Source organism: Corvus hawaiiensis, chromosome 26, assembly GCF_020740725.1.
Source record: "Corvus hawaiiensis isolate bCorHaw1 chromosome 26, bCorHaw1.pri.cur, whole genome shotgun sequence".
In the NCBI taxonomy this organism is placed as follows: domain Eukaryota; kingdom Metazoa; phylum Chordata; class Aves; order Passeriformes; family Corvidae; genus Corvus; species Corvus hawaiiensis.
In genome coordinates this window covers 16230056-16301714 of record NC_063238.1, presented here as the reverse complement: position 1 = coordinate 16301714, position 71659 = coordinate 16230056, and the positions used below count along the sequence as shown (strand labels likewise).

Genomic DNA, 71659 nt, shown 5'->3' with positions numbered 1-71659 from the left:
GCTCAAAACTCAGCAAGAGAAAGTTGCCATTGAAAATATAAGCATCACCTGAGAGAACTCATTCTGAAGGAAATAAGCTTGTGTTCTACCAATGGTATGCAAGGTCAGGTTAAAAGAGTTAAACATGAACCAAGTATAAGGCAGAAATGTAAAAGTGGCTTTGGGCAAAAAACTATCTCCTAAAAAGATTGGCTTCACATCACCTGACTTCTTGGCACCTTAAGGTGAGAGAAGGCATTAACAAAAGCAGTATTTTTCCCTCTACCCTGAAATCTTAAGACTGTGACTTGGTCAGCCAGCTGAGCGATCAACTGACCTTCCCTCCACCATCAAGTATTTGACAGGGTGTTATTTTATTAGTGCTAAAAAGCCTGATATCTCAGTCCATTACAGAGAGTTTCTGAGGGTAGAAGTCTTTTCAGCCTGCAGACATGTACAGAAGCGTCTAGAGAAATCTTTAAAGACTTTTTAAAAGGAAATCAGTCAATTTCATGTACTTGACTGGTGCCAAGATTTTACTGTCACTGCCCTTGAAAGCATCCTCTGTTTGCATGGATAAAAAGGGTATTTAATTGTCTCAAATGCAAACTCATATGTATCAGTGTATTTACTCTGCAATAAACTACATTTGTGTTTTTTCCCCAATGGAAATAATATAATGGACTCAAACATATTGAAGCAAATTAAGTAGAAACAGAAGACACTTTTCTCAGAACCAATATGAACCCACTTATTTTAAAATGTCTTTTTCCTCTTGGGGATGTTAACCTAACTAAAGATCAGGTAAATTTTGCTTTGCTTTAGTTTTAAGGGTTAGAAAAGAAACAGAGAAGAAAGCAAGCAAAAAGAGAAATGGCAAATATTTCAGATTATAATTAATTGAAAACATAGCCAAAGATGACAGCAAATGCAATCAAGAACAGAAGAGTTTAAACTAAGCAAGCAGATAGTATACGCAATGAAATGGGGATAAATTTAGAATGAGACTAGCAGCAAAAAAACCACCCCAAAATCTCCAAATCTCGAAACTTTTTCTGTTGAACAGGAAAATGCTCAGATAGGAGAATATGTAGAAAGACAGTAAGGAGAGCAATATACATTGCTGACAGTTAATATGACCATGTATTTTTTGTAGAAAAAAGGAAAAGTTTGTTCTGTAAGTGGGACTAGTTAGTCAAGATTCAAAATTTTGCCTATAAACACTTACAGTTCATAATGGAAGAAGCAGTTTCTCGTCTTTAGAAAAAAGTAATTTTAAAAAATAGTGGAGATACTGCAGGTGATATAGAATCTAGAAAGTGTTAAAGTAGAATAACTATGAACAAGATCTAAAAGTTTTGGAAAATTGTCAATTTTTTCCCAGTGTGATTAAATTCAATTAGTGCTAATCTTTCATTAGAAACCCTTTTAGAAAATAAACGATGGGCAATTTATTATACACTGTCCCTTTCTTAATGATGACTTTATAGAATAGATAGTAAATTTATTGCCTTTTATTTAAAAAATCCTATGGAAAATATATGAGCTAGCTTGTTGCACCTTTCAGCACTAACCCAACTACAGGAAGATAGCAATTTTTTCACCCAGGAGAAGTGCTTGAATTATTGATCTGCTCCACATGTGGTTGATCCTACATCTAAGTAAATATCCCAGCATTCATCAGCAAATCATACAGCATGCTCTTCAGCACAAACTACTACATTATCTTTTTGGGACACCCACTGAGATTCCATTAGTCCTATTTCGAGCTTTTAAAACTTGCATTCAGAGATTCCTCGAATCTTCCTTTCCTTTATGGGGATTCTCAAATTCAGATATGATACTTAAAGGAAAGCTCAAGTACATTTGTGGAAAACCTGAGGGGAGATAACAGATTTTTTCAGGCCACCCAAAAAGCTGGGATGCCTCATCCTCTTCTTTAACCACACTGACTAAAATGGCACATAACAATAGGGAGTTAACACAGAAAAAGCTAGTCTTCAAATTTCACACAGCTTTGTGAGAGCGCTATTCTTTCACTGTTGGAAAGCAGAAGGAAGTGGTACCCATACCCATCCCTCCTGAAGAGGTTGCTGAGATATGTGTAGAGATTCACACAATTGAGACTGATGCTGCAAACTACAAAACAGTACCTCGCTGAAAAATATAATGAGGTATTCCTCAAAGTGTAAGCCAAAGTGGGAACAGACAGTGTTGCAGTGCATTTATCTAAGCAATCACAATTCACAGTTTCAGTTTCTTATTTTACTGCAATAGAAGCAGTAAAATAAGTATAATCAAAGAAACTCACTTGTCACTTGTCCAGATACATTTAAATAAGGGTGGATGTGGTCCTAAAGAAAGAGAGCTGATCTGTTGGTCTTCACCAGCATATTTTCTTCCCTAAGTCCTGGTAGTGGACAGGCTATATATTCTTTTCAATACAGAAAATGTGAATTCTCTGCAATACAGAAAGTACATACACCAGCTAGGGGTAGAGGCAAAGATGGACCTTCACCCAAAAATCAATCATGTCACGGTTAGTTACCTCTTTCCTCATTAGCAGCACTGGCTCTAGAACAAACAGCTGGTCCAGACACATGGGTCTTTAATAAAACATGGCAAGAATTTGTTTTTCAATTTTCTATAATATCCAAATATATAACCAAGAGCACAGCTTAAAGTAACCTTTCTCCTCTGTATTTTCCCTCTGAAAATGAAAAAAAAAGTAAAATTAAGGCCAAAAAGGAAGCAAAAGGGAGGGCTCAAAAGCAGCAGCTGAAAAATTTCTAACTTACAATTGTTGGCTGATAGAAATGTGATAGTTAGGTATCTAAGTCTGTAACACCCACTTCAAGAGATCTTGGTGCTAGTCTGGGCCTTTGAACACATACAGCACATACCTACCACTGCTGACCTATAATTCAACACTGAATTATTAAGAAACATTTTTTGAGGAAGATAGAAAGCACTGTTATTCCCATTTTATTGACTCCAGAACTGAAATAGACACCTCAAGAACTAATTTGAGGCCCCTGAAAGAAAAGTTATTATAGACAAGCTTTCACTGCAGGAAGTCATGGAAAGTCCATGCTCTTAAGTAACAGAAAACTGTCTTCAGAGTGAGCTTCATCACTAACATTTTCAGTATGAATAATTAACATTCACTAAAATGTCACATTCTCCTCTTATGCTTTTCTTTTTTTAACAGGAAGAGTATCCCCCAGAATACATAATACATCTTCTGCTCATCTCTGCTCTTAATCTTATAGCTTTCACGGAAAAGTTTAATCCATATGTCATTTTACTTAAGATGCATTTCCTCTCTGGCCATATGAACAAAACTGAGACCCAGCCATGGATGGAGTCCAACATTTAGGTACATGGACAAACTATGCAAAATGATCCAAAAAAAAAAAACCTCAAAAAAAGGTTATCTCTAGAAAAACCGAAGTCCTCTGAAAATGCTTTTGTTTAGTACGGGCTATTAGGGAAATCCACTTTGAACATAAATTTAGATGGCTAAACAAAAGTAGGAGGAAGACTTGTTCCTGAGTGGGTAGGAAAGACATGCCACTGATGTGACACTGGACCATATGGCACAAGAATCTAGTCAGCAAAAAGGACAAGTTTCCTGACCACTATACATTACTCACTTAACTTTTTCCTAAAAGGACTGTCTGTCATGCTAACTACAGTTTTCCCTCTGCAGTGAATCCTCAACCACTGCTCATTCCTTGGTATCAGTTGGGTGCTATAACTCCAGGCAATCTTTTTTTTTGATGTAAATATCTAACAGGAATGAGAACAAAACAATCAATTCATACCACAGAGACCACTGAATAATCTCCTGGCAATGACACTTCAAGCCACTATTGACCTGGCTGGGAAAGGACTAATGATTTAGATAAGAAACATGCTTTATGATATTGGCCATCCTTTTGCCCTCTACTTGCCCCCACTATAATCTTTCTAAAACTTTCTTCGGGGAAGGAGGTTAAGGAAAGATGGCTTGTAATGCAGTATCAGATACAGTGCTTCAAAAACTTCAGCTTCTAATCACATTTCATTTTTAATAGTCATCTCCCAGATTATTTATTTTTCAGACAGCAGCTTAAGTTATTTGAACAACTTTGAGAGCAATTTCCTTTACCCCATTTCTTTAGACATTTGCAGTAATTTCATAGGTACTAGCTCTTTACATTATTTTCTAGTTCATCACTTTTACTATCATTTTGACTCAGAGCTCATTTCTTTGATGTACAATAATTTGTTGTGAGAGCCCAGGATATCAAAGGACAGCAATATCTTCATCATCTAATGTGCAGCATGATCTACATGTCAGGAAGAAATAGGCTATTATTTATGCTTCCTCTCAACCATCTCTCTTGCACAATAGTCAGATTGCTACATTCAAATTACAGCACACATATCATTGCACACCAAAGAAGCTCCGTATAACACCAGGCAAGGAGCCTTGTGGTGTAAAATCCTGTATTCTACATTGTACAGAGCAAGAAAAGTCCAGCTCCCTTTGTCCCAAAATTCTTCACTGCAACACCATCCAGAACATAGGATTTGGGTCCTATATGTAACATTTCTTCTTTTTGCTTTCTTGCTCTGGTTTACTTTTGTTCTTTCCTATTTCACTTTTTCTTTTTGGTGGAAATCTGTTTTAGCCAACCAACACAGAACCTCTTTTTATTTCATTGTCAACCCATGCTCTGAAAGGTGGTTGATGCAGGTTAGCCTGGGTTTTGGGCTGGATGCAGAGATGGTGTAGTGTACCTGTCAATCTAATTCATGAAGCTGCAAGATAACAATCAGTATCAACAATAAAAAGTGCAACATCAGCTTTTGTTGTTCTCTTCCCTTTTATGTCTATTTGTCTTGTTTGGTTCCCAGCAAAATGACATCAGAGCTTAGGGAAAACAAAACCTTGAATCCATTCCAAGTACGTTTTTCTTTTTCCAAAAAAGACATTTGATAAAATCTGTAATACTACATATGATACAGTTTCACTAGAAGAACTCCTTTCTACAACCTTTTTATATACAAAGGAAACCAATTAGGGGATGCCAATTAAATGAAAACTTCTTACTTTTTATTGTATTGCATATTTTTACAGATTTTATTTTAAAATGTATATTTAAAAACTCCACTTATACCTCAAATTTTCTTACTTTTCTTCTTTTTTCCCATATCTTTATTAAAACATTAAAACAATTTGCAGTGTCAATTGTGGACCTAATAAGCCAAGGTCTTCATGTCGAAATTTCACTATCATACAGTGAGCCAGACTAACATGAGACCATGTAGGAACACTTAGGAAAGTAACACCATCAAAAATAAGGAGTTTTTTTCTATTATGCCAGTAGTATGCATTTGTGGAGATGTGGGTACTAATGCCTGTAGTGGTGAAAGGCAATATTGATTTCTGATTAAAACTTGACCATTCTAATATTGGCTTTTTTCCATCACATATGATGTCTCATTTGAAATGCCTGTGACAGTTCTGAGAGCAAATCTCCATTGAACACTGCTTACCTTTCTTACACCCACCCTTGTTTTTTGCCATCTCACCCTATACCTGCCATGCCCATTACATCCAGCCACAGCAATGTTTTCATTCGAAAGGCATCCTAATGATGGCCTCATGAGCGCATATGGGATATTATTCACTCATCCAATCCAATCGTCTGATTTTCCCCTTCATTTAGAATTACTGAGTTTTAGGGAATGCTGCAATATGCCAGTAATTAGCTGTGTCTATGTTTCTAGGTGAAACTACCGCTACTGCCTCTAGATTCCGGTACCCATGACTCTTCCCCGGTCTTGGTGTGTGAGGAACGAGACAACTCTTAGAAAAATTAAAATAGTTTATTAAAACAGAAAAATTGAAAAATTATAAAAATCAGGAAAATATCAAGATTTGGGATCCTAGTGGCTCTAGAGATATTCCCGGGAACGCAGGGATTGGAGATCTTTTGGCTTTTACAGCACTGGACCTCCGGTGGAAAACTTGCAGTGCTGGGCTGACTTTTGGCTAACCCAGAAGTCGGAGAAAAATTATTGAAGGCTCCTAAATAGGAGTAAGGCTTAAGTGCCCAGCACTGGCACCCACCACAGCTAAATCTGCGCACCTGCTCTGAGGCCGACTCACTATTTTATAGTTCCTTTGCTCCGCCCCAGTCCGCCCACAGACCGCCCATGGCACACCCCTTTGGTCCTAAGTGATTGGTGCTTTCCTTTTGACAGATTATCTCTGTCTACCAATAGCTCGTCGTTGTCAGGGGGGTAGAGGCAGCTGGAGTAAGAGTGGTAACATGTCCTTATTAAGATTCAGGTTGCCACGGAGCTTACTTACAGACCAACGGCTAAAGGTCTAAAACTGGCTGTTGGCTGTTAGAAACTGGGGTTTGGAGCTGGTTCTGAGCAAGGTAGAAACCCCTAAAATAAATATTAAAATACATCCAACACATCTTAAAACATTTGCAAAAGTATACAGAGAACATGAGAAAAACAACCTTTCTTTTTAAAGTTGGAAAGGGAATTTTAACTGGGACACTTTTAACTAGGGGATTTTAACTGGAACTGGTGCAGATAAACTGCTTTGAACAAGTGAAAGTACTAATAGCAGAACTTGGTATTTGTACCTGGACTGATGGGTGAACATTAACACTCAATTAAAGTTGTGTAACCCAAAATTAACTAATTAAAACACTTAACATGCAAAGACCAAGCTAATTAGGGAGTTCATGTATGACAGGTGTGAGACATGGCTGTATCCCACCAGCATGCTGGGACCACCTCAGCTTCTGCTTCCCTCCCATACTCTTACATTCATTGGGAAATTAGGCACGTGGACAGTTCTGAAGGAAGGTATCGACATTGCAGACCCTGGAACCATTTCCAGATGACAGCAAGACAAGTAGTGCAGAAAACACTATGCAGTGGCCTTGCCTTGAAGTTTCTGTGATTGGGGGTTTCCTACTATGCTTACTTGGTGAAACTTGGCACAGCTGAGATCTGCTAAGGCATTCCCTCTGGACGTCATCTCTCCTACAAAAAGTCTGCTCCATGTAATCATCCATCATGATAAATACTGTCTGATAATAAATTCTAAGTCAAGGCCTCAGGTGAGTAAGTGATTGATCTTCCTGTGATAACTCTTGCTCCTTCTTATCAACTTGTCTGAAATGTTTTTTATCATCACTTGTTTCTTTGTGTTCAACATAAAGTTACAAATCCATCCAGACAATAACAATGTTTTTCTATGTCTCTGCAAATGTTTAGCACACCTGTGGGCTCTGCAAGATAGCAAGAACAATAAACACTAAATAGTAGATCCGGCCCTAGAATAGCCTGGAAATGATAATGCTTAATTAACGTCAGAGTGCAACGTACCCTTTAATTGCACTTCACAGAGTAGAAACAGAAAGAGACCAAAAGGCCAAATGAACAGAAAACAACAGAAAGCAAAGTCCTTCTGAAGAGGAGATTTTGTTCTTCTTCAAAGCCAGAAGTCCAAATTATCTGCAGGGTTTTTTACCATAAATGAAGTGCACTATTATATAATATTCATCTAAAACTAACTCCATATTGCTACTTCACAAGAAAAAGATAAGAGCATGATTCTATCCAACTTTACGTGTGTGGATGTCAGGTACAGCAGTATTATTTCGAAGTCTACTTCTAACACAGAAGGAAAAGCTGCTAGAATTTTGGCTGGCTGCACAGAATTTGAGCACAATGCAGAAGCTTACTTAAGTGTGGCAGTACTGAACATTGCCACCCTGGCACTTACTGAAGCACAGGGTGTGCTCATTTCCATATCAATGCGACACATGTTTCTCCGAGACAAAGCTGTTTCACACCACTGCAGCTATTTGAACTTTGGAAATAAATGGAAAGGTTTCTGTGCTATTGTTAAAAAACAATGAAACTTATATCCTTTGTGTACAGGATACAGTTAATGAACGCTGTCCTTTGTAGGGCTGTATTAGTGATTTGGGGCAAAAGGAAAGCATTACAACAGAGCTGTGTTGTGCAGGAAAGACAAGCATCACTTTAAATTCAGAACACAGAGTTGCACGAGTAATAGTGATGCCTTTCAGATTTAGAAGATTATATTCACTGCAACTTTGTTAGCTTGCTGAATGAGCCTATAGCAAAATCTGGGAATCGACAATAAAGTGAAATTTAAGTGATTTGTCCAAGGTCACAGAGAAACACTGGAAACAACAGTCTGTCTCACTTGTGTGTCTGCTCATGTTTTAAGAAGACCAAGTTTCTTCTCCTTACCCCACAGAGAAAGAAATACTTTTCAGACTCTCACAAATCAGTGCTAAAATACATTGTGCCATACAAAACAGTAAGCTGTAGTGCGTTAGGAAGGAAAAACAAAACCTTCAAGAAAAGCTGTATCAAAGGACCAGAAGTTTTGTCATGTCACATTAAAACCCAGGGTACCATTGCATCCAAAAGGTTATTACTGGGAAAGAGCCACCTCCTCCCTGCAATGAAAGCAAGCAAATGATGGAATGATGTAAAACCAAGACCATTTAAAATCACTACTTTTAGCAAAGAGCAAACCAACTATTTTTAAACTTGTAGCTTCCCAGGCAGGAAAAGAACTCATTATTATACGTGAATATGACTCCTCAATCTAAATGCCTGTAATCCCTGCCATAATACTTTTATTTAGATTGAAAACATGTAGTCTACTCAGTTAACAATAATTCCTTATTCTCTGCTCCCTGGGTTTTCCTTACAATGTTCTTTTCACAATGATTACAGGGAAGAAAAAAGAAGGCAAGAAAAAAATACCTTATTCAGAAAAAAAAAAAGTATCAGAAAGTACATTCAAAGATTACCTGTCAACTTGCCACAAGTTGAATTTTATTTCATCACACAACAGCAAATGAGAACAATTTTTGCTCCCATACTCTTTGAAGAGCAGATGCTTTTAAGAAAACAGAAATAGAAACGGCGCGTGTACCTTTTTGTTCTGCAGCAACAGCAGGATGGAGGGTCTGTAAGCTCACAAAATCACAGAAGGGTTACTGATGCAAGGAACCTCTCAAAATCATCTAGCCCAGCCTCTGCTTAAAGGCAGGGTCAGCTAGAGCAAGTAGTTCAGGGCTGTGTCCAGTCAGGTTTTAAATATCATCAAGCAACTACCTCTCTGGACAATCTATTCCAGTGTTTGATCACCCTCACAGTAAAAATGTGCTTTCTTATGTTCAGATGGAATTTTCTGTATTTCCATTTGTGCCCTCTGACTTTTCTCCTGTCACTGGGTGCCACTGAGAAAAGCCTGGCTCCAAGGTTTTTGCACACTCCCATCAGGTATTTCTGCACATGGGCAAGGCACCCTTGAACCTTCTCCAGGCTCAACAATTCCAGCTTTCCCAGCTCCTCATTTGCAGATGAGTGTCTGCCTGTACTTGGCACTGGTGAGGCCACACCTCAAGTGCTGTGTTCAGTTCTGTGCCCCTCACTTCAAAAGAGACATTGAGGTGCTGGAGTGTGTCCAGCCAAGGGCAGCAAGGCTCATGAAGGGTCTAGGAAATGAGTCTTATGAGAAGTAGCTGAGGGAGCTGGGTTTGTTCAGTCTCAAGAAGGCTCAAGGGGCACCTCATCGCTCTCTACAACTCCCTGAAAGAAAGTTGTGGTGAAGTGGGGACTGCTCTCAACTACCATGCCTGCAGTGAGAGGAACAGAGTGAACGGCCTTAAAGTAGATTAAGGGGGATTCAGATTAGATACTAGAAAAATTTCTTTCCCTGTTAAAGTAGTCAGACACCGGAGTAGGCTGCCCAGGGAGATGGGGGAGTCACTCTCCCTGGAGGTGTTCAAAAAGTGTCTGGATCTGGTGCTGGGTGATACACTTTGGTGTAGGTGGATGGTAGGACTGGATGATCTTGAAGATCTCTTCCAGCATTGATGATTCTATAATTCTATTTATTAATGACACATCATTATTAGCAATTGGTGACCATAACTACTTGTGTATTTTAAAGCTGAAGCAAGATATACCCAGCCAGGACAGGGGCAGAAAATGTTAATGGTGAGAATAAAAAGGAAGGAAGAAGGAAGGACACAGTTTTCTAGGCATTTCAATAGCTGCTACTGGACGGAAGCAAATGTTATAACTCGAATTATTTTAAAGTTCACATTTATAGTTCATTCATCTGAAAATTCTGGCCATAGCATCCATGAGTTTCTCTACCCAGATGCAATCCCTGAGAGAAATATTCCTTATAATTCAAAGCAGACCCAGCCTCTGGCAGGCAGAAATTTTTTAACTCCTTAGAGGCTTCTGCTTTCTTACTTAAGGACTCCCATATGAGAGGGAAGCACAACAGGCATGCCTGAATAGAAAACCTTTATTTGTAGCGCAGTGAATTACCAGAATAGTTCACAACAGCTGAACTCCACATGTGAACCTGGTATTCCACAAAAAGCCTATCAATTTTTTATATTTTTAATATATAATTTTAATTTATAATTTATTCCATAAATGGACCATTATCATTATACCACATTGGAACCAACTTAGGTGTAACAGGATATTACAGAAAAGGTTAATGACAAGCATCAGAAGATACCACACAGATGTTACCAAGCTGGGAGTAATCAGTTAGGTGCCAAAGGTGTGATCAGTATCCCACACCTGAAGTTGTGGTCAAGAGTCAAGTCTGAAATTCAAAACCTGAGCTAGAAACCATAAAGATCTAGAGCTAATAAAAAATGGAATTTGGGAAAGCCTAGTCCTCTGTGTGCCACTTTAAGCTCTGAACGAGGACTGCAGGCTTCCAGGAGCCTACACTGCACAAGCGAGGTGCCCCACAATGATTTCAAAGGAAACTTGAACGCAGTCAGCCACAAAGCAGTGAATCACAGAGAGTCAGACCAAATCTGCAAAGAGCCAGCCCACAACAGAATCTAAATCCTATCTCCTACATCTCCCCGTGTCCTTTCTGGATATTCGAAATGGGGTATTACTACCTCCCAAGGACAGGAGCTCTCAAAGGATATGTGAAAGAGGTCATGGTTTATTAGCTTTTCAAAAGTCAAGGTCCTTCTGAACATGTGCTGACATCACAGGCACAGGAAGTATTAAAATACAACATCCACACACAGTGATACACTCCCTCTGAAGTGCAGACATTAGAATGACAGGGCAACTACCGAAAGCATTACAAGGATCACAACTTAGGATCTGGATGCCCACATGAAATTCCTGCCAATACGAAATTCCCAGTTTCAGTGCTTATGTCTACTTTCAAAATATCCAGCTGCACATTTCTAAAGTTGTGAAGTTTTTAGGATTTGGAAGGAATTAAAGAATTGCCTTTAGAAGAAGCTCCATCACTTCTAACACCAAAGGCTCTACATCTGAGAAAGAAAATTGGCTGTTTTGTCACAAAACAAATATCCTCCAAGTCACAGATTTCATAGTATCCTAAGAGAGGAAGGTCTAAATCCCACTGGAATATAACGGGATTGAATGCATGCATTCTAAACTACAATGGAATTTAAGTGCCTACATCCAATTGAAATGCAATTAGATTTGAGTACCTAAATCCCATCACCTGATTGAAAGTGTACCCTCAGTGTTTCACAGGATCGTGGGGGCAGGTGGGACTTTGAAAACATATCACATTATGCCTCAACTAGCACAAAAGAAGCTGCATTTAATTCAGTAAGATTATCCCAGCGTTCTCACCTATAGGATTATTTTCTTGGGTTTTATTCTTTTACAACAGAAGGTGGCATTGCTGAACCACTAGTGTTACACAATTAGCAGTTCCTGCATTCTTCTTCCCAGCAGAGAATAGTGCTGGGAAGTTCACAGAGGTTGCATAAAGTTATTTTATGTTAATAGGCTTTCCTGATTCTGCAAGCCCTAGCGCCTAAACAAGGTTAAATTAAGATAGCAAGCAAAAATCATGGGTTTGGCACACAGGATTACAATGGTTGCACAGATTTTGATCAGGCCTATAATATATATACCCACCCACTGGAAAACTAAAGAACAAGCAAGCGAAGGCAGAACACACATGACATCTGGTACCAATATGTGCAAAAAAAAAGGCCAGCAAATACTTTCCACAGTTTTACACATTCAGCAACTAGTTTTGTCGTCCTTTCGCCTCAACAAAGGCGAATTGCAGGGTATTGCCACAGGGTGGCTCATCTCGCCTGCGATGGGAGTCACAGCCCTCTCTGCTTACACAAGCAGCCCAAGAAAAGCCGCTTTCTCTCCAAGCCGGATTTGCCACAGCCAGAGTACACAGGGAAGAACTGCCACAAAGAGAAAACCAGGAGGAGCACAGACCCAATTTAAATTTACCTTAACCCTGCATAGTTTCTCTCCCGCCAGTGAACCAACAGTCATTCCTGATGATTTTGCGGGCGGATAGAACCTTGTGACATAAAAGCAATGAGCCCACATTCCTCAGCAGCCAAAAAATCCCACTGAGTTCCTTGAAACATCCAAATGACCAAAGAAATTCAGCCTCATGCCTTGTTCTATACCTGCTCACTGTGACAAAATAGATCTTGTTCTCTTCAAAGGGCATGGGATAGGACTCCTGTTCCATCAACAGTGCCATTATAAAAACTGACCTTACTATCAACGGAGGGCTAATAAAAATTTTATGCAATAAAAACATATCACAAACTGTTAAGAAAGCAGACTAGCAAACTGAAAAAATGTGCACTTTTAACAATCAAATTATTCTAGATGTGGAAAAAAACTCATTTTTCTTAAAAAGTAGCTTCATATAGGTAGGAAACTTAATCAGTAACTATTTACAGTTAAATAAATTTAAACAGGATATGCAACTAAATTACTGTAATGATCAAACATGACCAACTTCTATAGAAAAAAGTGTTCTGAACAACTGGAAATTAGAATTCTCTTGTTTCTAACTTTTTTTTTTCTTTTCTGCTGTTCTGTGTTAAGGAACATTTTCATCTTGAGTCAGATAAAGTTTGAAGTTCATAATAATTATATGCTCAGCATATCTGGTTTGGCAGTGCAATTTTCAAAATGTAATTTAATCAATTTCCTCAGATTTAATATGGCATTTTAAAATCTAGTGCTTGTCTCTTCCAAGTACTACATATTTAAAACAGAATTGGATCCAAAAAAGTTCGCATTGCATGGTTTCTGAACTAGTCATTCACAAATGCATTTGAATGTATTAATTCTACTCATGATGAATACGAGCTACCCTGCCAAATCCTGAGAATATTTCTTGAAAGACTAGCATCCAGAAAAACCACTAAGTCCAAAATTAATTCCAGACAATCTAATGTGCTGCTGAAACAATGTGACAGAGCAGGGAAAAAAAACCACCCAGTGCAGAAAAAAATTCCCTAACATCCTAAGAATATAATCCCAACAAACGAATTACACTCCGGTGGTAAAATTAGCCCCCAGGGGAGTATGTATTGACACGGACAGTGCCTCAGGCCTGTAGTGGCCTGCAGCCACAGCCCAGATCACCTTACAGCATAGTTTTGCTACGCTGTTTGTGTGACCGTGCCCTGCAAAAGGTGTTGAGTTTATGATAAACAAGATGCGTTATGCAGCACAAACAAGAGGTGAATATTTTCCAGAGCCGTAAACACAGGAGAGATCTCGGGCAGCGGGTATCACATGTTAAAACTATGTATAAAGAACGTAAAACGCACAAAGAAAATGTACTTTTTAACAGAAATTGGGTTGTGTTCATTTTCTCCAGAGTATCACACTGCTGTTTACATACCCTAAGTCACTATGAGATAGCAAGATACTGATTTATTCCCACCACTCTTTAAGAACAGTGATTTCCACCCCCCACTCCCCAGGAAACTCCCAGATGACTTTTATCCGTGAAATTTCACACGGCGCTCCGCTACCGCTTCGCTGCGCAGGCACCTCGCCGTACAGCGGGGCTCCATGGCAGGGCTGCGTAAAACCACGTTAACAGCCTGCACCTCGCTATGGCCAAGGGCTTTTCTGCGCCCCCAGAACCAGGAAGGCGGAGACTCCCACTTCGCCCGCGCCTTCCTTCCCTGCGCGGAGACGCAGACCACCCCCAGGGGACTAGGCGGCGACGCATAGCACTACAAGCCCCGAAACGCACCGCGCGCTGCGCACCAGAAAGGAAAGGCCGCGTCAGCGGGCGGGGCACGCCGGTCTTCGTAGTCCCTGCGCGGCCCCGCGCCTCCGCCGCTCCGGGCAGGCCCCGCCCCTGCTCCGGCCCCCCTGCGGGGCGGGGCCGGCGGTGGCGCGGCGGAGCGGGGCGCGCGCGGCGGGAGCAGGTGAGCGGGGCGGTTGCGTGGGCCGGCAGCGGCAGGGCACGGGCAGGGCACCGGCAGCGGGAGCGCCAGCACCGGGAACCAGGGAGGCAGGCAGGGAAAGAGTGAGGCAGTGGAGAGCCCGCCCCGAGAAGGCCGGGGGAGTGGTATCTCTCCGCTGCCCGTCCCGCGCCGGCCGAGAACGGCCCCCGCCGCCTCCGCGCAGCTGTCGCAGCTCCCGCGCACCTGTGCGGAGGCGGCCGCGGGCGGTGGCATCGCGGGGTCCGGTCCCGCTCGGACGGGACGGGACGGCGGAGGCGGAACGCCCCGTTCCCCGGGCGGGGGGTGAGGGGCGGCGTCTCGCCGCGCCTCCAGGTGTTTGTTTCTTGCCCGGTTCCCGCAGCCGTGCGGAGGGACCGGGAGGGTTCCCCGGGTCTCTCCGGTGCCGCGGGCTCGGGGCCGCCCCTGGAGTTACGTAAAGCGGCGGCGGCGCTCCCCGCGCGCGGCCCCTCGGCGGCGGGGCCGGGCCGGGCGCTGCCCAGCGGTGCCGACCAGGCTGGTTTGGTTCTCCTCTGTTTCAGAACCGTCAGGTTACCGTCAGAAGTAGCGCTCCCTGATGTGCAGGTTTTGGGAGCAAGGTACCTGCAGTTGTTTCTGATTCCGTAATAGACTCTTTGGGGCAGGAGTTACTCCTGTGTGTGTGAGGTGTGAGAAATAGTCCCCCCCTCATTTTGAGTTCATAAGCAAGTAAAAAAATGTTGTTAGGTAACTTGGCTGAAGTTGGCACAAAATTATTATTCAAAGAAATCATGAAACCTAAGTCAGCAAGTTCTTTCTTTATATATTGTACTTGTTTTTCAGCTGACATTCCTCAGTTGCACTTACACCATAAACATCAGAAGTCAGCTTGTCTGCGTTGTCCAGAGGCACAACATGTGTAACGAGATCACGAATAGTATTGCATAGCTAAAAGTCTTGTAAATCCAATTACAACTGTTAAGCAAGGAATGCTTCGTTTCTGATCTTTTATCCTTGAATCACGTGGCTTATTCAGTTTCTCACTGAATATACAAGCCATTAGTTTAAAAAGGTTTGGAACTGCGGTGGCCGCAAGCTGCACGCAAACCCTTTTTAAGTGGTTTTATTGCAGCTTACTTGCTTCACCCGCAGAAAGGGAGGTGCCTGCTGTAAACACCAGGATAAGTTGGTGTCATGCTGCTCTGTAGCATGTGACGGCTGGGCTCCCGGGAGTGTTCTATCCTGTTTCTGATCTCGCAGTTCAGCGCTTCCAGCTAATGTTCTCTTCCATTTCTTTTCGTTCTTGACTCACAGCTGGGAATCAAACTAAACAAAATACAGGTTCCGAACAGGAAGCAAATTTCTTGCAAAAAGTCAAGTAAATAGCTAGACGAGAAAGTGCAGTCTCTGGGTTATCTCCCAGGTATCATGAGCGGTTTGCTCTGAAAGTTGGTGTGCTGCAATGATTCTGCTGGTTCTGTGCAGCTGGGGTAGGAGCAAACTGAGCACATAAACCCTCCTCCCTGTGCCGAGGTAAGTAGGGAGTGACGTGGTTTGTCTGAAAGGATTTTTTTTAAACGAAATTGTTCTCAGTTCCTTTTATTGCATGTATTGGCAGTAAACTATATTTGTAGATAAGGCTTGATTCTAGGGTTTTGACCCTTGTTTGAGCATTGTATTTTTTTCTAATATTTAGTAGCCTTCATAAAGTGCAGATTGATGTGGTTTTGAACTCTGTTGTAACTCAGAGCATGTAAATATTTTACATACTGGGAAATTGTGATACTTTTACAGTTGAAGATGGAATTACATCTGTATTATGAATATAGATGTATTTGTGAGTCTGGTATAGTAATATTTTTTTATATTTCTTTCAAATTTTTTTTACAAAAAAATTACTCAAGTTAAGTGATGCAGTGTGCCATTTGCTCACTTGACCAGGTGTTTCTGTTACTCAAAGAATACTTTTCTGTTACTCTTTAAAGTTACAGGAATCTGCATGTGACACTGGTAGTATCAGCCCTTTTTTTTTGTCTGTGGGTGTGTTTCCTGTGTCAAATTGAGTCAAGAACGTCCTTCAGATGAAAATAGTGTCATCATCATCTTTAATATGCATTGACTCACAATTTGGGGTGGCCTTGCAGAGTACAAAAGTAACTAAACCAGAAAATGTACCCTTGGAGCAGGTTTAGTGCAGTCCAGCTGCTAATAAGCATCCAGGCAGTGGTACCAGATTAGAGCTGGTCTGAAATGAAAGCTGCTGAAGCACATACGGTGTAGGTGTTGGCCTCTCAACACCAAGGGCTTTATCCTCAGGATCGTCTGTGTTGAGCTCTCTTGCTTGCCAAGTTGGTACAGCTGCTCAGAGATTGATGTGCATTAAAGAGTAATATATAGTAAGTAAACCAGCTCAAGATAGTAAGTTCTTGACTGGTGTTTGACTTTAAAGGAAGAAGTTCTTCTATGAAAGACACTGTTCACAAGTATTGTAACTGGTGAAAGTGTCATTGTGGGGTTTTGGATTTGGTTTGGTAAAGTGATGAAAAGCACAAGTATTTTTTGCATCTTAAAATTCCACAAACTACCGAGTGAACTTCAGCAGGTTCCCTGAGATGTGGGCTTATTTTCTGCTCCAGGTTCCCAGTCATGCAACAGAGAATAATCACTTTGTATGTATAGACTGTTTGAGTTTTTGCAGTGTGGATTCACTTAGGTTCTTCTTCTGTTTACAGGAATTTAATCCTACACCTCCCAAGAACATAGCTGGGTGGGACATTGTTTAAGGGCATGCTCCCAATTCCTTATGCTGGTAACATGGAAGAATCACTGAAGTGGCAAGCAAAAAAGTAGTTACCTTTTTCAGTGTTGCATTTAGATATTTAATTGTTCAGAGAATATTGCTAGATAAAATGTATCAGACAATGCTTCATGCCTTGCATTGAAGAAAAATTATTGCAGAGTTTATTGTTTGAGGCAGAAAATATATTTTCTTACTGAGATGTGGGTGAAAAAAGGGGTTTAAATCCTGGTGTAGCTCCAGGAGAACGTCTTGTCACGGAGACAGATGTGACTTACTTTCTCTCACACTAAGTGAGGCTGAAGCAGGTCAGATGTCTGAATTGTGGCTTCACTCACACAACCAAGCACAGGACTGTGCTGCAACAGAAGCTGCTGGATACTTCAAATCCCGTCCCTGACCAGCTAAGTGAGTCAGCAGGGGTTTATGATACTGACATTTCAGTGCCCTCAGATGCTGCCCAGTGTCCAGCCTCATTCCACAGTGAAGTAGAGATGTTCCCAAGAGACCGCTGCCAGTTTGAAATTGTTCTCCTGGTCAAGTTACCTGAAATTTCTGACAGAGAGTGTGTGAAGTCTTCCTGATGTAGCTGAAAAGATGACTAAGTTTGTTTTTTTGTTCACTCAAGGAATTTGTTCAAGAGAATTTTTCAGTCTTACTGGTGCTGTTTCATTTAAAATTTATTTCTTTATTCATGTGCTCTAGGATTAATTTAGAGCAAAAGAGTGAAAGCATCACTTCACCCTTGCAATTAGGAATCTCATTTGGTTTTGCTGCAGTAGGTGATTGATTGTCTGATGTGAATCAGGTTGGCGGTTTCCCATTTCACAGCTTCCTGCAGCCTCCTGGTTGATTGGTTTATTTCTGGGTGAAATGGATCATGGCTCAAATCCTGTTAATCCAAAGAGGTGGTATTTAATTTGCATCTTATAAGAGCTCTTCTTTGGGTGCTTTGTTAAAATGAGGAGATGGTGCTGTTTTGGCAGTTTGATACTGCGGTCTTAATTTTATTTTGCTTTTTTCCAGAAATGTACATGTGTGCACACAACAGACCCGTTTGAAATGGTTTTGTTGAAGAAAAAATACTAAATTGTTTATTTATCTTTTTTCCATACACTTTTTTTTTTTTTTTTTTTTTTGCATTTTAATCTTATGGAATGGTAAAACTACCTGCTGTAACAACCCTGCTTTTGATGTGCATGGTTGTAAAACTTAACTGCTCCAATTCAGACTCCAGAAAATGTGCCCATTTAACATTGTGACAAATGTCTGCAGCATTACATAAAACAGAGTTGTTTTGAAAAAATACTTTGCATTGAACACAGACCTATTATGCTTCAGTGGGTGTGTAATATGCAAATATGTTTTCACCTAAGTTGTTTGCTGTCATGTCTTTTGATTCATGTCGTGTGTATTGTTGCCTGTGTGTTTGGCTCACGTAGTCTGCAGTGGCTGTCTTACGGAATCAATTCTAAGAAAACCTTTTGTACTGTTTAAACAGTCACTAAAACTACTCCTTCTTATATGCCAAAAAATTGTTGATTCTTTGGATAAAACTAAATAACACTTAAGTCATAAAGGACAAAAGGATTTTTCTCTTTTTTAATCTTGCTTTACTTCTTTGCCATTTTAATTTTAGTAGCTGTGGAAGACAGAACTCTTGTGAAGCTGTCAAATGGTTGAGATACAACTGAAAAGCACCATTTTATATAAAGCCAAATTTTTTGTGGAAATGTTTTACCGTCAATACTGCTGTGTACCATCTCAGAGCTAATACAGATTTTTTTTCCAAAGCTCTTAGTGTTGCTTTGACTTAAAAATGACAGCAATATTTTCTGTCCTTAATTGCAGGTACTGTTCCTGAAAACAAGACAAAAAATGGTTTATACAGTGAATGAAGCTTAAATTCCTGGACCAAAAACTGAGGGGTTTTTATATGAAGGATGGCAACACCATATGTTCCTGTTCCTATTCCTATTGGAAGTTCATCATCCAGCTTTACAAACAGAAACCAAAGAAGTTCTTCCTTTGGGAGCATCTCAACGAGTTCAAGCTCCTCAAAAGGACAGCTGGAGGACTCTACAGTTGATAGTTTTAAAAAGATGAGCATGCCTGACCAGATTGGTTCCACATCATCTGCATGTAGCAGTCCACTTGTTAGGACTAAGTTTACAGGTCTGGATACATCCATAGAATACTGTGCTCAGCCTGTAGAAGAAATAGAGCAGAATGCAGATTCCAGGAGCTGGGAAGATCGACCATCCACACCTACTATTCTGGGCTATGAGGTGATGGAGGAAAGGGCAAAATTCACTGTAAGTTTTGGGCATAGTATAGTTGATCCTGGAATGACAAGATAACAATTGAATGTGCTTTGCATTGTCTTTCGGCAAATAATCTTGCAGTTCGGGGATGTTTACCGGTTTAACTTCAAAGTACTTCCTGACAGGAAGTGTCATTCCTGTTACACAGGTGGGAAGACTGGGACTAGAAAGCAGTCTTTCCTGCAATTGTGTATGTGGAATAGAAGGAATTGGTTCTGCTTCATTTATCAACTTCTGCTGCAAAAGTCAGGAATTCCTTGCACAGTTACAATTCCTTGTGAAATTGAACCTGTATAAGTTCTGTGTAGTTAAACTTCTTAAATAAAATCTAGTCTTTTATTTGAAATGCATGATAAGAAACCTTGATGTTTGCCCTTGGCAGTTATTAGTAACTTAAAACATTTCTGTGAAAGTGCACACCTGTGGGTTTCAACTTCTTGCCCAGCTTAGTTTCTAGTAAGGGGAAACCTGTTCTGCAGACAGACTGAGAAGTCACTTATGCCATCTCTTGTGCCAGAACAGCAGCCTAACTGGTTTGTATTGATTTTTCTCAAAGTGCACTGTAGCTGGAAGTTCATTTTTTTTCCATGCCATAAATGTATCAGTGCACTTTTACATTTGTTTTTGTGGGTGTGGTTGAAATATTTCTTTGAGATAATACTGTAGTGCTTGTGGGACTGATGGAAGCTGTTCGTTACTGATTATTAATTATATTACTTAAGATGAGCAACATCAATCAGAAATGGGTAAGGAGAAGGAAATTACAAACTTTTTTCCCTCCTGTTTTCTTTTAGATTAGAGAAGTGCAGAATCTTTATGACAGTTAAAATACTAAGGAAATCAAGTTCTTTTTGCAAAAAGTTAAATAATGCTGCTTTTTAGTTACTTGAGAATGATACCCTGTCTTTTCCTGAGATTTTCAGTTTCTAACATCTTTGTGCATGATAGCATAAGAGAAGAGCAGAATGTTTTTTAACATGTAGATTAAAAAACTTGTTTTAAATATTAACCTTCAAAACTAAAACTACAATCAGTATAGTTATATGGACAAGGATTAGTCTGAAAATACCGCAGAATCATTTAGATTGGAAAAGATCTCTAAGATAGAGTCCAGCCTTTGATCACCACCTTGACAGCCAGACCATGGCAAAAAGTGCCACATCAAGTCATTTCTTGAACACCTCCAGGGATGGTGACTCCACCACCTTCCTGGGTAGCTCATTGCAATGTTTAACAACCCTTTCCATGAAGAAATTTTTCCTGATGTCCAACCTGAACCTCCCCTGGGTGCAGCTTGAGGCCATTTCCTCTTGTCCTGTCGCTGGCTGCCTGGGAGAAGAGGCTGACCCCCACCTGGCTACTGCCTCCTTTCAGGTGGTTGTAGGGAGCAATAAGGTGTCTCCTGAGCCTCCTCTTCTCCGGGATAAATATCCCCAGCTCCCTCAGCCTCACATGACTTACCCTCTAAACCTTTCACAAGCTTGTTGCCTTTCGATGGGCTTGTTCCAGCTCCTCTGTGTCTTTCTTGAAGACATTGCCAAGAAACTCCAGTATGCCTGTAAGGTGTTCTGTATTAACAATGACAGCTTTGTCTCCTTATTGTATATGGAAGGCCAGGTCACAGAAGAAGTGAAACATTCCTCCATTGTAAAATGCTTGAGTGCATTTTGCTCTTCCCTATTTCACTTCTATTGCTGTGTTATTTTCTGAAAGCACACAATTAACTGTTTGTTTTCAGTTGCATGTTGTACAGTTTGCTGCTGTGCATTAAAGCCAGCAAGTAATTAGTCCTAGAAATTTGGGTTGCTTTTGGAGTGCTAAAACAATGAGATAGAAGACTGGAAATTGAATTAAAATCACTTGTAAAAGAGAGGAAACTCAATTGCTGAATTCTTTTTTAGTGTTGGTAGCATCTCATAATTCCCAAAAATAAGAATCTGATTAGGCTGAATGATGTCCAAACTTCAGGAGTTAGATGTTGGTGCATGTTAGAGTATGTGGTTGCTGAAGCTTATGGGAGAGAAAACCTAGGCTGAAAAACATCTCTTTGTAAACATTTGGTCTTAAGTGAATTCACAATCCTGGAATGTTCAATTAGCACTTTTTTCTTTTTCCTTTTTTCTGTTTGTTTTTTTTTTTTTTTTTTTTTTTTTAAGCCAAGTAGAAATTATAATGAGATGCTGAATCAGCCACAGAATGTTACCACATATGGGTGTATTTTCATTGATTTTTTAATTTATAGAATAAAGCCATTCATGATTGAGTGGACTTAAGTGAATTTGTTGACTTAATTTGTGATTTTTACCCCAGATCATGTATGAAGGAACTGAGAGGTGGTTTTGTAATATTCTAGTTCTTATTCATTAATTGCAAACCTTAAAGAGAAGCCAAAAAACACCCAACCACCTTTCTAACTTTGGCAGGAAAACCAAACATGTTTGTTTCGGGTTGACCGTAATTTTGAGGCCAGTAAGCACAAGTTGATTGCACCCTTGTTACAGTTAAGTTCACTGTAATTGGTGAATATTTGTTTTTAAGTTATCTAATGTTTACTTGGAAATTATTCCATTTTTTCTCATATATATTTTTAAACAATGCTTTTGCAGAACTTTCAGTAGAATACAAGAGTAGAATACTGATTAGCTAGTCAATTTGCACACATATTCCAAAGTTTCTTGTTCTGTGTTTTACTGTGTACTAGCAAAGAGTCTTCACAATTTTACATTTAATCCTTTATTTTATTTATGAAAATAAAACTGTTTATACTTCTAGTATGACAGCAGAGTAATAAAATATTTGGATAAGCATTTATACATAAAATGCAAGGCAGAAAAATTATATGTTAATCATAGTTTTGCAAGCATGTCCTACAGCTTGAATTCTAAAAATTAATAACTTTTTCCTCTGACACAATCCATGACTTCCACAGATGATTCTTCTTGAAAGTGAAATTGTGTTTAAAACAAAGATAAGAGAAGTACTTGCTGAAAAATTGCTTTTGATTTGCACCATAGTTATCTGCAGTTTCTGTAACTATCTGCAACTTAATATGTTATGGAATACAAAATTGCTAGAAATAGTCTCAGACCTGTACAGAAGTACACACTGGGGTTATCACATGTTGGGACTGCAAAAAGAAAAATACTCTTATCAGCTAAGACAACCTGTTATGACAGCATGAAATACTGGAAAAGATTTTACTATGTAACGGATTAGAAAAGGTTTTAAATAGAATTTGGTTACATGAGGGATTGTTTATCATGATTCTAAAAATATCTTTTTCTTTCTTGTATTATATTTTTTACATACAGACTGGGAAGATTAACCTAGTGCAATTGCAGAGCCTCTCTTTCCTTACATTGGAGAAAGTAATACTTGTTTAATGTTTTTCAGTTGAAGTTGTTTGTTGTTAGATTCATTGTGCTTAGGCATTGGAATATCAGGCCTCCTAAAAAGTAATTTTTAGAAAATTATTATTATTGTTGTTGTTGTTTTTTTTCTTTATCCATTTGCTTTTAAGTAGGAGTATGGTACTGCTGTGCTGTTGTTTTGCAAAATCTGATTCAAAGAATCCATTACTTCAGTTATACAGTGCTGGTATAATCATTCTGATGCAGTTTTCCAGTGAAGTCATATTTTGCCTGGAAAGACAAAACGTAATGTTCAAGACAAATACAGAAGAGGATGTCATTTTATTCTCTCATCATTTTTCTTTGTGAAGCAAGTCAGATGAGACATTTTGAAGCAATATCACACTCAGTACTTAATTATTAACAGTCATCTTAAAAACGCAGTGGCCTCAAGGATCAATGAGTAAAACTGTAATTTTGCAAAGGTTAAAGTAGATCACTAAAACACAGTTCCCTTACTTTTTTGATAGCCAAGACTTTTGTTCTGCAGGGCAATAAATTCTTTCTTACAGACAGAGATAGTTATATCTATTTAGGAATTACAGAAGCTTCTTTCTTAAATTCTGAAATTAATATAAACTCTTTGTACTGGTAATCGTTATTTGGTTTTCTTTTACTCTAATTAAGATTTTTTTTATCCATGAGTTTTGTTTCATTAAGAAACCAAGGATCATTTCATCCTTCCAGACAATGCAGTGTGAAGTTCTGCACATTTTTCTGATACTCCTGTCTTTCCACACAGGTATACAAAATACTGGTAAAGAGAAGTCCAGAGGAAAGCTGGGTAGTTTTCAGACGGTACACAGATTTCTCCAGGCTTAATGACAAGGTGGGAATTATACGCTGGTAAATTCTCAACTACCTTACCTCACTTCTTTCATGTCTTGTATTTTTGTCACTTCTATTTTTTCTGGTTTTAATGCATGTGAAACACATACTGTATTAATGACTGGAAAAATATGATTCCTTATTTTTTCAAAGATACATGAAACAGCTACCACTGGTGTAAAGGAGAGGTGACAACTTTATCTGAAGCTGTTGTGTGCATCAAACTTTATATTTATTCCTAGTTTATATGACAAAAGAAATTAACTCTTGAATATTTATCCCCTTCATGGAAATAGAACTAGGGGCTGGTATTCTCTTGCGAGAATGATCCAGTAATTATTTAGTCCTTTTCTGTGTAACAAACTCTGCTTTTGTTCATGATAAAACTGAAGTTTCATGAACATAAATATGTTCTTTGTGTGTTGGTCAGTCTTCAGTTGTTTTCAGTGTCTTCAAAGTTAATACTATATCAGATCTTTAAAGATGAAGGAGGAAACACCAGATTAATAGGAATTCTGGGTCAACAGCTTAATATTTTTAGAATATTTGAAAGGAAGAAATACTTGCCTGAAAAGCACAGGTTTTTACAATTGGTAAATAGTGCTTGGCTATCAAAAGTAGAGAAACAATTGCACTTTTCTTTGTCCACTCTTCACTCCTAAGATTAATCTTTCATTGCCAGTTCAACACACTTTCTGCTAGTGTGTTCTATCATGTTTCAACATGAACCTTATAACACGCCCTTTTTTTATCCATAGTAAGGGATTTTTTTAATAGCTTATAACTTTGGATTAATGTGCCTCATCAGCTAAGAACTTAATTTGGCTGAAGTTTTGAAAATGGACTTGAACTTAAAAATTTGTCTGGGTTCTTGGTTTGACCTATTTGAATATCTTCTAGACTACCTTTGAAACACCAGTGGAGTCTAAAACTAAATTGCTGAATGTGAATTAGTTTAGAGATTTCATTCTGAAGGAATTCCTGTCTTAAGTACAGTCTATCTTAAATTGAGGAATGTCTTGATATTGGCAAAAGCCTGACTTCTTTTGAGATGATGATCTTGGTATTTCACCTCAGATTTTGGAAGTCAAGTCAGACAACAGTTTGCATTTTGATCAGCTGTGTCAGGTATAGGTCAAGAATTGGCTTACCTTCATTGACTTTTAGTGTGGTTATCAGCGGTTTGAAAAATTAAAATGCCTAAATAGCTATTAGAATAAATATTTAAATTTTACAAGTGAAGCCCTTAGTCTTTGCCATCAAATCTTTGGCAAAAATATTTGGCTTCTAGCATTATTTCCAGGTATTAGTATTTCTGTTTAAAGGAAAATTCTCTATTTTTTGAATTTGTGTCACTAGCTGAAGCTTTTTCATCTTTCAGTATACTCCTAAACCATTTACTGTTTGGTCTGTAAGACATTATACTTTTTATAATACAGAAATGTGAACTCTAGGACCTTAAACATAACACCGTTCAGGAAATACTGGAGAATTAAAAAATAGTAACGTATTAATAGTTTGAAAACATGTAATGAAATGGCCAGTGTTAAGAACCAAGAAGTTTGCCATTTCTCCCCAAGGCTGTGACTCACATGACACGTGTAATGCATTACATGGTGATGTAGGAAAGGTTCTGGGTCCAAGCAAGCAGCCCTGGCCAGAAGTTGTCTGACCCACGGGTTTTCCTGCTGTGTCTAAGGAGTGCTCAAGAAATAATGCTCCAGGACTGTGCTGTTGAAAATTAGTCCACTGACAGCAGCTGGCTCTTACACCCGTCATCCACAAAAGGAGTAATCTGTGGATAGGAGTGCTCTCTCCTTAGAATTAAATTGCATGATCTATGTGACCAGAGAAGTAAAAGTACCATTAAGCAGAAATCTGTATGGTTGAAAAGCTTTCCCAGCAATGGTTATCTGTGGTCTTCTATACAATGGACAGGAACTCGTTTTGTTGCATTCTATGGGTTCTGTTCTATTCAGATACATTCTTATATATGTATGGTATTGATCATAACTTGGTAAGAGGTGAAGGAACTTTGGAGGACCAAAGATAAACTTAAAGATATAAAGAAGAGTCTAATATCAAGATGAAATTCAGTAAGAGGAAAACATATACTTAAATAATTAAATTCAGTAATAAAGAGCAAGGCTTTGACAATAAACCATTCTGTAAATAAGGAACTAGTTGTTATCACGGGCTATTTGAATAAGCAATACTTGTGATGTTTAAAAAGCACCTCATGCTGTGGAGCAATATTTACATGAGCAAAGGTGATAAATTAATGTGGTTCTTCCTTTAAAGTGCATCGAGAGACTGTTTGAAATGCAGCATCTCTTCTAACTTTTCCAAAACTTAATCTGGTGAAAGAGCTACCCGTTAGCATTTTCTGTCACTGCAGCATTCATATTAATATAAAAGGTATATGCAGAACATCTCTGACAGAAGTTGGCTAGATCCTGTATTCAGAAAAAGAAACAATTCTTGTGGCAGCTGAGATACCAGATTTTGTAAAACCTATTTGCTTTTTTGTGTTGTAAATCCTCTCCCAGATTTTTCTTTGTCAAGCATCACTTTGAATAATTGTTTTTTTTAATCAAAGTGTTAAAGTATTTTTGATTATCATGCATACTAGAAAAATAATTGGCACCATTGGACAGGTTCCTTGTTGTATAATTTAATGCTTTCATTCACCTGTACATTTTATTCCTGAATTCAAATCAAAATTCTGGGTATTCCTGATGTCAGCCATACCCCATTGCTATTTAAGTAACTCAGAAATACAGTTTTGCATGTCACTAGGGTTTGAGCCATATTTCCATATTGGAATTTTATTATTCTGGGTGTACAAAGAACTACTCTTTACAAGAAGTACCTCATGCAAGTGTTGTAATTTATTCTTGTAGCTCCCCAAGAAAGACGAGTTGGCAGAGTTGTAGATCTGTAGTGGGGTTTTATTCTATATATATGCATATATATAGTACTTATTATCCCCAAGTACTTTAGAAGAAATACCACTGAAATTATTATTCATCTGATACTTTTTATTTACAGTTTTCTTACGTTTACAGTCTTAAAGGCTTTAAATAGCAGGCTCAGACATTAAATAACAAAGCAAAGGTTTTGATTCCTATTTTTATGTGTTAAATTTGAAGAAAAATACAAAGCACTGTATTGCATAAGGCAGCACAGCAAGTGACAGAACTGTGCCCACAGTTTAAGTTGTAGTTTGGATCATACTTGTGGTTGAGACTTACCTTGTGCTTGAACTTAGCAGAAATCAGAAATACCTCATAAATCTGAGTGAAATCAGTGCCTGTGACAAAATCAGTATTTTTCTCAAATTTTAAAATTTTTTTTGTCTTTGATTTCAATTTCAGCTAAAAGATATGTTTCCAGGCTTTCGGTTGGCCCTTCCACCAAAGCGCTGGTTCAAGGATAATTACAATCCTGACTTCTTGGAAGATCGACAGCTGGGGCTGCAGGCATTCCTCCAGAACCTAGTAGCTCACAAAGATATTGCTAACTGGTATGTGATTAAACTTTGCATGTGCATTTGCGGCTTATTTCCTGTCCATACTCATCTTACAAAACTCCTAGACTCCAGCAGTGTATCTTTGGGCAGTGTGGAGAGGAATCTCAGTAACATTCATGTTGTGCATTTGGTCATTATGTGAATTATTCAGTGTCCTTTTAAATTAGTCCCATCTTAGCATTAAAAAAAAAGTGGAATTGCAGTATTCTGAATTGTACAGGCATAACTAAAAGCTGTAGTATTTAAAATGTTAGAATAATCCCATGTTTACTCCTAAAACATCTCTCTGTTTAATACAGAATTGCTATATTGTTAATTTATACTAGGATTAAGTGTTAAGACTTTCATAATGGAGAGTACCTATACTATTATGCAGTTAGTTCTGAAAATGTCTATTAAATTGCAGGTTTCTAATTGATATGACATGATAGTAATAGGAGTACCTTTATAGATTCCTGTACATAAGTAAATGTAAACCACAAATCAACAAAGTCTTAATAGTTTAAAAAACATTATGTGTTTAAGTAGCAAAGTGCAAAGATTTCTTTCAACAGTATCTTTTTTCGTACAAAGTGGGAGATTCTTCCAAAGCAGGAAAATTAAGAGAATGTAATTCTGACAAATGAAATGTAAAATAATTTTATTAAAGACCAGAAGAGAATTTAAGTAGGCAACTTGCTGGAGGCAGGGCAGTTTTAAAACCTTTTCCAGCACCAGAAATAAAAAAGTTAAGGTTGCTGTACTAGAGATTCTTTGAGGAATGAGTCTGAGGACCTGTCATCATCTGAAACTTCAATCAAAACAAAGAGTAAGAAATTTTCTAAAGCAAACCTAATTCCCTCAAGACTTTTAAAGGAACTAAATTGTACAATTGCCAAGCTGTGGTGTGAGACCATAAAACGCTCATACCTACTTTACTTTTTAGTAGAAGGGCTATTACTACATTTGACATGTTTTTATAGGGCATTCAACTGCTGAGTCTGGAAAATAGGGATTTGTACATCAGTCTGACTTTGGTACTGCTTGTAGTAAAAAAAACCCAAAGTGGTAAGCAGGTAAATAAAAATGCTATAGTGTCTCCTGTAGAGGGAAATCTAACAAACAAGTAGTTGTGACAGGGCTCGTATAAAATGGTTAAAAAACAAGGGGAAAAGGATTGATGGAAATTTAGGGTAGTACCTGTGGAATGTTAGATCACAGTTGCAGACACTGATGTTCAGAACATCTTGAAATTATCTGGAAAATGGAATGAACAATGAGATCACAAACTATTGTAAAAGGATCCTGAGGCACTGAGTGACTAATGTCTATTTTTGTGTCTTGAAGTACAAAATGTCAGTAAGTACACCCATACAGATTTGCAAACTCAACTGGTTTTTGCAACCCGGAAAATAACTATTGATATTGATACCACTGGTTTTCTGAATCAGTTCAGTACTCAGCAATAGTCAGAAAGTTTCATTCAAATCATTAGAGGAACTTAAAAGGGGAAAAAAAAGTTACTGCTCTGGGAATCTGAATTGTACTTCCACATAGTTCAGTGCTAAAACACAGCTTTCAGTTTCAAGGGAGGTGTCTGTTAGAGGTACAGAGAAAGCAAGCAAGAACAGGTGAAGCTGCAGAAAAACTTCCTTGCAAGAAGAGTTCTCTTTAGTCTGTTGTCTTGGGCAAGGGCTGGCTAAACAGGGCATGTGAAATCATCAAAGGAGAAGAGGGAAGGTAAGTAAAGAATGTTAGTATTTTGATGATTCATAGTCATGCTGGAGTCTGTCATGCTGAGTGGCAAAGCTTTGTTGTGAGATGTCAGAGACAAAGCTTAAATGATTTCAAAAAGAAATGGGGCTCAACCTGTGAGTTTCTGTGTCAGTGGCTATTAAATATGATTATGTGGGTGAAGTATGCAGCTGAGAAGTTTAAAAACTTCCTAATAATTAAATTACACAATAATAGGTGTGCCAAAAAGAAAAGGAATCAGTCTCTAATAGTCCATAAATGTAACTTCTGCTATGCTGCTGGAGACACACTAGTGAGTGGAATGGAGTTGCTTAAATAGATCTGAAGTCTTTATGCTTCGTATTGTTGCAGCTAGTTCATCATTTCAGCTGGCTTGTTTGTGTCTTAGTGATGGACCATACTGGACAAAATAGTGTTTGTCATAATTTAAGGCAAGGAACTCCAAACTGTAACTTTTGAACTGCAATGGTTGTCAGATACAAAAAGGAATTAAAATAAAACGTTTGTGGAATCAGTTTGTATTTTGGCTAATGAAGAGATGGTTAACTGAAATGTGTTTTTGAGAACTGTCCATGTAGGGCTCTGCATGAAGACAAAATTTTTTTATAAACTTTATAACATATTGATACGATTCTAATGTTTGGATCTATGGAAGGTCTGAAGTCCTCAAGAAGTGATTAGAATGGGGGAGATTTGATCCATCTAATATTTTTACCCACTTTTCAGAGAATGAATTTACTATTAGTGAGAATTAATACTTGTACACAGGAGTAGTGGTGAGCATTTGACCCTGCTTTCTCCTTTAAAGCTCACCATTTACTTCTCCTGTTTCGCAAATAAGTCCAACTGCTTGGGTCAGACCTAAACCAGAAAAGCCTTTTCTCTTTGTAGGGAAGTCTGTTTTATTTCTCTTTATGCTTTATGTACTGTATTGACAGTGGGAAATTTGCCTTTCAGGGATAGGAAACCACATTTGGTATACCTGTTTCTTATTAAAACTAGATTCACAAAGTATTTTAAAGATAAAATGGAGGATGGTATATGCAGGTATATGCTAAATTTAGTGTTTGTGTTTTATAGACTTGTTGGTGTTTTATAGACTTCTTCTCATGTTTTGCATTGTATTGAAGATTCAGTGAAAGATCAAATTGAAATCCACCCACAAAGTTAAATGTGTTCAAGAAAATTTCATATAAATCATGAAGTGGGAGAAAGAAGTTTAACCCGCTAAGCAGAAGCATCATCTTTATATAGATGACAGCTTTCTATAGATGACAGAGCTGTCCTGTCTCCACCCTGTATAAGAAGCTTGGAAGGGAGGAACTCGGTCAGCTTGGAGTCAGGGATCCCATGTGCTGCACTGCCCTTTGCTGCCCTCCCTAATGCTGGCACGGCTCCTTCCTGGACAGGGATCTCAGCCAGCACATGTGTACAGCAAGCTGTGTCTCAGGATAGAAAAGATCCCTGTGGTACTTATAAGGCAGTATCTTCTATTTGTTAAATGAAAGGAAGAGGTGTAACACATGGAGGGGAGAGCAGGTTCAGAGCCCACTCTCAGTGCAAAGGTAGGCTGCAAATAAATGTTCATGCCATCAGGTGCCTATTTTAGGTAAAGAAACAACAAAGTAAATGCTCAGTGTATTTTAGATAAATATTCTTTAAAGTCTTTTTAAAACTAAAAGTGATAGAATAATGAATGATTAGTGTTCAAAGAAATTTCTTCTCATTTTGCTTGCCAAACCTGAAGCTGGTTGATCACGATGGTAGCTAGGTGAAAGTTTCCTTTCTTGTGTTTGTACATTGAGAATACCTCAAATGAGAGAATGAGTGGAAGGCAGAAAATTACTGCCTTTTGCCCTCACCTTTCCATGGGACCCAGGTGGGAGGAAGAGACAGGCAATTAAGTTTGGATTCACATTTTTCATTTTTGTGCGTTCATTGCAGTAGGAGATGATCTACAGATTTACAGTAGTGAGTGTAAGCACAGCCTTGCTCCTAAGTTACTACTTGCTAATTAATTGTGAATACAGTGTTCTGATTTGAGGTTATTTGAAGAAGAATGAATACAACCGAGCAGGAAAGTCTCAAAAAGGTGACTGAACGGACATGTTTGGAGATGTTTAGGAGTTCTGTGAAAAGTAATCTAAATTTGGAAGGTTGAATGAGACAGAGGCTTGAAATATTCTGTAGTAAACCACAGGATTACACCTACTTCCTTCTTCTGGCCTTTGCAAAACAACACACAGAGATGTTACACAATTCTAAGTGGAATGCATTAGTTTGAAATGTGTGTTTAGAGATGGCTATTTAGTAGATCCTTGGCATATTAATTTTGTCTTCTGTTATTTTATAACTTATTATTTATATTAAAAATATATACTGTATACATAAAAATTATGTATATATGTCAGTGGATTATGAACTTGGCAAAATGGAGACAGATGAAAATGTTTCAGTACTCATGCTTAAATCCCCTGATACCTCCTGAGGGGATCTGCATATGGATTTTAACAGCATACTTTTTCATCCATCCTATAATACTTCTTTTTCTCCAGGAGAAGTTTTCAGACCTCTTCAATTCCAAAATTATAAACTTGTCAGTTGTCATGTAGCAACAAATTTTATGAAAATTTTTAAAATCATGAAAAATCATGTTCTAAAATTTCTTACTCATCTTCCTAAGTTACATTTTAAGTACTGTCCCTGGTCAACACATGAAACTGAGACTTAATAGTTTGTTAACGTTGTTTTGAATGCTTGGGAGTAAATTTGAGGATGTAAATTTTTGTCATTTAAAGAAATACCTCCATTTTGTGATCATTTTTAAGTGTTGTTGCTGGTTTTATACTTCAAGTAATTGACTCTCTTTTATTCGGTAAAGCCTTGCAGTGAGAGAATTTCTTTGTCTGGATGATCCTCCGGGTCCTTTTGACAGTCTAGAAGAGAGCAGGGTAAGTGCTAAGTAGTAGGATAGAAACAGAATGCAAAAGGCAGGTGTTGTTAGAATATTGTAAGATCTGTGTAATGATATGGAATGAAACACTTCTGTTTCTGTTCTTTCACAAAAATCACAAAAGGATTTGTTTCTAGAATGGGCATAGTCTGATAATTGGTGCACACTGATTCGTCTTTGACTGCTGCACTTCATCCCTGTCTCAAAATGTATCTTCTTTCTTGCCTTTTATGAGCCATGGATGAAGTTTGTTTTTTAAAGCAACTACGTATATAAGGCAACTACTTAATATAAGGAGAGATTTTATAAGTTTACAATCAGCATATTGTTACAATGCTTATACCTTAGACTTCCGGTCTTGCAGGGAAATGTTTCTTGCTATAAAATCACAGAATCATAGGATGATAGAATGGTTTGGGTTGGAAGGAACCTTAAAGGTCATTTACTTCCAACACCCATGTCATGGGAAGGGATGCCTTCTCATGTAATGAATGTACTTAAAGGATTAATTCTCACCACCAAAAATAGTGTTCTTGCAGAAAACTAAGTAGTGTTGTAAACCAGCGTCCTTTCAACGTGCATATGAGTACACTGAACAAATAATACTGTGTGCTGCAGCCTACTTTATTAGAAGTAAGTTTCACTGTCATGCAGAGCTGTATCAGGGCTGTCTAGAGCAGATAATCTTAGTTTTCTTGCTTTATAGAAAAACTATGTTTTAGAATTGTGCATACATTGTTATGCTTGCAGAAATTCTGAATGTTAAATGATGCTCCTTCAACTAAATTTATATTTACCAGTTTATTTTGCATGTATGTAGGAGTGCCTTGGCTCTTGTGTGCATGTGAAAGATTTGGTATGTTTTTTGTGTCACAAGCTCATATTTGATTTCTGTACAATTGCTTTGCATCATTGCTATTTAAGGTGATCAAAATTTTTAAAAATTACTGTAATTATTTGTTCAGATAATTAAAAAAATTTAAGTGCCTTCTTCATTGAAATTTCAGTCATGCATACTGTGGTGAAATCTGTGTTATTCTTCCACTGGAATTTAATCAAACCATTAAAATAGCTGTGCTGTTGTGGTTTTAGCTATTGCCCATTTCTGTAAAGTTGTTGAGACAGCTGTCGTAAAATTCTCCAAGAGATACCCCACCTTATTATAGAGTGATTGAGGTTGGAAAGGACTTCCTTGAGATCATCTATTCCAACCCTCCTGGCTCAAGTGAGGTCAGCTACTGCAGGTTGCTCAGGACCATGTCCAGTCAGCTTTTTAATGTTCTACAGAGGAGACTTCACAGCCTCTCTCTCCAGCCTGCTCCAGTGGCTGGCCACCAGCACAGTGAAAAGGTGCAACCTCTCAGGTCCCATGGACATTAGTACGTCCAATTTGTTTAAGTGTTCCCTGACCTGGTCTTCCCCTACTGCAGGTAAGTTTGTCTTGCCCTTCCTTCTGGATGCAGGGAAGGAATTACTCAAGGCTGATCTTTCCAATCAAGACAACAAGTCCAAGGTTTTGCATCTTCCTTCCTTGATTCTGTACTTGTTTCTTTTCACATGCCTTGCTAGATTCAACTCCAGGTTGTCCTTCGCTTCCATAATCCTGTCCCTGTAAGATTAGACAGCAGCCTTATGTTTCTCCTGTGTCACCTCTCCATGCTTTCACCCCTAGTAGAATTGTGTTTTATGTCTGAGCTCAGGAGATCCTCGCTCATCCACACAGGCCTCCTGCAACCTTTGCTTGACTTTCTGCTTGTTGAGCTGTACTTACTGACCCTGCAGGTGATCCTTAAATACCGAATAGCTCTCCTAGACGGCTCTTTCCTCCAAGGTGGTTTCCCATGGATTCTTTCTTCCAAGCAGGTTTTAGAAGAGATTAAAGTCTGCTCAACCTGAAATCTATGGTTGTGGTCATGGTTTTTGTCTTGATTCTGATTGTTAGGAGCCTAAACTCCTACATGCTAAAAGCATCCATATCCATCCCTTGCTGTTTGTTGCTTTTTTTTTTTCTTTCCCTGAACTGCCTTGTACAGGAAAAGCACCGAGGTTCATGTACTTACTCCTGGAGTTCATTTTTAAACTTATCTGAAAACTTACTCTGTTTTGCCTTTCTATTACCATCCAAAGCATTGCAGAAAAAAATCTTCTGTTTTCCTGATAATGCAAAATACGGATATCTTCTGTTTGGTTTATGTCTATTCTGATATTCCAAGGACTTGCCAAAACACATTTATCTTTTTTGGGGGAGGGATACAGGTACCTGCTCCATTAGAAGCTGATTAGGCCTAGAAATCTAATCACAGAAAAGTAGGCAAAATATTCACTAAATCTTTTTTTTGGTCATACTGGTAGTTGTTTCCACAGATCTTTTCCCTGCCATCTCTGTTTCATATCCACTAAAGAAGGAAGCAAAGCTGTCTCCCGGCTGTCCTTTCAGAATTACAGGGAAAATTATTCCGGCCTGGGTATTAAAATTGTTCCAGACTCCAGGTGTCCAGTTGTCTAAAGAGCAAGATAGCTCATTACACACTGTTCCCTTTCTCACCTTTGGTTCACTTTTCTGCTTCAGAATATATTTTTTTCTCCTTACCTTTTTACAACTTCTGTATTGCTAGTGCTTTTTGCCTACATTCTTGGACTTGTTTGTCAAGCTAAGAGACTAAACATTTTAGAAGCTTCGTAGCTAGGGATCAGTGTGCCCCAGACCCCAAGGTCCTCTCCAGAACACATACAGGCTCAGCAAGGTGCATCTCGATGCATATGACCTGGACGTGTGCAGCTAAAGATCCTTAAAATAAATACCAGGGTAAAATCCCTTTTCCCCTTCTAACCATGTATGAGTCTTGATTTTAAGACCAGGAAAAGGCATCAGTTGGAACCCTGGGTTTAGAGAATTTAGGTTTCTGGGATATGTGTAACAATATGGAGGATTTTGGGTGTGGATTAGCTCTTCTTTTCTCCTTCTTCACAAATCTGGGTGTTCTGGTATTGGGTCATCAAAAAACCCGCAGTGCACATCATGAATAGTTATTGGATTATAAGTAAAAACAAATTAATTGGCATTCCATAATTGGGTGATCTGGACCTTAAAAGACCTTGGAAGTTAGAACTCGGGGCCATTTTCCACCTTGTTAACTAAGAGGCACATCCCGTGCAGCTGTGCTATAGATCAGAAAATAATAAACATCTAAGTGCAAAGATAAACTCCCTGTCTCCTGCATTTTAATTCGAACTCTGAGTAAAAGAACTCACAAAACAGAGGCAAAGAAGAAAAGAAACGAGAACAGAGAAAATTAATACAGATTGAAATAATAAACTTAATTACATTCTTAAGGAAATAATGTCCAATTCTCAGTTACGGTACCAGCAACCTTAAATATTTTTACAAAGAGCAGTAAAATTTACTTAATTGGCTTGGCTGATATGGGATGACTGCTTAACCAGAGTGATAGCTAAAGCAATCACTACAAATGCTGTGTGAAGAACGAATTGCATGACCCGTGCTCTTGGCTCTAGTAGACATGAATAAAGCTATGGCTTAACTCATGACTGGTCTTCAAGTGCCTGTCAACACAGATAAATTTGCTATCTGTGTCAATAAAATAAATTAAAATTCCATGGAAAAAAATAGGATTATTGAATTGAAAATTCCTCATTTGTTTGTTTTGTATAATTACAGGAAAACTTAACATTTTGAAGATCATGAATCTGCTTCAGTTAAAGCAAAGGATATTCTTAAAGTTCGTAGCCTGTTTTAAAACTTCAGGAAAACAGTGTCTTAACAACATTGTTCTTAACCAAGCTTGTATAAAATGTTTATATTCAGCAGACTCTGAATTAGTGTTTAGTTGTAGGTAATATTAAGCCAAGAAAGCCTCCCTCATGGGGCTCTTATTTATAGAGAACATGTAAATTATTAAATCAGAATTGCACATTACTGTTGGAAGACTTGTGCTTTCCAGTAATAGATGAGCAGTCTCTGTGCCAATGCCTCTGTCACTTCCTGCATTCAGTTGCAGGATGTTGCATTGGACACAGGCTCTTCACATTAGGTTTTGAGATTGCTCACTGTCAGATCCATCAGGGGGTGTGATACATGCATGTCATGCTCAGCAGAGGAGCACAGCATATTTGTTATGGCTGAGTAGTTAGTGTTCACAGCATCCCATTAAACTTCTTCAAAATACTTTTGAACTGGTCCTCTGATTGTCATGATTTCATATTTATAGCAGGTGTTTGGTACAGAACTGTACAGCTTTGTCTTTATCCTGAGTAAGGAAAGAACATGTACTTAATCCAAATATTCCTTGCATCATGGGAATATATAGGTATTTTGAAACTGACTTTCAAGTCATGTGGAAACAAAACTTTATGATGAGAAAAGGGAGCAGGGAGTTCAGTTTATGATCGATATAGGCAAAAAGGTTCAAAATCAGGGACTACTTTTCTAAAGTCTCTCTTGTTGTGAGACAAAAACGATGTGATTAAAGTATTTGCATTGCAGTTCAGCATAAATTCATCATTCAAAGCAAAGCAGCATTATTTTATTAAGATAAGAATCTAGTTTAAAATTTGCATAGCTTTTTATAGTAATCAATCTGTAGAAAAGCAGCTATAACACTGTTACAGGTTGATATTTCTAAGAGAAAAGTCAATAAAGGTAGTCCACTGAAGTTAAATTCAAGATGCTCTTAAATTTGTCTTTCAGGCTTTCTGTGAAACTCTGGAGGAAACAAATTATCGCTTACAGAAAGAACTGCTTGAAAAACAAAGGGAGGTTGAATCACTGAAGAAATTATTAACTGAAAAGCAACTTCATATTGATGCTGTTGAAAGAAGAATTAGGTATGTAGAAATTTTAAGGGTTTCAGTTTATCTCCATTAAAGCATTTTCTCTTGTCTAGTCACAAGCACCAGCTTTAGCTGTATCTTGGAAACCATTTTCCCTACATAACCACATACAAAGCAATATTTTCAGTAAGCTCTATCTCATATGCCGGCTAAAAGCTATTCAGTAAAAATGACTGAGAAACTTGTCCTAACTTTTCCCTCTAAAGTAACTGTGATTGTTTCCTAATCCTTTAAGTCCTGTAAAGATAGAGCAAGATTCTGTTCTGCTTTTGAAATATTGAAAATGTGAAATGCGCTGCTAGAGATGAGTGGAAAAATTGCTTTTAGTTATAAAATTCTGTCTGTACTCAAAGCTTTGACAGAGCATAGGGATCAAGCAGGTATGTGTCTGTAATAATGTCTTTACCTTTATTCTGAATTGCTTGGAATGAGATGCTGCAGGTACAATTTAAATAGCATGAGAGACTGTCCACTTAAACCCAAGGGAAAAATGGTGCCTGTCTGCTAGATTTTGTAGCAGAAGCTGAGGAATTGATGATGTGCTATCCAGTGTCTCATTAGAGCTGCTGAGTCAGTATTGCAGCATTTCCTTAGCAAAAGAGTAAATTCCTATGGTCCCATTAGAACTTCACAGAATTACAGAATTATTTAGGAACCTTGAAGATCATACACTTTCTGCTAGACCAGGTAGCTCAAGGCCCCATCCAACCTGGTCTTGAACACTCCAGGGATGGGGCATCCACAACTTCTCCAGGCAACCTGTTCCAGTGTCTCCCACCCTCACAGTAAAGAATTTCTTCCTAATAGGAGATCAGCTGAAAAAACATCCCCTCTGTGTGTGTCGGACCAGGGGCAGTGAAGAAATTAAAAAAAAAAAATTAAATTAAATTCTATTTTAATACCGCATAGGGTTGCTGAGTCCAGCATATCCAGGTTGACTAACAAATCACACCTTACAATGTTCTAGTGAGCTACCTTTGGAAAAGGATTTAAATGGAATTATTGTGGCTGTCTGAAAATTCTTATCAGAATACCATATTCAGTTTGTTGCTTACTCCTGAAGGCAAATAATTACATTTGGAAGATGCTTGCCCTGTTTGATGAGAAAGTTATTACATGCTGCTGGCTTAAACAGTGCAATAGTTGGGAAAAGTTAAATAACTTGAATTTGGCTAAAACATCATGATAGAAAATTCTGTGTGACTGAAAATAAAAAGGCAGGAATAGCAAAAAGTGATTTTATTTTTTAGTGTGTTCCCTAAGGATAGGTGATGTTTTTTAAATACACAAACACACTGCTAGGTTCCCAGACATATAAAATTATTAAAAGTCAGCCAAGTAGTTTTGATGGAAAATAACTTCTGTGACTTCTAGCTGTAAAAATTACCAAGTAAACTTATGATCTTGTTTGAGAACTTCAGCTTGTCTGATAGGAAATTAACCCAAAAGAAATGTGTCTGTCTTTGGCCTTGTTGAAGTAGAATTTTTATTTGATGGCCCAACAAGAATTAAGCATCTTATACCCACACACTCCAAAGGCCAGGTACCTGCAGTGGATGTGAGGTAGGAGGGGACGGTTGGACGAGTCCTGAGACTTGTAGGCCTTTACGTGTATTGCTGGATTTGGCTCAAACATAGGCCGGTAGTCACATTACAGAATACTGCTAAGGCTTTACCTAAAATGCAGGCATTAAAATAAAACAATAAAAACAGTAGTTAGAGCAATTTTAAAAGGGGAAGAAATACAGTAGTATCACATCAAACACAAAATGGATCACAAGCTCTTGTTTCCAGTTCAAGTCCCAGCTTTCAGTGCTAACTTGATGTATGTTTTCCACATAGAGAAATGGTTTGGAAAAAAGGATTTCTTTGCTCTTTCTTCATGACCATATTCCCATTTGTAGCCAAGCTAGCTGGACCATTATCTTGTGTTGCCATTAAGAAAAAAATTATCTTTATCACTAATGAGAAAATGCAATGCGCTGAAACTTAGTTTGTGGTTTTGTAAAGTTACAGAGAAACTTGAGAAACTATTGGAGAAATCTTTTATCATCCTGTCTGTCTTCCTTCTGACTGTGTTTTGGTTATAATCCTTCTGCCATTTAGGCAAGAAATGTGTGGCTTAGTCTGATTGTAATTTTTTGCCTGAAGTCAAACACACTCCTCTGAGACTTGAATTTTGTAAAGGTACTAAATTGTCATGCAACCAGGGAATGATAAAATGGCCTGGGTTGGAAGGGACCTGAAAGATGATCTAATTCCAAACCTCTTGCCATGAACAAGGACACCTTCCACTAGACCAGGTTGCTCAGAGCTCCATCCAACCTGCTGGCCTTGAGCACTTCGAGGGATGGGGCATCCACAACTTCTCTGGGCAACCTGTTCTAGTGCCTCAGCACTGTCACAATAAAGATTTTTTTTTTTCCCTAATATTCTATCTAAACTTACCCTCTTTCAGTCTGAAGCCATTCCTGGTTGGGGGAACAGTCCTGTCACTACAGGCTCTTGTAAAAAATCTCTCTGCATCTTTCTTTTAGGTTCCCTTCAGGTGTACTGGAAGGCCGCAATAAGGTCACCCCAAAGCCTTCTGTTTTCCAGGCTGAACAATCCCAGTTCTCCAAGCCTTTCCTTATAGGAGAGGTGCTCCATCCCTACAATCATCTTGGTGGCCCAGAGATTGAGAGGACTGAATTTAGTTGAGGAATAAGCAGCTGGAGCAAATAAACTGTTTAAATAGCTGCCCAGTACAAGCCCTGCCATCTCTGTACTAATAAAAGAAATGGGGCATGCAGGAGTGAGACTGAAAGGTTACTTTCAGTCCTTTTGCAGAAATTGCCGAGGTTAAAATGAAATAAACAGTTCTTCAGTGACAAATGTTTGCTGTATGGATTGGTGGTACTCTGTTCTTATCTGTTGTAGGGATTTATCTTTAGGAAAAATGACTCGTCAAATGTCAGGAGAAGAAAGTGAGTGCAGTGGTGAGGTGGAGTCTTCTGCAGTAGAAGCAGACCAGGGTACCTTGGGTGAGGACAGCTGGTAAATACTATTATTCTACTTGTATTTTAGTTCTTCTTAAAGTATGTTTTTTGAAATGTTTGGTCTTGCATTAATTCCGCACAGCTGAGAAATTCAGCATTGTGTACTGCACCTCTCTGCTGCATAAAGGCCCTCAGGATAGATAATTTTAGATCTGGAATAAGCAATAAGTTTAAAAAGCTTTGTAAATGTTTTGTGGATTGTTTGCATAAAATAGCTATAGAAAATCATACCAGTTTCCACTTACTGATCTTGTCATTGCAGCTCAGACAAAGAGAACCATGAGCCATGCTGGAGTGGCTCTTTGGCTGAAAATTCTGTCCCAGAAATTGAAGTTGCTGAAGTAGCCTATACCGCAGATGAGGAATAGCTGAGCAGCAGCTGTTACCTGGGAAAGGTTCATGTTTGGGATGTATCCATGGGTAAGAGCATAGAGTAGCTGTGAAGAATTTACAGCAAAGAGCAAGAATGGACATATTGAATGTTTACATAAATCCTTACAAATTATTAATGTAAGATATACCCAATGCTGCTTTGATTTCAATTTTTATCTAGCCTTTATATATTTAATATATTGAAGTCTAATAAGGGCTAAAATCAGCTAAAGTTTAGATAGTGTGCATAGCAGAATGACAAAAGTTTCACATCAAATTATGGAACACATCTAATTCATATGTCATATATTGCCATTGTTGTGACACAGTTGATGTGTTCATCTCTTTGGTATTTGTGTTTTCATATTCTTATAGCCATAAAATAATGCTTGCTGAAATAGAAATGGACTCGTCTGTATTTAGGAATGGAGAACGTGTTGGTTTTAAATTCTAAAGCTGAAGAAAGTTTCTCTGGAAATTTTAACGCAATGCAATAGGAAAACTTCCAGTACCAAGAGAAAAGTACTTACAAAATGGGATCATAGTTGGACATTGTAAAATGGTCATTTTTGCTGAAAGAACTAATCTGAGACCCCCAAAACACTGTGTATCTTCATCCCAAGATAGCATGCTGTAATACTTTTTGTTCAGTAATGCTGCTTTGAAAATCTGGGATACCTTTGTTATATACCCATGTAACAATAAAATCTGTAAGTTTGCCTTTTACTCAGAACACTACCTCTTACCACCTTGCTAATGCATTCATGTTTGTTTAAAAATATCCAGATTATATGGAGGCTGTTGAAAGACTTGTAAAGAAGCCATATTTTTTCCTGCACAGTTCATAACTAGATTGAATCTAGTTGCAGTGTATTTTTGTTTCAATATATTGTACACATGGGGATGTTGGTACCTATGTTGTATAGCCTATTTTTCAAAATGTATTAAAACAGGAGATGCACTTTATAATTAAGACTCCATTGTGCCAAGTTCAGTTGGCTAATTGGTTGAGAAATGGGAGTTGCAGGGAGAGGATTGTGTAGTGCCTTTTTGTATTTTACTTGTTCATTACTGCAGAATTTTGTTACAGTGCTCTGGCTCAGTTCTGTGGAATCTTTGATACAGCATGTTTCTGTTCTTCACTTATTTACTGAAAGTGCCTTGTTTTATTATGCTTTTCCAATTGGAAGAATGCTGTTTTGTTTTAATTTTTTTTTTTTTTGCCCTATACCACCCACATCGTTGTTTAATGTTGTCAAGATGCAGTGTCTTTGTGCTGGAGTTTTCAAAGGGAGCTTTGTACTTCAGGGTGTGCATAAAATGACCTTTATGCAGAACTGTATAAACCTTCCTGGTGAAATAAAACTATGGACAAAACACCTGTCTTCTTTTTTGCATTGTAGAAAAAAACATTTAATGTCTTGTCTAGTAGAAGGATAAAATACTGCTAGAATGAACCATTTCTTACCTCAGAGATTTACTCAGCCTTTGGTCTGAGTCCTATTTGTACCAAAAATTGTCTGCATGAAAATGAATGAGAATGCTGTGACACCAGAAACCTTATTGTACTTTTGTTGAAGGTGAAAGTAAAAAAATGAACTGATTTTTTTTTTTTTAAATATCCTACGTAAGTCCTCATAGATGCTGGGTGAACTCAATAAAGTTTTGGCACGTTATTGAAAATACATGAAATCTTGTGTCAGGTGTCACTTGCATATTTGAAAAGCTCAAACTTTGTCTATTATATTGTTAGGTTTACAACTATAAACATTTTAAAAATATTGAGAAGGTGCTTGGGTCATACATGCCAGGGATTTCCAAAGTACAGCAGGTAAATCTGCAAATCTAGACACTACAGAAAGCATTAATATAATTTACAGTTTAGTCATGGGAGGGCAAAGGAATTAAAACTTCAAGATTTAAAAGGTATTTTGCTAACCCAAAGTATTTAGTATCATATGAATAGACGTTTTTGTTTAGGGAGACTTTGTTTTTAACTAACTGAGCTGGTAAAAGTGAATTTGTTCAGCAGCAGTGTGGTATCACTTCAGCTATGTAACTGGTTAATGAATGGTTATCTCCCCTAAAGGACATGCAGAATTTGAGGTGGACAGCCCATCATGGCCTTGAACATCGATCAAGGTATTCCAAGTCAATCCCATACTGAATTTTTTTCTGGTGCACTTGCATGCATTCTGGCACTATTTTCCTTGTATTTCCTTCTTTTTTCACTCACTGCTGCACTTTTAGTACAGAAGAAGCCAAGTTTCCAGTATTTAATTTTTAAGAATTGACAGTGAGTGGAGTTCTGTGCCCTGCCAAAAGTGCAGAGGAATATTCAAGCTGGAATTGTAGCAGAGTGAGCTAGTTACAAGAATTGCAACCTGTAACACATTGTTCTGTTCTGTTGTAGGTGATTGTCTTAATAGTTCAGCCACTGATTTATAACAGGGCTTTCCACTTAGATTTTAGTACATAGTGATAGTTTAATCTTACTGGGGGTTTGCTTGTCTTTAATACTACATCTTTTAATCCTGCAGGATTTTTTATCCTCCAGAACACTTCCAGTCTGCCCACGCCACTTCTCTGCTTTTGATTTGTGTACTGTTAAATCAGTGAAAATGCTGACTAGTATTGAATCAAGAATGAGTCCCTGTAAACTCCCACTCCATACCCTTCCCACTGGGACAACCATTAGTTGGGTGTAGAACACACAACATGAGCTGTGAGTACAAAAGTCCCAATTGAACGGGCTCAAGGAGGGGAGGAAATGAATTCTCCAAACTGCACCTGACCGTGGTAGGAGAGAGTAGCCTCCATGGTGCACTTCCCAGTGGGCTGTTGTGCTCTGCTCTTTGTGTTAAGCATCTTTGTTGTCAGGGGAAGGGGTTGGGGTCTTACAGCTGAAGTGAAAAAGGACCAGGAAAACTCCTGTTCTAGATGGTATGTCTGCCCCAGATTGTTTTTACTCTCTGCATCTCATTAGAACACTAAGTAATTTGATTTTTTTTCTGTACAGTTTCTATTCCTTTTTTGAAGTGTGGCTACGAAGGAGCAGCAATTCTACTAGAAAAAATTTCATTTTCAGTAGAGCATTCTATAGGAAATTTCATGTGGTTTGTTGGAGGAGTTTTTCCTCTGTCTATGGCAGGCTCTGATACATATTGGGGGACAGGGGTGGAGTTCAAAAAAGTTACATTCTGAAGTTGCTGCTGCAATCAGTTTTTTTTAGAAATGTCAGATAACACAAATAGATAGACCATGGTCACAAATCACCAAGGAAGGGAAGAATCCTATAGGAAATACTCTATGGAATGCCAGGTCTTTAGGGGTCTTTCTTCCTATTATTTCTTTCTGTATTTCAATTAAGTCTTTGTGTGAGAGATCAGAACATTCCAATTACTAGACAAGTCCAACACTTCAAACTAGATACATATTTTTCCTATAAAATACAGGACTTGCTTTAGGGGAGGCTTGGGTAACTGGACTGTATCCTCACATCCATGTTTGAACCTGATAATGAATCTAAGAACTGAGAATGCAGCCATCTCCAAAAGATGTCTCTTCTAAGAGTTTATACTCTGGCTGAGCAGTCAATGTATTGACCAATGGAGTTGGTTGTTCTGCATTTTTATGATCTTCAACACATTGTTAGTGCATAGGATCTTAACCTCCTAGAGCAAAGATGAGAGAAAAGATAGAAGGGAAAGAGGGGATTGCCTTGTCCTTAGTTTACACTTGAGCATTTTTCCCCTTTGAAAATAAAAATTTGTTCACTCATTTGTTGACCAGAACTGCTTCTCCCCCACTAAATGTTAGTTTCTGTGTTGTGAGTGGTTCAGGTTTTGTGTTAATTGTAATCCATTCAGGAACACCTTCTCCACCTTCAACCATAGCACTGGCATTTCTTTGCCAGCCTCACTGAGCTAACCTTTATCCCAGTCTTGTTTCAAAGGACAACTTTTTGTGTTCTGTCCTCCTCAGGCTGTGCATTGCAAAGAAAACACAGAGCCCAGGGCTTTTGTTCAGATCTGCCAAGATGTTACTTACCTTTTGTTTCTGATGCAACTGTGCAGATTCGGAAGAGTGGAAAAATAGGGAAAATGCAGTCCTTTATGCTAAACAATCAAAGATTAATGTATCTTTTTGTTGTAATAGATAATAAATGAAAAACTTATGCCATGCTCAGAGTAATAGTGACTGTTGGTCAGTTTACAGATTATTCTCCAGCTGGATAGCCTGAGTGTTACACTGGAATACAAAATGTTTCTCTTGCAGTTTCTCCTTAGGTTGATGAGTTCAGAACCATTCTGATGGTTGTTCTAGAGTCAGGAAAAGGCTGTCATGAGACCTATCTGAGCATAACCCCGTGTCATATACAAAGCATCTTTTTTCTTCTGGTGGGGATATTTAAAAGCCCCAAACTGCAGGTTTATCCAGCATCATCAAAATAAAGTGATACTAGGATTGAGGAATCCTGTTTTACAAGGGTCAGGCAGAGTTAACACTGATGCTGCCCAGAGCACAGGATGTGCACAAGCAGGATGTTTCCAAGACAAGCATTTTTCACTGTCGTGTAACAGGAAGGCTGAAGGAGCTCTGTAATTGGCTGAGTTCTCAAATGTAATTCTGCTTAGGTGGGTAAGTCAGAAAGCCTGATATGTAGGCTATTCTTACTTAAGAGAATGAGAATTTTTTTACATGAAGTCTGTCTGCAACAGAACAGCACCTGATACAGAAATTAAAATTCAGGAAAGCTAGTGATGTTCTAACTCAACTGGTGAGGCTTTGCTTTGTCCTTTTATACCTTCAACCTCTACCCAACATTGAGAAAAGTAGTCTTCAATGCATTTCTCTTGTGTATGACCCAGATCCTCACTGTTTTCCTGCCCCTGTTTGTATGACTTGGGCCTTTTCTGTCTCATTAAGGATTATCAGAGCATCCAGCCCAGGCTTGAATTCTGGTATGGCTTGCAAAGACTGCAAACTGCAAAGCAGGGCAGCCTGACTCTGGGGAAAGAGGAGGCATGGACGTGGGAGTGCTGAACTTGCATTATTAATTTCAGTCCTCAGAAGTCACTGCTAGCCAGAGCTGAACCCTTTGGCTTTGGGAGACAGGGACATCTGTCAGAGAAGAGATCACTCCCCACAGTGCAGAAACCCTCAGCATGGGTCTGCCTTCTAGCAGAGGCTGGGGCTCATCTGATTAAAGCATGGGCCTAATAAATGGGATTCTGGGATCAGCTCTCAGCAGTGGCCAAGTGTCACCTGTTTCAAGGGAAGTTCTCAGGTTCTGTACCTTAAGCCTTTGCTAAGCCTTCAAAAGCAGTGCTCCAACCTATGTTTTCCTGGTTTTCAACACGATCTTCATGGAGACCTTTCCCCTTTTTAGCCCTTTTAAGCTCTTCATGGAGACCCTAAAGGCTTGCTGATTCATACTCGGGACTTCTTTGACTTGAGGATCACCAGAGTGCTCTCCAAATAAAGTTTGTCCCCACTTTGTATCTGAGAGACAGGTATTGTATTTCCCTCTGCTGTGCAAATAAGGAACCTGAGGAAGAAAGCAATTACATGATTCACCCTAATTGCGCAGTAAGTTGGTGCAGTCCTAGTGTTACTGCTGATCCCTGTGACTTGTCAGCAGGTTAAAATTAGATGATTTGCTGATCCAGTGAGACTTTTGCCTGTACAATACAGGAACTCTGTCTTGGGATATCTCAACTGGATTTCAAGTAGGTTCATATATCCTTGCTTATAAATTATTCGCTGCTTCTAGATTTTTAATATTCCTTTCAAATTGAACACACAAGGATGCTTGCATGTGGTGGAGAAACAAGCCTCTGTCTTTTCAATCCCATGTGGATTAATGCTTTTCATCTAGAAGAAACCACAGCTGCCAGAGCTGTGAGGATGACTATGAAATGCTGCTTGGTCAGTTGTTTGGCAGTTAATGTGGGTTTGTCAGGCATTGCTCATCTGGCAAGCACCTACTGGGAGAATGCTGCACACTGAGCTTTCAAAATCTCATTATTGCTTTGCATGTCTGAAAGATAGATAGATAGATAGATGATGGATGGATGGAGCTTAGGAAGCAATTGACATGTGGCAAACTACAGGATCTCTCCTCCCGAATTTCCTGTGGCTCTTTTCTAGGCATTTCTGGTAACCAGGTTATGGGGTGGAGTGTTTGTGGTGTGATGGGGTCTCCATTTCCCCCTCATTCTGCAGGATAAATCCACCTGTTACAGGGATGAGCAGAGGCAACAGGCAAGAGCTCTACCTGATTATGGGAGCTGCTTTGTACATTTAGAAAAAGTCTTGCCCTGAGAAGTTTATTTTTTTGTGTGTGGATGTGCAGGATCAATTTAGAAATCTTGCAGCATAGCTTGTAGGATAATTGTAAACCTAACAAAAACACCAGGAGCTTCCTCTTAGATTTGAATTTGGCAAGGGCATAATAACTTGCATTGGAAAAAGAAGATGAGAAAACTGTCTCACTCTATGTAATCTTTTACAAAAAAATGAGTAAGAGTCAGTGAGATATTTGTGTGCCTATAGAGACATTGTTCCTGCTTAGGTGTACAAAAGCAGCCCAAAAAATGAGTTTCTTGTAAAGATAAATAAGTCAGATCTGACTTAGTTGTTCCTACCTAAACAGGCAATTAAAAAATGTTAAGAATGCAGCAAAATTAATGTGCAAAGTAATATATTAAGAAAGAGCATTAAACAATCAAAAATTCAGCTCAGCTTTGCTGTTAACATGAGGAACAGAACATGTGCAAATAATTACTTTTATCTATTTTTGCTGTCGGCATGCTGTAGTTCACTACTGGCATCCCCTGTGAGACAAGGTTCAGATCTGAATCTAGAAAACCACGCAAAGATCAAGATCTTTCACTTTTCAAATGACGTGACACCAGACTCATGATTATCCAAAGGTCACAGGATAAGATTTCTTCTCTCAACAAAGAGGCTTCTATGTTCTGCTCTGGTGAAGCAGCTGTTGACTCAGATTTCACTTTATTCAGACACAATATGTGCTCTAGACAGATTCTCAGGCTACATAAATTAATGTCTCAACTAGTTATCATTTTCCCCCATCATTTTTTTTCTCCTATTGTCTTTATAAAATAAAATCCTTTGTGTTCAACCACAAGTGTCTGCTACAATACAGATACTATTTGTTCTCAGGTTAGTGCCGTTACAAACCTTTTCCAGAACTTGGTTCACAGAGGGGGATTTATTTTCCCTAGCTCAGTAAACTGAATTGACTAAAATATTTTGCTGACAGCTTGAAAAGCATTGGGAGCTGAAGGTTTTAACCTGAAAAGTGCAAGGTAGTGTCTCCAACCTACGTTTATCTATAAACTTCTGCATTACAGCCATAAGAAGGTGTCAGTTCAGATGAACTTCCTGTGCCAAATAAACCCACTCCTTGGTAAACTTGCCTTTTAAGATCCAAATCCTCAATAAATCAAAGTGATTAATTTTACACATGACATCAGCAGGCTCAAAACCAGCAGCTGCAATACCTCCCTAAAGGCATATCCCATATGCTCCCACCTAACCCAAAGTAGTGCTGACATCACCTCACAATGACAGACATGCTTTGAACCCTCACAGGGTCTGGGACAGACTTGACCGAGAAATCCCTCTCACAGTTCAGTGTCCTCAGTGTGTTCCAATGACATCCAGCTTGCAGCTGGTCACTGCAAGGCACAAATCACTGAACCAGTATTAAATTTCTTGAAAATGAGTACTTTTAACTGAAAACTTTGAGATTGGTCTTAGCTCTTTGCCCTGGCCTGAGTGTGTAGAGAGGGGGCTGGTGAAGTGCTGCATGAAGATCTGCTTCTGAGCTCCTCCATCAGTCCAGAGCAGGGAACAAAGCTGGGTGCCAAGGCAGCCAGAGGAGAAGGGAAGAAGAGAGACAGAAGCCAGAGAAGCAGCTGAGAAGGTGGGTTAGTATTTAAAAGAGCATTTTAGCTCTGACCAAGTGGAGATTTGTGGGAGGAGTGGGAAGAGTGGGAGGGTTTCCCCCCTGGTTTCTGAGCAGCAGTTCAAGGCAGGCCTTTTCCTCCAGCATGAGCAGGAAGACTGAAATCAGGTCCTGTGAGAAAGCTGAAGCCTTTCCAGCCTGCTGGAGTTTCTTGCTGTATGCTGAACCCAGAGCTCCTCCTGGAGGTCTGCAGAGCCCCAGCCCTGCTGCTGATGGAGCTCACCACTGCTGCTGGGCAGCAAAGCAGCCGCACCAGGCACTCCAACACCCCGTATACACATAGGTTACGTACAACAGGTAGGTATAGGGTAACACAACAACCCTGCACATGCTTATACATCTGCAGTCCCAGCTGAGTTTAGTTAGTTTAGCAGCTGCACCAAGGTCCCTTTAGTAAGCTGAGTAAAAAGTAAAGCTAAGATATCTGGATATGTTTATAAATTAAATGTATCTGAACACATTACTCCCAAAGTGCATGTTTAATTTTTTGAGAAAAGGGTGCTAAAGTCAGGGTAGAGTTGGGGTGTCCATGTAAATCCTGCCCCACAAGACTCACGTGGTGAAAGCTGATGTCACAGCAATGGGAATGGGAGGTACTGATGCTCATCACCTCCATGGGAGCAGACCACCAGCTCAGGCAACTGGCCTACCACCTATTTTATGAAATTTAGCTCAAATCACAGATCCTCAACTTGCCTTTCAATCCTAGGAGAATTGGATGCCTGCCCTTTGAGAAAGCCAGCTGAGGGGTACCTACACTGCCCTGCTGTCCTAAAAACAGCCTGGGTAGCAGTGGCCACTGAGACAGCACAGGCTGTAAGGGGCTAGGTGAGGGTCAAGCCCAAACTCCCCAAGATGGCATTTGCCCAAAGTCTGTCTTGGTAAAGAGGAATATGACAATCAACTGTAGTAAACAGAAACGAGGGAATTATCAGAAAACTTCTAGTTGCAGGGGGAAAAGTCAGCTAAGCAGACATACAAGAAAAACACGTAAACACAAGTGTAGTATTGCAGGAGAGGAGGGGAGCAGGGCAGCAGAGGGGTGGGTGTGACCCTGCCAGACACAGCCATCTTAGGTACACAAGGTTGTTCAGAAATTTCTAGGCACAGTTAGCATTTCATAACTATATCATCTAGTTTTATCTGCAGATATTGCAGATATTGATCCTAAGTAGGTCAGTGGTGACCAGGTAATTACATCCTGGTAACAAAACAACAAACCACTTAAACTATGATCAAAGTCACATCAACCAGCTATATTTTTCCTACAATATACACCTGACTGAACAGTGCTATGAAGGTGAGTCTTTCCACAGTCTCTGCAATGGGGATAAGATGTGAGAAAATATGACAGCTACATGAGATTATACTACTTGTAATTCTTACAATGTTCAAGCTAATCCCTGGTGCTAAATAATTTTTGAGACTAAAATTTCCTCCGTATGTTTCTAAAAAAAAAGTGACATAATTAAAATAATATAAACTCTACATCATGAGACTGTGAGATTTTCTAAATATTTCCCCCACACACTCATCCTATTCTTCCACCACCCACAGTTGCAGACACAGCCAGCAGTGCTTGTACCACAGCAGTTCCCTGGCATTTTGTGACAAAGCCCTTAGGATTTACAAAGAGGAAACGAGAAGCTGTCCAAGCAATTGAAACCCTTCCACACCAGATAACGAACGGTGGTCCTAAATCACTGCTCCAGCATTTCATACATACATGTAAATATATGTGTGTGTACACAAAAGGTGAGACACTGTACACACAAACAGACTTTAAAGAGATTCTAGTAAGACGAATGAACAAATGCATTTTGTATTTGTCTCACTTCTTCCTTGCCTATCATATTTTTTTCTTTTTCATTTTTAAAAGACCTGATCATTCTTCCTTTCAAATGCAGCCTGGAAAGTGAAAAACACATATTTCTGAAACAATGATGAGATCTTTGCGTCAGAGGGGAGGGAGGAGAGGCAGGTATTTTGGATATATTAAAATAGAAGAATTTCTTGCAGCACAATGGTTAAGCGTGAAGGAATGCAGCCCAAACACCACAGCTTACACTGGGGTGGGGTTTTTTATTGGTTGTTTTTTTAAACCAAATCAACTTCAAAGAATTCTTGAATTCTAGCTTGCTGCTGAAAGATTAATACATCAAAAATGTTTCAAAATATTCTCACATCCTTTAAAAGAGCACTATATCCTAATGACAGTGTAAAGAGGATACTTACAATTTAGCCTGATAGGAAAAGAAATTTAATAAAATCATGTAACACAAACATGACACTAAAATATTTATTTACAGTGTGTATATATATACATATATGATTTTTTTTTACTTTTTGTTAATATATTTTCCTCTTTTTAAAGTAATCCAGGTTAAAAATATCTAAGCCTGTTAGGAGAAAAAAAAAAACAACCCAATCTCAGAATAAATAAGCAACAAGAAAGGAAGTCAGTTATAGTACACCATCTGCTGCCACAGTCCTGTAAAATATGTTCCAGTTAATAGGGTACATTGACAATAACACGTTGACACGATTCACTTTCGAGTGCTTACACACTAAACAAATACCATCTTGGCATGAAGAGAGACATATGTTCCAAAAAGAAAGAGCCATTTGTCCCACTTATCTGAATTTACACAGGAAAGAGCCACTCCCTCAGGTGAATTAAGAATTAAATCCCTACAACCCCATTGCCTTTGAAGAAAACTGGCGTCCCAAAAAAATATGGCAACAAACACTCCAGTTATGGAAGTCCATGGTGTCTTTTGGTTTCTGTCATTACATCACTATAGTGCTTCTGAGTACAACTTCACCAACCACACGTCCTGGCCTGTGAACTGGTACGTGAGTCTGTCCTTCAGGATCACCAGCCACTATACACAAGCTTTCAGAGCAGCTCACCTGAATATCCAGTTTCATTTCTTCATCTACCAAAAATTTTGTTTTTAAAGTGCTTGGTCTGAGATTAATAAGCTGAAGACACCCAAAGTTTCTTTAGGATCAACACTTGGCCAAAACATTGCTGAAGGCCAGCAGTCAAACGCTGGTTTGCAAAGGAGATCTTCTATAGGTTTTCTTTCTCTCTTCTGAGGGGTGTTCACAGGGAAAGTTCTTACACAAAAACAGCAGGCCCATATTTTCCAAAGCAGACTGAAAGTCACTTTAGTTTCAAAATGGGAGCTTAGAGACCTATTAGGTTGTAGAGCACTTCAAATATGCCAAGTGCTACGTAAGAGCCAAACATGGTTAAACTACTAATTTGACCAAGAACAGAGGCTAGAAGCCAGCTTTTCCAAGCTAACTATGGCACTATGTTGGCAAAGAAATGCTATTTAGAAGTGCCAGAAGTGTCCACAAGCACACTGCCAGCCTTGCACAGTCACACAACCAGTGTGTGCTAACACATTCTGTACCCGATTCAGAGACCTGCATGAACTGCACACCTGGAACATAGGATTCAAGCCAGAAAGATTAGCAAATAGATTCAAAATAACTTAGAATATTTGCTATTTTACTAAATATTCCTGCTTTCAGCTAGCATCTCATGCTGAATTTCAGCAAGCATTAAAACCAAGTAGCATTTTGTTAGCATTTGGTTTCCTACTCCTTGAGAGTTCAAAATGTATTTTTAAATTTAAGGCAGTTCTTTCTTTCTTTTTTCTGTTTTATTTTGTATTTAAAACAAAAAATAAATAATTCCAGACTTTCTCTACTCTCAGCAAAAAGGGAAAATTTTCTTGATACCTCCAAATTTTAGGACAGAATTAACACACCTAGTTTTTTTTCCAGAAAGAAAATTATCCTAAGTAAAGTAGCAAGACTCGATTCACCTCTCATACAGATGCAAACCAAAACCAATTCCTCCACAGAGAATGAAAGTTCTGAAAAAGTCAATCTCTCCACAGGGGTTATACATTTTAGGTTTCATGCATGGGGCTCAACTTGAAAGGTTCTGAGCAGGCCACGTCTAGAAACACATACTTAGTGATGCTTGACCTAAAATCCACTAAGCTGAAGGCTATTGTAGGCTGTTGAAGCTGAACACACAGCAAATCACAGGCCAAAGCCTGCAGGAGAAGGGGCCAGTCTTCTGTTGCTGAAGATCCACAGAAACGAAGTTTAGCATTATTCCCCAGGTGGTTTGGTCATCATTAAATTTAAAGTCATTTGAAAACAAGAAACCTAGATTAAGGACTCTGCTTCCTACACTCCTAGGAACTCCACAGTGTTTTACTATCTCCTTGTGATTGACAGCAGGCTACTAGCATAGAGCTTAAGACTTATTAAATAAACTTCGTTAGTACAAAGCAGCCTATTTAATTTTTGGGTTGTATTTGAACAGCGATTTCTCCATACATGTAGTAGTTTAGCACTCAAGAGTGGCATTTTCTCCTTAGGCTAAAAGGCTGTTAGTTAGACAGTAACACACCAACTTTACAAGTAACCCAGAATCGGCTTTTAACCAGGGTTTAAAAAGGCACTGCAAATGCAACACACTGGTATTATTTCTATTCACAAACTGAGTAAGAGAAAAGAACCAAAGCTCAGAAATTGAAACTGTTCTGAAATGGTATAATTCAAAATGTGTTGCTAATTTCCTTTGAGGATGAGTATTATCATACAAAGTAAAGACTCACCCTAAAAAAACAAGATAGAGGAGAACAAAGGAAGGTCAAATCTCTTCTGAATTTTTGACAGGGTTAATGAAAATGAGTATTGTTTGTCAAGAATCTGTAAGAACTTAGACATTTCACTTTCCTTTATCACTGTAATTCTGCAACCAAGTCAGAAATAGTCCAAAATAAAATTCAAGTTGACCTATAGAAGTCCATGGGACATTTTGGCCAGTTAAAACAAATAACGTATCCCACTTCAAAAACCCTACAGTAGAGTTTCTTCTTAATATCTAGGACAACATAAGTTGCTCCAGGTAGACTGTTTGAATCTTCATGCCCAAATGAATATTTATTAGCTCTTGTACTCAGAGAACTTGCAAGTCAGGACATGTATTAAGCTGTTTTGCTAATATTAAATAGTCTGAACCAAATAACCCTCTAGTTATAGGACCCTGATGACTTCCTTAACTTTCTCATTTCAAAAATTAATCCAGCTTTGAGCACAAGTGAGGCACACAGGTTTTACAAACCAACAGATATGGTAAGATAGTACCTAATAAAAACTGATACTAATAATAAAACAAATCTCTTGACGAGGCTGAAAAAAAATTAATGCCTGAAGGTTTAGGCAACTACTTAATTCTTTTGTTTGCTGGTTTTTAAACTAGCTTTGTAATATGGCAGTAACACCAGTCTTAGCAAGATTTGCCATAAAAAACCCCAGCCTGTATGAAATACAACCACACTAAATGAGTGCTTTTATAAAACAGCATTACAGCTCTTTACATCTGCACTATAATGTTTGGTGTTATAAAGAGACCATGCTCTTATGAAGCCCAGGCAGCCAGCTTCTTCATTTCATCTTCATCCTCTGCTCTCTTCCTGGTCGATGCTGCAGATAAAGAGACAATAACCATCAACTAATGTAACAGTCAGAACCATTCTATCTGTTAGCATGAGGACTTGCATAGTCTTCAGTTTGAAGATCTCAGACCAATTTACTCAGTAGCAAGCTGAACATGGGTAATGCAGGAATGAAGCTCATAAGAGATGTGACTATTTTGCCTCATCATTATTTCCCACAGAACCCTAAAGTTCACAATATAGGTCTGATGCAATTCCTACTGAAAGACTCACACAGAAAAAACATTTGATATCTAAGAGTTTTCACAGCTGGAAAGGGGCCACAAGAATGCTGTCAGTTCTCGCACCACCATGTAAATGAGCAAAAGTGACCTACCCTGGCCAGCTGCACATCCTGCTACCTTTCCAAATAGTGCTGAGAGGTTCTGTACATGCAAGCCCAGTCTCTGAATGAACTCACCCCGTTTTAATGGGTGGTGTCATTTATTAAAACGGAGAAAGAAGTTCCTGAACTTACTTTGCTCAGGTGATGCCAGTTAACTGCTGCGTTCACAGCAGCAGCAATTCCCAGCTCTGTATCAGGTCCCACACACATTTTGTCCCTTTGTACGCAAATCTCCTCACACTCATCATCTGCCTTCACTGCACGAAAACCTCACCCAAATTGTCTTCATTTGCTGATCTGCAAACTAGACGCCCAACAGCCCGGGCTGAACCTCATGCTGCCTCCTCTGTCTGTGGGCTGTGCACATCAGGACTGGCATCTCTCCAAGCACCAGTGGAACGCTGTTACTGGGTGCAACACCCACGTGTGCCCCTTTACAGCGGCCAGCCGGCTCCCCCCCGGAGGCAGCTGCAGGGCCAGGAGCCGCCATCCTGAGGGGACTGCAACTACCACCTTCAGGGACTAAAGGTGGGAGAAGTACATGGAGACCACAGATTCAGTCCCTATTCTGCAAGTGTCACTGGTTCACTGTGTGACTGGGGAAGGTCACTATGCCTTGCTCCATTGCAGTTTCCTCATCTTCAAAATCAGGAGGGCAACATGCATCTCCAATTAGAAGCATTATATCAACTGTTCTGACTTTGCTGTTGCTGTGTAACAGTAAGCAGCAAGTTTCAGAAAACATAAGCCAGTTTCTCAGTGCCTTGAACTATATAATTGTAACCAGCTCATCTTGCCTGAAGCAGCCATACAGACGGATGAAGTAGAAAATTAAAATAGTGAGAAACACATGGAGGTGGTCTGGGTTTAATAAAAATGTCAACTGGCACAGCTGGATCTGGAAGACAATGTATGAACAAATCCTAAATGGCCAGACTGAATTTTCACTAAATCCCTTTTTTTTTTACTAGCTGTTTTGCAGTTGACTTCAGTAGATGAGGCCACAGTCTCAGTCTGAACATTTTAAACTGCTTCTCAGGATTTAAGCGCCATCTGCCAAAACACATATAACAGTATTTGTGTCAAGCTGGTCTAGGTAACCTGTTCTGCAGCAGAAACCATAAACAACCTGTGTCACGTGTGCTGTCCTTACCATCAAGTATTTATATTCTTTTACTAGTGTCAGTACACAGTAAGTCTTTCAACTGACGGTGGAAAGTGTAGTAGAAGTTAACTGCCTCTAGCTTAATTTAAAATGAACAGGGCAGAACTACAGAAAAATAAAACTACAGCTTAATACCAGGAATAAGCCTATTCAGTAGAAAGACAGCAAAGGAATGAAAATATGTCTTTAAATATGTACTTCCTGCTGCCTCCTTCATTTTTAATTAAAATACCAGTGGAAAATATCAAACCACTACCCTGCAAAGCTGGATCTTTATGACCTAAACATTTTGAATCTAGGTCAGACTCTAATTGAAAGAGACTAAGGATTTAATTGCCAAAAACAACAAAAAAAAGGCAGAAAGGATCATTCCTTAATTATCTTACTACATTTCAGTAGGAGATTCATCAGTATATATGCAAGGTCAAGTTCCACAAGTTTGTCTCCCCAAATCTACAGAGAATTTGGTCCTAAAGGCTTTCATAGAGCAAAATGGAATTCTACTCTGCTTTTTCTGTTAAGCAGATACAAAAATAGGAAAAGGAATTTATAACATTTTAAAAGTTAAAAAAGAGCTAAATGGAGATCTGAAACCCTGTCTTCCTCTCCTCTCTCTCACAGCATGGCTTAATCATGAGAAATGTAAAATGGCAAGCAGGCATTTTACCAGGGCGAGAAGGCAGCGATGTGGACGGAACACTTGGCAACCTGACATCTCTCATTCCCTTGTTCAGTTCTTCTTGCTCCAGTTCTTCTAATTCTGCCATCAACTCATCCTAAATTCAAGGGAAACATTATTTACAAATATAGACAGTGATCACACACAAGGACACATTTAACCACCATGAAGCAAAGTACTACTGAAAAAACAGTTTACACCTGAAAGGATTTATCAGGAAACAGCATATTAAAAGTGTAATTTTTACTAAGTATGGACAATAACAGTAAATCTTAATTGAACATCGAAAATAAGACAGTGGAAGTTAGAAACAGGAATAAAATTAGAAACAAAACTAACTGCAGTACAATACACGTCAAAAAGGCAAATACGGGAGTAAAAAGCCTCTCTGCTGTCCTCAGGTTTGTTCCAAATCTAGAGCCTGTACTTTTCAATGGATTCTAACTTTAATGTGCCATTTCTCCCATTTTAAAAGGCAAACACCTTCCACTGGTTATAAGGCAGACTGTCATTAAACATTATGCTTCAGCATAATTTATCACACAAATCCAGGATTATATGTGATTTCAAAGCAGCACTGGAATCAAAACTGTCTCCTGGGTCCTGCTATCCACTCTTGAAGCACGCAGCACTCGTGGGCTTTTAGGTGCAGAGGCTGATTTGGACAGATGATCTAATCCACTCATACAATGCTAAAACTAAAAAGGCTGTACACTTTTTAAAAAAATCAAGGAACTATTCCTTGGCTGACGTTTCCCAAAGAAAGGAAGCCAAATGTTACATATTTGTAGAGAAATGGGCATTTGTCACATAGGTAAAATGGTTTTAAAGAAACAATGGGCAAAAACAACTGGAGAGGGCTGGGGGAAGTGTCAGAAAAGCAGTAAAGTAGGAGCTACTAGGTATTGAAATGGGCTTTGCCTACACATTTAGACTTTGTTTATCACCAATGTAGAAGTTAAAATCATAGGTGCATAGCCACCACAGAACTTGATACCTAGATTTACTTGGTTTTATAATTTAAGGCAAACATGCACTGTGCCAACCCAGGGAGAAAGAACTCTTATATTTCTGTGCCTGTCCGGGGCAGGAGAAATCACATGCTTCCATGGTCTCCTTACACCCATGGCACACATGTGAAGAAAAAATACATCCAAGAGCGTGGAAAAAACATCCTTCAAAAAAAAAAAAAAAATCATCCTTCAACACAAACCACCTTATATCCCAGCAATTATGTCATTGATTCTAGCACTCTTAAGCTGCAGTAGCCTGCAAACCAGGTTTACCAGTTACTACCCAAGTACTGTCAGTATTAGGCTCCTATGCAAATGCCCCAAGTGACAGTGGCTTATTTCCCAAACAGGAACAATGCACATCAGCTTCCACTAGTATCTCTTAGGAACTTCCAGGTCAATCTACAACATGCTTACTAAGCCTAGACTCCAAAAAAGTTAAGCACTGATGAAAAGTAAGACACTGTACAGCTGTTTGGGATGGACAGTATGTTTTTCAATTGTTTGAAGCTCAGGCCAAATCCCATTCCTTGTGCCAGTAATGACTAAATGTCTCTTGGAAAGTTTGTTTACATTCAAAGTAGAAATACAGGAAAGCAGGTAATGGGAACAAAATACAAAGAATCATTCTTACTTTCAATGAATTAGAACTGTTGAATGGAACTTCCTCTACCTCCCAATCAAGCAAATATGTGCGATACAGCATTTATATTTTTCTTTGTTGTCCATTTGGGCACATAGGAACCAATTAGTTGGGAATAGAGTGAATGGTTTGAGTATTCAGGCCATTCTTCAAATGATCCTTAGTGCTTGGTCATTTTGAAACGAAATTGAAAAACAAAACCAAACTGGTTGTGATACTGAGCTTGATACTCATCTCTGCATTCCACAGATTACAAGAATTTGAGTATCCTTGACCTTTGAGTCCTCAGCCATGACAGGATCAGAAATAAATAATATCCTGCTTAGATATACAAAATCAAATCTGGGGGCACTGGATGAAAACTACTGCAACAAATTTTGAGAAGGTCCTAAATGCCTTGTGGGGATTTCAAAAGAAAAGAGCTCTAGAATGACACCTTATTACCTCCAACAGGTATTACTTTTACCAAATGGATCTGCTTCTGGGGTCTGGGCAACAGGGAAAGGACCTGCATCTCCAAGCACCACAACCAACCTTAAAAAATGGTCCAAATATTCAGAATTATGAACAGCAGCCTGTCCATGACACAGGGACATGCACTTAGTCAAACAGATGTCTATTTGGAGCAACAAAAAAATTGTATGTTTCAGTGTCCACTTGGAGTAGTACAAATTACACGTTTTAGTGACCTCATTCTTCCGTGGCTCAAATGAGAAAAATAACTACAGGAGTGTAGTAAAAAATGCTTTTCTTAAAATGTATACAGAAATAATTTTTATATTTTTACATCTACAGATTTCTATTTAGTACATTATGTATTTTATATATTAATAGTTTTATTTAATTTTTATATTTATATTAAAAATTATACAATTGTCCTAGATAGGGTAAGCTGGAACCAAGGAATTTCATATCCACACTTTTTGAGAAACAAACCACTGCACAGCAAAATAACTATGGAGTTAAAACTTACAGGCCTGAAGTACTAACCTCGTCAAACTCATCACCAAAGGTGGCTCGGTTTGAGATAGCATCTGAAATTTCCTGGGCAACATCTTGCTGTTCAGTGATATCTTGCATCAAATCATCAATTTTGTTCAAATCCCTGGAAAGGTGACATGGAAACATTTTTTTAAAGATATATCATTCAAATCCTACAGAACAGACTCACTTGAACAGACCCTAATTTATTTTTATGCCCATGACTCTGTGAACAGCAGAATTCACAGGGAATAATTTTCCTCACCTACACCCAGTCCAGCTACTTCCACGTTGGGATTATAACAAAAGTCAAACTGCAGCAGAGTGTGTCTCTCCCTCTCTGTGCTCCTCATACCTCTGTCAGACAGTCACAGCCCATGGGCAGACCCCCAAAGTCAGCATCTTTACAGGGCTTTCGGTACTCAGGGGTTTAAAGAAAGATGGGGATAAACATTTACATGGCTTGTTGTGAAGGACAGAAGGTAATAGCTTCAAAATAAAAGAGGGTCAATTTAGTTTTGATACAAGGAAGAAGTTTTTTACGATGAGGTTGGTGAAGCATCAGCACAGGTTGCCCAGAAATGGTGGATGCCCCACCACCAGAAACATCCAAGGTCAGATTGGATGTACTCTGAGCAACCTGATCTAGTTGAAGATATTCCTATTCACTGCAGGGTGTTTGGACAAGATTATCTCTAAAAGTCCCTTTGAACCCAAACTATTTTATGATTTTATAGATCTTTTTTGATGTTAAGCTTTCACCAGAACTGGGGGGAACTTAACAGAATTGTACCCCATTTAAAGGTTTCCCCTTATTGTTAACTTCATTATTGTTTCAGTTCCTGTTTACTTCTCCCAGAACAACCCTTGTGATTTAACTCTGTTTGTTCAGGCAGAAAAACACCCCCTGAAACAATATAGGACATATGACAAAAACGAAGGTAATTCTTTTTTATGCGGGGCAGCGGGAGGAGGGGGTGTCAGGTCTAATTAGTACTTTGAATCTCACAGTCCAGCTTATGGATTCTGAGGAAAAGAGTCCACCTGGTTTCTATGGCTAGATTTTCTTCTAGGCAAACCAGGGACAGAGGCCACTCTCCACTGCCAAGACAGACTTAAGAAAACAGATCTCACTAGTTAAGTGAACGTCCTTCTAGATTTATTGTTAAGAAAATATACTTTTCTGCCAAATAAAACACTACAGCACCAAAAGCATTCCTGACATTGGATGCCCGAACCAAAAATGAAGTCAAAACTATCTAACTTGATACAACAGTGTGTAGCGATAGAATAATTTGAAAGCGGTTAGTAAATTCAACTTGGAAACTACTAGAAAACACTTACATATTTTCATGTACTTTTTTCATAGCTTGTGCAGCATAACCCATATTCTTGAGTACTTCTGTGTTGGTGTGGGAATTTTCCAATGCCTCTCTCTGGAACTCAATGGTCGAAAGTGTCCCGTCAATTTGATTCAACTGTTTCTCATATCTCTTTTTTCTCTTCAGAGCTTGTAAGGCAGCTGGAATGGGAAGAGGCAAAGTGCACTGTGTATTTTCATAGCAAATGCAAGGACAAGTAGCTCAGCACCAAGCTGACCTGTAGAATTTATAATTCTCACCCTCCTACCTTACTAGGGAGACAAACTTTGACCACACCAGATCAGGAGCCTGTTAATCACCAACATGCTGTTCCATGAACATGCTGGGAAGCCTCTTTTAGATTAACTCCTTTTAGTGCCACAAGGAAAAGCAGCTTCTTCCTCCACTGTGGGAGATCTTGAACTCCATCCTGTGCACAGAGGCAAAGCAGGGAAGATGGGAAGGAAAAAGAAAAACATCAGAGAGTAGTCAGAAAGCAGAAACAGAAGAAAGAAGAAAAGAAGAAGCTGCAAGATGTAAGTAAAACCTAAGGAAGACAGTGTATGAAGATCTGTCATGATAACCACAATTCTACCAATAGTGCTTTCTAAGCTTTGTCTCAGCAGCAGTAACTGTGAAGTGCAATGGAGAGACCAAATGGCCCAGCTAGACAGAAGGGTTAGATCAGAGCAAGATTTTAATTTCTCCAGCTTTTAGCTCATCTGTTTCTTACAATCACTTAGGAATGTGATCTTTAAACCTTAGAATTTGAAAACATAAAGAACTTTGTAGACACGGGCACAGTGAAATCCAGCTACACTCCATTATCTTTGTAAATTGTCAAGATTAGTCTTTTATATTCACTAAGATATGACCAGCGTACTTTGCCCAGAGTAAATCATTACCAGAATAAATGCACGTGTCAAGCAGGAGGAGAAAAGGACTTTCTCTTGGCCACAGGGTGTGGGAACACACACAATTTTGCCACAAGCATTTCCTGATGATAGTCCTTTCCAAACTACACATGTGCCAGGCGAAAAAAACCCACCAAATAAACCAAGAGAGTGAGTTAACCCACTGTTTGGTTTCTTTCAATGCTATTAACACCCCCATCCCTTCCCTTGTCTCCTACACTTAATTTTTTAAACAGATTCAGAGCTTGCAAGTCCCAGCAGCCCTGCAGCCCCCCAAACTCAACCAACAGGAGCAGCTACTGTTGCCATTTTGTTCAAATAATTGCCCCTGTGCAATAACACTGAACCTTGACACTGGGGTACACAAATTTTCAAATTAAATTAGGATCCCCCCAAGGAGGGCACGTAGATTTATGGTGTGTAACAACACACTAAAAAAATTAATGTTTTGTTGACAAATGCTTGAATCAATGATCAATGATCAAAATTGCTCATCATGAGCTGCACAAGGAGAGGCATTCACACAGGCTTAGAGGCCTTCCACCACCGGCAGTAAAATATTTCAGGACAGCAAGCCACAATCCCAACAGATTAATCACGGTATTCAAATCCAAGAATTTCCCAGGTTTTGGGGGATGGTTCAAAGATCATGCATATTCTGAAGAAGATGCACAAACATCAGATAATGTCATGCACACAGCAAATGTAAGCATTGTAAAATTCTCACTGGCAATTCTAAAATACATAATTTTGATCTACTCCCAAACAATCTTTACCTACTTATTATTTTCCTACTTATTTATGCTTCTTATTGGTAGAGTTAGGACACCAGCCACTTCCTTTCTTAGCTGCCATTGGATCAAATTTGATCCTGGATTCCTAGGTTAGGAAGCTAGAGATTCCAGACAAATGTAACAGTCTGAAACAGTGCATAACACCAGCTGCGCCAGAGAGGACTCCGAGGCCTTGTGGACTGAGGAGCACTAACGAGCTGATGCAGAAAGGCTTCAGCTGGAGCAAGAATCTACCATGGGGCAGTCTTTCTAGTCAGTGTTATTCAGAAATGGGACTCTGCAATGGTGCTGTTATTATTAGCTGCTCACAGGGAAAATGAATTTCCTCAGTTACACACAGAGCAGCTGTTTTCAAAATCCTGAAGATCATTTAATTAAACCACACCCAAATCAAGAAAACACAGGAGAAGCTAAACTCTCTATGACTTCACCTATTCATAAACAGCTTTTCCTAACTATTGTGGTGCAACATATTATCTTCCTTCTCTTTAGGTAATTTTACCCATGACTAGCAGAACTTCATAGAAAATTAATTCATACTCCTTCCTTATCAACTAAAGCATTATAAATTCTCACACCATGCTATACGATTTTCCTGATTTGTATTAAATTAATGCCCTTTATTGCAGAGTATGTTGCTATAGTAGCTCCTATAGCTATGAGAATTTCCTTGTTATTTGAAATCTATTTTTCTGTGTTTCACAGAGTATCAAGAACTTTTGGTGCTTTTCTACTGCATATTACAAGCATTTTAAAATTTTTGTGCAACTCTTACAGGATTGAAATGCTTCTGCTTTATAATGCTCCCACATTCTAATTACCAAACAGGAGAAGAACATTATCTATTAAAATATAATGAAATTGAGCAGAAAACACAACTCACTTCACTGATGGTCTAAGAATGGCACTGAAAAATGGTGTTCCCCATTCCAAAGATTTCAAAGTAGGAACACAGACTGGGGAGGATGAGTTTGAGCAGAGGTAGAGTCTGAGGAAGCATGAGAAACTAACCCTAATTCATTCAGGAAGAGGTGGAGGGCTTCTCCATGAAAAAACAAACAAAAGCAGTCTCATACACTTTTTCCGCTGTGCTCCAAAGAAGCCAATTCAACTCCTGAATTTTATAATGGTCAGCAGTTGGCTGGGCTTTAGCACATTTCCCCTACTCCCAAGTCCAGTAAGCAGGACACAGCTCATAGATTAGGAACCACTGCTTTTAATATGAGTTTTTATTTTATAGTCAAGGTGTCTGGAACAACAGATGTCAGTTTAAGTTTGCATATTAATGAACTACTTTTATTAGCATACAGAAGGGCACTTTTCCATTGTAACTACAATGCTGACACTTTATTAAGGAAGCAGAAATGGCCAGCTGGGCAATTGGAATCCTGGCCACACTGAATATGCAGATTTCAAAAGGACAAACAGAAGTAATGACATAGGAAGAGTTGAGGCACCCTTCTCATGGTTCCATCACAGATCAGATTGAAAAGAAACAGTGCAGTAATACCCCCTTTACCTGTCAAGCCCACCACCAACACCCATCAATACAGAAAGTATCAACAATCTCATCTTCTGAAGCAGAAATAAAAAGATTGTCTAATAATCCTTATAATTCCCATGAGGAAACTGGTGAAGTAGGGAAAGAGTATTTCTTCAGAAAATATAACACCACTGTGAAAATACTGGATCTCATTCTTGGATACAGTTCACAAACCTCCACCTCAGGCCTGCAAGGGATTGATGGACTGCAGATTCTGATCTCCCTCACTCCAGGGACAACTGAAGACAATGCTGCTGAGGCCATAAAAATCATAGGACCCTAATTAGGCTCATTTTCAGCATCCATATTCCATAAAGCCTTGTGGAGGAAGCCATATGCAGTTACAACTGAGGAGGTAAATCAAGAACAACAATGAGCTGGACCAGTTACAAGCATTCCAGTTCATGGCAAGACACTGGAAATGTGCTCACTAAAGTCGAGAATAATCACTGTAACTCACAGAGCAGAGACCCACTAAGGGCTTTCCTTTATGTCCCTGCCAGAAACCCTCACTCCCAACCTGTCCCACAGCCTGCCGCAGGCATGACTGTCCTATCCCTCATAACACACAACTACCACATCGTTGTTTGGCTTCAACAGCCTGCTGGTTACACCTAACTCATTGAAAAGGAATGCTACACGGCTACATAAGCCCTGCCCAACCGTAACACACAATGTCTTTAGTAGCATCTACTTGTGAAACCCTCCCTGTTATTCCAACTTTCTTCATAGGTTTTGTCCTCAGTAATACTATGTGGTTCTTTATAGTTAAGATTTAATCCTATTCTGGATGACTTATCTTAACTTTATTCCTTTTATTAAGTTTTTGGGGTTTTTTAGGATCTGTGAAAGACACCGGGATGAAACAACACACATTCACGTATATGTTCTTTTCAAAATTACAGGCCTGCTTCAGAAAACACATTTCCTTTTAAACAAAGTTCTCAAAAATTCAGTATCGCTTCCTGTTCTTTAAATTTTCCTCTATGTCCTTCAAAATAATGGAGAAGAAAGGCCAATTTGTAGATGGAGTTGGCAGCTATGCACTGGCTGAAACTGAGATACCCCCTAAAAGTACAGCAAGAGATAGAAAAAAGAGAGATATTAGAAGTCAGAGCTAACTGTGAAAAAAATATTGCTTCTCATGACATAACCTCTGCAGGAGGAACCTCAGCAAACAAAAAAACCTGAAGTGGTCTAGCTACAATCAGATATTAATGGGGAATGCTGGAAATGTATCAGCTCAAAAGTATAGCTAATTTCAGATTAGGTACAGGAACTGCAGAGATATTTCATAAAGGAAAAGCCAGGAGTATTTCAGTGATGTTTCACATCTATCGCACAAATGATGCATCACAGCTTTTAATTCAAGTTAAGCCTACTGACGTCCCATGAAACACATTCAAGAGTCATATGAAGTCATGAGAAATTGCTGGTGCTTGAATCTGCTCCCTCTTGTGTTGGTGTGACTCAGACTCATGCACCTAAAAATCATGTGTGATCATGCTAATTTGGTGCATTTTCTATCCCTACACACATCTTGCTCCAGTTGCAGACAGCCCCATTTTAGTTTCCATAGGCTTCTACATAGATGCAATTAAGAAAAAAAAAACCAAAACATTAAAAATTACCAGTGATGTCCCTCTGAAACATTCACTTCAACAAGGCAATGGAGATTTAAAACCTTTATTCTCTCATTTGTATGTTTACATAACATTACAATAGATGCCGGTTCACACAGATTTTCTCTGAGCTATACAGTACCATACACCAGCTAATATGCTGTCATATGTAAATCAACAGTAATTAAACTGTAAAGCAATTGACATATCAAATTAAGACATATTATCGGGGATGTAAGTTCACTGATTATCCTGCTAAATTTAAGCACTTTGGCACAGCAAGGTTATATTTTAAAAAAAACATAGTTTATATTGTTTCTCCTCTGGCTGTACTTAGACTATCCCATTTTGGTTTAAGAACAATTTTTGGCATGAATAAAAACTGCCACACAGCACTTTTTGCCCTACTCTTGCCTCTTTACTGTCCTTAACTGTTGGTCCCTGAGCAAATGACAAAATAAAAGGCGTTATTTTTAACCACGATCAGCTCAACAATCCAGTTTGCAATATGACTCCATGAACAATTTCACAGATAAAAAGCTAGGGCAATTGCATATTGGGTACTGCAGTGGAAACAACGATCTGGGAGAAAACGTTCACATATCAAATGCTGCATGCCTGAAGCAAAAAGCCAACACACACCTAAAACCACCATCAACCAGCTGAGTTAAAGGAGAAGCAGATCCACCTTTTCCCAACAAGTTCTCATTCCTGTTTGTGCACCACCTTCTCCTTCGCAGGTGGACGAGCACTCATGCAGCTAGCAGGTCAACTGGATAAGTGGAACTTAAACTATCCTGGGTAAAAAAAATAACCCAGACAAAGAAAACCACAATATTTTACAACATCCATCTTTCTGAAACACACCCTTCAGGGAGCTCTGCTAAGGGAAAGGAAGGGAGCAGCACAAGGGCAGGAGCGAGGCAGGAAATGCTTCTTCTCTCTGAAAATGTGCCAGTTTATAGTCCGGGTTTGGAATGAAATTCCAGAACAGCGTGTCTGGATTTAACCAGGAATTGCTACAGTCACAGGAACCAGCCTGTTTTCTTGCACCAGCCCCGCAGCTCAGGCTTTTGCACAATGAATTCAGCCCCAGGAGCTACCTGGTCACTTTGTCCCATAGCAAATTAGCTTCCAGCTGGATCACCTTTCTGAACTAGCTCACTGTAACAGCACGGTGCCAGTACCTCGACAAGGAACCAAGAGACACTCCAGCTGAAGCCAGGGGAGTAGAAAAGGCAAGACTGGGACAACACTGACAGCTCCCATGCTCTCGAGCAGCTGGCTCAGTTGTGCTGCTGAATTGACTTTACTTCCCCTGACCATGCCTTCAAATCTGTCCCATCTTGACCCATGATTTTAAATCCCTTCTAACTAAAAGTTAGTTTAGTTAAACTGCCTTTTGCTAATAATTATTAAATGCTAAAGTATTACAAATACATTAGAGGGCTAACCAAAACACCTCTAACACACACAGCTCCTCACAAGTTTGAAGTAACATGGCATTATTTTTTAAATTATTGAGTAACAGAAAGAGCAGGCAAAAGACCTACTTTCTTGTTACATCACAAATCTTTAATTCAAAATGTTCTTCTTCTGTTTTGAAGCATTTGAATTAAAATACAGCTCAGAGTAGACAAATAGGCCTTCACGTGACTTTAGGAAGTAATTAACTTGTTTCTCAGAGGTCTGTATATCCCCAAGACACTGACTACCATCACTTGCTTCCCAGGAATGACAACATCAGTATACACAGGAGCCAGACGTTCTGACCCCTTAGCATCCTCTCCTTCATAGCTAACAGCGTCCCAGACCAGTCACTAATGCTCTAAGCTATCATTCTTTTTTTGGTTGCACATATACTTCTTACATGATTTGGATGAATCATTGCATCACTTTGTTCCTCAGTTGTCAGCAATAGGGATAATGTGCATTTATTCATGAATATACAGGAGATCCTCACATCCCTCATCCCCTTTGCCACCTGCCCAGCCAATGCTGAGCCCCCAAACAGCGATTCCCTCCCCTCGTTGAGCAGCAGTACTTTGCTCTCTGTGTATACAGCCAATACCTGCATCGACTGTGGTGCAAAGCACGAACAGAACAATCACACAGGAAACCACAGACACTAAATTTTGTGAGGAATAACAAATTCCCATCCCGCTATATGAATCCACAGTTCATTAAACACTAACAGATGCCAAAGACCCAAAACCACCATCCCGCCTCGCGTGTGGTGATACTTGCTCGGAGCCCACAGCCGAATCACGCTGCACACCTGCGGAGCCAGGTGAGCCGGCCCAGCCACAGCCCCGGCGAGACCCGAGTCCCTCCAGCCCCGGGATTTAGTCTCGCGGGGCCCGGCCCTCACCTCGCTTGTTCTTGGTGCCGTGCTGCCGGGCTACCGCCAGCTCCCGCTCGATCCGCGTCTCCAGGTACTCCTGCTTCTTGCTGAGCATCTCCTCCGTCTCTCGCAGCCGGGCCAGCGCCTCCTGCGGCGAGGGACCCCCGCGGCCCTTGGAGGCAGCCGAGCCGCCCCCCTTGAAGAACTTGGAGATCTTGCTCATGGCGGCGATCCCGGCTCGGCACCCGCCGACGGAAAGGTCTGACCAGCCCGGTCCTCAGAAACCTCCGCCGTGACAGCACTTCCTGAGCCCATGGGCGGCGGCGGCACCGCACCTGGCGGCGGGGCGGGCCCGGGGGCGGCTCCGGGCTGGCCGAGCTGGGCAGAGCGGCAGGAGGAGCCGGCGAGCTTCGCAGGGCAGCCGCAGGGTCCCGGGCCGGGCCGCCGCTGCCTAGGCGGCTGCCGAGTTTGTGCTTCCCCCTTTCTTTTTTCCCATGTCATAGAACCGCAGAATGCACAGTGGGTTATCTGGCCCAACCTCCCTGCTCAAGCAGGGTCATCCTAGAGCACATGGCACAGGATTGCATCCGGGCGGCTCAGTATCTCCAGAGAGGGAGAATCCACAACTTCTCTGGGCAATCTGTTCCAGTGTGTGGTCACTCACACAATAAAAAAGTTCTTTCTCATATTCAGGTGAAAATTCCTGTTGTGTCAGTTTCTGCCTGTTGCCTCGTCCTATTGCTTGGCATCACTGAGAAGGGCCTGGCCCCAGCCTCTTGGCACCCTCCCCTAAGATGCTTATAGACATTGGTGAAGTCCCCTCTCAGTTGCTTCTTCTCAGGGCTGAAGAGGCTCAACTCTCCGTCTTTCCTCCGAAGGGAGATGCTCCAGTCCCTCGATCAATTTTGTAGTGCTCTGCTGGATCCGCTCCACGAGCTCGATGTCTCTGGTACTGAGGAGGCCAGAATTGGAGACATGCTGCACAAAGGTGTTTTGGGAGGGCATCACACTTGGGCACAGGCGTCCACGTGGGTGAAGGCTGGGAAAATAACCCTGAATTCTGAAGGAATGTGGCTTTTTACAAAAGTGGTGGGTGCGCCGCTAAGGAAACCTGAGTGACACCAACAGGTTACAGGGTGCACGAAATGCTTCGGGAAGCCGGTCTACCTCCGCTCTGCCTCCGAGAACAGGCATCGAGGGACGATGCAAATAGCGACACAAATAAGACACAAAACGTGCCTTTTTTTCCCCCCCGGAACAACCCGCGGAGCACCAGCCGCGGCTCCAGGCTCACTGAAGCCTGAAGCGTCGCTTGGGCCGACACGGACTGGTCAGCGCAGGTTGCCCTGAGCCCGATGACGGAGCCTGTCCCGCCGGCACCCCGACAGCTCCGAGCCGGCGGGGCGGGCTCAGGCTCAGCCCGGCGCGGGTGGATCTCCCTCGGCCCCGCCTCTGGCCCGCCCTCCCGGGGGCGGGTCCCGCCGGCCCCTCCGCAGCACGGCCGCGCCCGGCTCCGCCCGGCCCCGCCGCTTCTCCGCCTCTTCTCCGCCTCTTCTCCGCCTCTTCTCCGCCTCTTCTCCCCCTCCTGCGTGTCGCGGACATGGCGGAGCTGGAGGTGGGGCAGCACTGCGGGGTGCCCGACTGCCGCCAGCTGGGTAAGGGAGAGCGCGGCGGGTCCCGGCGGAGGCGGGGATGGTGGGCCGGGGGCGGTGCGGGGGTTGTGAGGGATGCCCCCTCGCTCGGGGAGTCCTCTGTGCCGCTGCAGCCTTGCACGGTCCATTGCCAGCGCCTGTCGCCCCGGTTGTGTGCCTGGGTGGTTAATAGCCCGCTTGCCCCTTCCTCACACTTGCTTGCCTTCACTGATCTCGGAAAGTGTTACTGGAAATGTAACCTCTCAGAAAGAAGCAGCAGAACCGCCTGTAGCGAAAGCTTTCTGTTGGGACCACTCAGAGATGAAGGGATCGTGATGATCGTGACCTGAGCTCCGTGGTGGTCTGTTAACATAAAATCTGAAGGATGGAGAAGTGGAGTAATGGGCTGGACCTGGCATTTGCTGTCATTGGTGATGTGGTGGAGTTCGGCAGACAGTGAAGTGATTTTATCTGTGAGAATTTATGTAGTAGGCAGGGGATGCGTACAGAGGTTTAGGAAATGTGTGCAATTTAAGTCACCCAAGGACAGTATGTACGATATGATGTGAAGAAGGGGCAGGATCATCATGACTTTCCAGTGGAGGAGATGCTCTCCTTTCCTAAGAGCCAGCATCTCCTCCAGTTGGTAACCCATAAAATAAAATGTAAATTGTCCAGTGTCAGTAAATAGGGTTCTGAGTGGTCTTGCAATAAATTCAGTTTTTAACATAACTAGTAACTTTGATGGATTGCCAAATGTTCCAGTGTCATAGCTTGATATTAAAAAAAAAAAAGTGAATTTAAAGCCTAATTCCAACTTCTGGAATGTATATAAGTATAATTTACCTGCTCGTATGTTTTTCTGTAATACTAATTAGGGGAGTTAACAAAAGCCACTTCTAGCTAAAGTGTAGATGCAGTTGCTAAGTATTCTTATAAAGATATCTACTCAGTGATGTTGGTAAGCAAAAGTTAATTATGTGAAAATTAAGCTAGAAACTATTAGCAAAACAACAACCATGTTGTCTTAACTAAAAACAAATCTCTTTGTTTCAGATTTTCTTCCCTTTGTATGTGATGGCTGTTCAGGTGTCTTTTGGTAAGTTCATAGAATCGCGGAGTATCTCAAGCTGAAAGAGTCCCACAAGGATCAACATGTCCAACTCCCTACTCCTCAGGACTAAAACTAAAGCCTATGACTAAGTGTCATTCAGACAATCCTTGAACTCCAACAGGCTTGGTGCCAGTTCCTTGGGTAGCCCGTTACAGTGCCCAACCACCCTCTCTGAGAAGAACCTTTTCCTAATGTTCAGCCTGAAGTTCCCGTGACATAGCTTCTTTCCATTTCCTCACATTGTATGCTGGTCACCAGGATTTCCTCATCCCAGGTGAAGAATCCTGCACTTGCTCTTGTTTAATTTCATACAGTTGGTGACTGCCCAGCTCTCTAGTCTATCCAGAATCTCTCTGTATGACTTCTCCACACTCAGGGGAGTTCACAGCTTTTCGTGGTTTAGTATGGTTGGCAACCCTAACAGGTATCCAGATCATTTATAAAGATATTAAAGAGCACTGGCACTAAATTGAGCCCTGGGGAACTCCACTGGCCACCAGCCTGAAGCAATCACATTAACTGTGACTCTCTGAGCACAAACCATCACCATTGCTCACCCATCATACTATGGACTTGTCTACCTGTGTGCTGGACATTTTGTCCAGAAGGACACTCTGAGAGACAGTGTCAAAAGCTTTGCTAAAATGCAAAACGCATCTGCTGGTTTCCCAACGTCAACTAAATGGGTGACCTTGTCATAAAAGGAGGTGGCTGGTTATGTTTTCTTCTAGAAAAATTTTTGAAGTTTCTTGCAAGCTTGAAATCAGGGCCTTCACTTTGATTTACACTTCAGATTAGTAGAGGGCAGCTGAGAGAAACTCAAAGAGATTGGGGGCAGATTTCACTTCTAACATATCAAGAGCCTTCAAGGGATTTCTGCCGTTATGGAAGGTGATTGAAAATTTGTTAAAACAGACAAACTCTGGTTTGCATAGAACTGAACTCTTAAGCATGGTAATGTCTTCACTCTCTTGAAATGGTTTGTTTACCTTGAGGCATAAGTTCCAAAAGCTAAATGTTTTACGTACTGAGAAAGAATATGATCTATCCATTCAAGAATTGAAATAGGATAGAAAAAACTTGGGAGAAGATTCATTATCTAATTGAAGTTTTCCCATGATAAAACTTGTCAGATTACCCTTTAAACACTTAAATGTTTTTACATGCAGGTTTTTTTTCCTGGAATGTTGATAACAGTGTGATATTTTCCTTCTTTTTCCACAAAGCCTTCAGCACAGGAGCCGGGATGCTCATGGGTGTTCTGAGGTAATCTAATATGTGACAGCCTTAAATTAAAATGCCATGTGACTTAGCTGTGTGTTTTCAGACTAGACAAATGCATATGGCATATAAGTATGAATTATTTAACTGAGAATATGACAAGCTTTAAAAGTGAATCTACACTTTTTCTGTCTCTTAGAAGTAAATAGACTTTGAGTACAATGATGATTCTTTTTCTACCTCTGAGCTAAACATAACCAGGGTAAAAGTAGGAGAGAATAGCTGGACCAGGTTTGCCCATAGAATGGAGAGCTAGCACGTATTTTTTAGAAAGCTGGGATGGTTATTTATATCTTAGTATCTGTTTATTTACACAAAGTATTTTGTATTTATTCCTAGGTGAATATAAGAAACAATTCTGTGAAACCTGATCAGCACAGATCTTACCCGTGCTCATACAAGGACTGCAATGGAAAAGAGCTTTTGCCGGTGTTATGTCCTTACTGTGAAAAACATTTTTGCCTCAGGTGAGTGAAACAGAGTGTTTAAACATCAATATTCATTCATTAATGTATGGAACAGGCAATACAAGTTTTATGTTGTTGTTTACAGACATCGTCATCAA

The 71659-nt window shown here is 39.7% G+C and overlaps 3 protein-coding genes across 7 annotated transcripts in view; 2 read left to right on the top strand and 1 right to left on the bottom strand.

Moving 5' to 3' along the window:
• Nucleotides 1-14225: 14225 nt before the first annotated feature.
• On the top strand, nt 14226-40384 carry SNX16 (sorting nexin 16). Of its 5 annotated transcripts, none has more exons than XM_048286821.1 (8): nt 14226-14300; nt 18943-19406; nt 23568-23654; nt 27031-27179; nt 31801-31870; nt 36581-36717; nt 39643-39759; nt 40024-40384. In XM_048286821.1, exons 2-8 carry the CDS (start codon nt 19035-19037, stop codon nt 40127-40129), a joined length of 1038 nt encoding a protein of 345 aa, XP_048142778.1. In that variant the 5' UTR covers nt 14226-14300; nt 18943-19034; the 3' UTR covers nt 40130-40384. The 5 variants fall into 5 exon arrangements, with proteins under 5 accessions (XP_048142778.1, XP_048142780.1, XP_048142781.1 ...); XM_048286820.1 differs by lacking the exon at nt 14226-14300 and adding an exon at nt 15424-15827; XM_048286822.1 differs by lacking the exon at nt 14226-14300 and adding an exon at nt 17027-17140.
• A 9775-nt stretch (nt 40385-50159) lies between these two features.
• On the bottom strand, nt 50160-67461 carry CHMP4C (charged multivesicular body protein 4C). Its single transcript, XM_048286766.1, has 5 exons — nt 67096-67461; nt 59835-60012; nt 58500-58614; nt 55842-55950; nt 50160-53652 (listed from the first exon to the last, which is right to left on the bottom strand). Exons 1-5 carry the CDS (start codon nt 67289-67291, stop codon nt 53588-53590), a joined length of 663 nt encoding a protein of 220 aa, XP_048142723.1. The 5' UTR covers nt 67292-67461; the 3' UTR covers nt 50160-53587.
• A 1157-nt stretch (nt 67462-68618) lies between these two features.
• Nucleotides 68619-71659, top strand: part of ZFAND1 (zinc finger AN1-type containing 1) — a 7709-nt gene continuing 4668 nt past the window's right edge. Inside the window, exons 1-5 of the mRNA XM_048286765.1 lie at nt 68619-68723; nt 69756-69798; nt 71040-71079; nt 71434-71561; nt 71647-71659. The exon at nt 71647-71659 is cut by the window's right edge and continues 79 nt beyond it. Coding sequence (XP_048142722.1) covers nt 68669-68723; nt 69756-69798; nt 71040-71079; nt 71434-71561; nt 71647-71659 — 279 coding nt within the window. The 5' untranslated portion in view covers nt 68619-68668. The remainder of the gene's footprint in view (nt 68724-69755; nt 69799-71039; nt 71080-71433; nt 71562-71646) is intronic.

Bases quoted from the DNA above. Each gene is read 5' to 3' on its own strand.
- CHMP4C (XM_048286766.1), bottom strand. From the start codon at position 67,291: ATGAGCAAGATCTCCAAGTTCTTCAAGGGGGGCGGCTCGGCTGCCTCC. The intron at 60,013-67,095 runs GTGAGGGCCGGG...TTCCCATTCCAG, and splicing joins CGGCACCAAGAACAAGCGAG to CTGCCTTACAAGCTCTGAAG. The intron at 53,653-55,841 runs GTAAAATGCCTG...CTTTATCTGCAG, and splicing joins ATCGCTGCCTTCTCGCCCTG to CATCGACCAGGAAGAGAGCA.
- SNX16 (XM_048286821.1), top strand. From the start codon at position 19,035: ATGGCAACACCATATGTTCCTGTTCCTATTCCTATTGGAAGTTCATCA. The intron at 27,180-31,800 runs GTATGTGATTAA...TATTCGGTAAAG, and splicing joins CACAAAGATATTGCTAACTG to CCTTGCAGTGAGAGAATTTC. The intron at 31,871-36,580 runs GTAAGTGCTAAG...TTTGTCTTTCAG, and splicing joins ACAGTCTAGAAGAGAGCAGG to GCTTTCTGTGAAACTCTGGA.